This window comes from Lithobates pipiens, unplaced genomic scaffold, assembly GCF_037356315.1.
Source record: "Lithobates pipiens isolate NorthernLeopardFrog02 unplaced genomic scaffold, aLitPip1_a1.2 Scaffold_18, whole genome shotgun sequence".
Taxonomy (NCBI): Eukaryota; Metazoa; Chordata; class Amphibia; order Anura; family Ranidae; genus Lithobates; species Lithobates pipiens.
This window is the reverse complement of record NW_027507758.1, coordinates 114,074,428-114,146,516: the sequence shown is the minus strand read 5'-3', so window position 1 is coordinate 114,146,516 and position 72,089 is coordinate 114,074,428. Positions and strand designations below refer to the sequence as shown.

The following is a 72,089-nucleotide window of genomic DNA, read 5'->3' as shown; positions in this document are numbered from 1 at the left end:
GTCCGTTCGAAGGTTCTGGTGCGAACCGAACCGGGGGGGTGTTCGGCTCATCCCTAATCTTTACATAGCTTTTAGACAAATCTGTATACATGAGTATTAAAATATATAAGTATTGGGTATTTGTTTCGGAAAAGAAACAAAAGAAGAGAAAAAAGACAGAAGCCAGCTCGCTTACCTGTGAGACAATCTGACAACAGAAACCTTAAGAGGAAGTAAACCCTGATGGGTTTACTTCCTCTTTTTTTCCCTGCAAAGGTAAAGCATAATGGACTACTATGCATCGCATAGTAGCTCATTATGTGTCACTTACCTGACACAGGAGCCAGCGAAGTCGCCGCTGATCCCTGTAGTCCGCCGCGTCCATCTTGCTGGTGGCGTCTCGCAGCTCCGACCAATGACAGCGGCGAAGCCGCGATGACGTCACTCCCGCGCATGCGCACGGGAGTCGCGCCTCGCAGCTCCGCCGCTGTCATACGGCGAGGCCGCGATGACGTCACTCCCGCGCATGCGCACGGGAGTCGACAAATTTGGCAAATCCATTCTTGGACTTGCCGCATTTAGTGCGCATGCGCGCCGCTGTCTACGGCGCATGCGCCGTAGACAGCGGTGCCCATTTTCGGGCAAATATCTCCTAAACCATATAGGTTTAGGAGATATTACTTGGACCTACAGGTAAGCCTTAATCTAGGCTTACCTGTAGGTCAAAGTTGTTTGGAAGGGTTTACTTCCATTTTAGGGTGATTGACGGTGGTTTATAAAACCAATAAGAAGTGCTGATGGGCAACTAATGTGGCAATATCTGGATCAATTAGGGGGTCCCCCACTAATTATACAGCTTCATTGTCCATGTGTAAATAGTTCCCAAAGGGGCATCTAGTTCGAGAGCATAGCAAAGAAATTACAAAAGTAAAAAAGAAGAAAGAGAGTTTTTAGTGAAAATAATCAGAGAGTTCATCTTCGGTCAGTAAGCACATAAAAAAAAAAAAAAAAACAATAGGTACAAACGTTGCACATACCTTACAGAATAGTTGTTTGTGCTTCAAGGCATTTTTGTAAATAGCCAATGAATTTTAATGCAATTGTCTTGTATGTTTTTGTAATAAATCTATTTTTAATTTATACCTGTGTTATGCCAATGTAGTACCCTCTACCAATACGTAGGTGCTAGTAAGGTTTATTTTTGCTAGGTTATCAAGCACAGGCACATTTAGGCAGGCCTATGTTGCATGCCTGGTCTGTCTGTTTTGATCTAGGGCCTGGGAATGGTCAGAATAGCTGTGGGCGTTACCACCTGTGCTCTGGGGCGCCCCCCCCTGTTCCAGGGAGAATGTTCTGGAAAGGGGGCTGGGCCTAGAACTGGAGTGGCAGGCAGCTTGTGTGTGAGCCCTGACCAATCCCCATCGAGATTGGCAATGGGCGGGCCTCCTATATAAGCCGAGGTGATTCTCCACAGGAGACAGAGTCAGCTGGGTGAAGTGAGTAATGGCATGTTAGTCAGTCGCAGGACGCCATCCCCATCTGTGGGGGGGGTAAGTAGATCACAGGAGAGGCCCGGGGAGAGCTGTGAAGGAACATTGCCTCTACGCGGTCATTGGCAATGTTTCTGTCACCACACTGTCGGATGGCAGAGAACTCCTGGAGCAGAAGGGCAGGTGAAACTGGCGGTACACATGGTCCAGTCAAAGTTCCTCATCAAGGACTCAGGGCTGTTGGAAGTTTGGTGAGTGTTACCACAGTGGGGCTGGAGGTGCCAAGGGGCTGGAACTGCCAAGGAGTCTGTGAAGAGAACTCTGCTAGTACATGGTCACTAGTGGAGTCTGCATCAAGCACACAGTGGATGATGGAGAGTCTTGGATCAGAAAAGAGACTGTGGATATCTGTGTCAAGTCAATGCTGCCTGCGGGCACATGATTTGCAAGTTGGGCTGGCTGGGAACAGTAGTCCATATTGCCCAGAAGATATGCTTTTAACCCACTGGGCCTCTGGGGAGAGGTTCTGCAGGCCTCTGGCCTAGTGGCAGCGAGCAACCAGAGCCATAGGAGGGAGGCTTATTCAGAGTGGGCCCCTACTATTCAATAGAAGAGGATGTGTCATATTTCAATACAGTAACTACAAGTTTTGTGCAGGAAGAACTAAGTGTACAGGAGGAAACAAGTTATGTGCAGGAGGTGAAAGAGATCTAAGAACATTACTTTTACATGGTCATTAGTGATGAGCCACGGGAGGAGCAACAGTCTTCAGGGAGATGCAGGAGGAAACTAATACTAAACCCAATATGCACAGTATATCTTCTGGCTCTAACTTTATTCAAAGTGTATTAAAATCCTTAAATTTGATGGCAAAGACTTATCCTATGGGCATGCCATAGTCCTATCCCTATCCAAGTTGTACTCCCCAATAAAACAACAAAAACAAAGCTTGCAAAAGACTGTTCATTGTCTCTGGAAAGGATGTATAAAGTCTGGCAGTGGGGTGATTTGGCGGATTTTTTGTCATTGGGTGATAACACCATGGCTACACCTACACAGGACAGTGATCTAATTTACTGCACATTATGAATATTGAAATATTAGAATGTGCACGGCCATTGTTCTACATTGAGATAAAAATTAATAACGTTTAAAAGGGATGCATTTTTTTTAAGCACTTGATTAGGAATAAATGATGTCATGGGGTTGATTTACTAAAAGATGGGAGACTGTTCACTTTGCAAAGTGAATATCCACTGATTTTAGTCACCAAGCTGAAGCTGCCTTTACACCAGTGTGCCAATCACATGCAAGCAAAATTCTCTTTTTGTTATTTTTTTACACATAACTGCTCATTCAAACTTAATGCAGCTTTTCCTTACTTACTAAGCTAAATTATCTAATTTAAATAAAGAAAATGCACAGGAGCAGGAAAAACTCACTCCGAACATAATTAGTATGCTTGCAATGTGGGTTTGCTTGAACATGCTGATTTACGCATCGATGGCGATTGTAATCAACTAATCTGCAAAAGTGTATGCTCCTATGCCTCCATGAAGTGATCCACATTATTGTCAGTCCCCCTATAGCTCAAGTATTAAATAAGCAGATTGCATAAAAAAAATTACTTATCTCAGCCTCAGCTTCTTAGATGCACCAGTGGCATTACTGCTGTTTGGAGGTATGGTAAATGGATATGGCCGTATGTGCCACCAGCACTATTTCCCTACTATTTCAGGGCCAGATGGAAATGTATAGAAAAACAATGTGTAGGCAGCGGCACATATGCAGAATGATTGTAAACTTCAGTCATCCAGGGTAACTGAAGGCCATGCCATTCTGTACCTGCGACACCGCCATTGCCTAGTGACTGATTAATTCAGAACCAGGGAGAAGATGTTAACATGAACACTGTGTAGGCAGTGGCAGTGCCACAGGTACATTCTATATAAATGACTTTGTATATAGTACACGTGTATAACTGCCTCCACAGGAGCTGCGCAATCGCATTCTCCGCTTGTATCCAAACACAAGAAGTCAGTCGCTTGGCTTTGTTTTGATGTTTTGTTAGGGGTAACAACTTGGATAGGTTTAACCACTTGCTTACTGGGCACTTAAATACCCTTCCTGCCCAGACCAATTTTCAGCTTTCGGTGCTCTCACAATTTGAATGACAATTACTCAGTCATGCAACACTGTACCCAAATGAATTTTTTGTCCTTTTTTTCCCACAAATAGAGCTTTCTTTTGGTGGTATTTGATCACCTCTAGGGTTTTTATTTTTTGCGCTATAAATGAAAAAAGACCGAAAATTTTGAAAAAAACGCATATTTCTTTGTTTCTGTGACAGAATTATGCAAATTATTAATTTTTCTTCATAAATTTTGGCCACAATTTATACTGCTACATATCTTTGGTAAAAATAACCCAAATTAGTGGATATTATTTGGTCTTTGTGAAAGTTAGAGAGTCTACAAGCTGTGGTGCGAATCGCACAAAATTGATCACATCTGATGTATTGGTGACCTATCTCGCTTCTTGTGACCCGAACAAGCCAGGAAAGTACAAATACCCCCCAAATGACCCCTTTTTGGAAAGTAGACATTCCAAGGTATTTAGTAAGAGGCATGGTGAGCTTTTTGATGTTGTCATTTTTTTCCCACAATTCTTTGCAAAATTAAGATTTTTCATTTTTTTTTTCCACAAAATTGTCATTGTAATAGGGTATTTCTCTCACATGGCATGTGTATACCACAAATGACACCCCCAAAAAAATTCTACTACTCCTCCTGAGTATTACAATACCACATGTGTGGGACTTTTTCACAGCCTGGCCACATAGAGAGGCCCAACATGCAGGGAGCGCCATCACGTGTTCTAGGAGCATAAATTACACATCTAACTTGTTGACTACTTATTACACTTTTGAAGGCCCTGGAGCACCAGGACAATGACACGTGACACTGATGACAGATGGCACTGATACGTGGCAATGATGATACTTATACGTGGCACTGATGACACGTGGCACTGATGACAGTTGGCACTAATATGTGGCACTGATGACAGATGGCACTTATACGTGGCACTGAGGACACGTGGCACTTATACGTGGCACTGATGACACGTGGCACTAATACATGGCACTGAAGACACGTGGCACTAATACGTGGCACTGATGACAGATGGCACTAATACGTGGCACCGATGATACGTGACACTGATGACAGATGGCACTGATAAGTGGCATTGATGACACATGACACTGACAACAGATGGCACGTGACACTGACAGGTGGCACTGATGACAAATGGCACTGATATGTGGCACTGATGACAGATGGCACTATGTGGCACTGATGACACGTGGCACTAATGACAGATGGCACTTATACGTGGCACTGATGACAGATGGCACTGACAACAGGTGGCACTGGGGGCAGGTAGCACTGGGGTGGATGGCACTGGGGTGGATGGAACTGGGGCGGATGGCACTGGGGCGGATGGCACTGGGGCTGGATGGCACTGGGGCAGGATGGCACTAGGGCAGGATGGCACTGGGGGAGGATGGCACTGGGGGAGGATGGCACTTATTTTTAACTTTTTTTTACACACTTACGGCCGCTACAGCCGTTCATCTCTCCCCTCTCACACTCTGTCTGTGTGAGGAGGGAGAGCAGCGCTGAGAGATGATCTCATATGTTTACATATGAGATCATCTCCCATTGGACACGCTGATCACGCTGTAAACGGACGCTGTGAACGGCCGGGGGACACGGCAAACACAGAACTTCCCCGATGCGCGCCCGCGGCAGCGAGCATTGCGGAAGTAAACAACAGGACGTCCAGGGACGGCCTCCCGGGCGAAAGCGCCTGCTCTACGGCCGTCATTCGGCTATAGGGGCGGGCACGAAGAGGTTAATGGATTCATGGGATGCCCAACTTGAGTCAAAGGATGGTGAAAAAAAGGGGACAGAGTCCTTCCTCTCTACAAAGATCGTGGACTGCTTTCCTTCCTGTACAAACAGTCTTTTGTGGATCAATAGCAAAAGTCCATTACAGAACAGGCTAGGAGCTCTTATCTCCTCTTGGAAATAGCACTAAAATTAGACAAACTGCATGCAGTAGTGTATCCTCTCCTAGTTTAGAACTGGTCCCAGCTCAACTGCATGCCGGCACTACCAGCCCTCCTGGCTGCTCTGAAGATCTCCCAGGGCAAGGATAAAAAGTCCTAAGCGCAACGCTGTCCTTTTATAAAGCTTGCTACACGTGGCAGTCTCTCCCCTTAAAAACCCTGGGTGTGCTTATTGTACTCACTCTGTCCTCCTTGCTCCCACAGCTCCTCAGGCAAGATTACAAGTTAAATCACTCTGCTGAATGGATTTTCCTGAGCCAGCCCGAGCCCAGCCTGGAGATGGCGCCCCCCTACACCTAGGAGACCCCGTCCTAGGCCACCAACAGCCTCCTGAGCACTCCATCTTTCTCCTCTGCTAGCATGACTCATCCACATTTAAGGGCTGGTCTAGCCACCCTGTCAGGACAGTACGCCTGGGGATTGACCAGGTTTCCCTAAGTATGCAGATCAACCCTCCTGGGGGGGGGGCACCAGAGACCTGCCTCTGTGAGTCATCCAGCCTGGCCTGCAGTAAACCCTAACCCAGATTCAGACTAACTTTACCATGAGTCAATACATTTGTCTGCACTATTCTAGTAGCACACTAGAGGGTGCTACACACGTCTCAACTCTATACAGACATACATGTGTATACTATGGACCACTTTTTACACAGGATCTTGAGGCCAGAAAATGATATGCCCATGTGCATGAGCCCTAATGCATGTGTTGCAGCACCGATTTGCAGTGTGCATAAAAACATCTAAATATCCCCCCCCCAGTTGCAGGTTTTTGGGGGCAAAGGAGGAAGAAAATACCTTTTTTGTTAGTATCCACTCCTACTTCCTCAATCCATGCCTAGATGAGGATGACATTGCTTTGTTCCACCCCCATCCCCTGGGCCGAGCCTTCTGGGACAGATCACTTGTCCTAGAAGAGTACAGGACCAGTTTTCCCTGAACAGCATAATCTTGTGCACGAGCAGTAGAGAGCCTGCTGCGATCCATCAAAAAGTCACAGCCTAATGCTGCTAGGGCCTGTATTCCCAGTAGGTGCAAAAGCACTTCACCTCTAACTGTGAAATAATGGTTTGCCAGGATGGATCCAAGAATAAGAGGATGTTACAGCAGACCTTGGGGCTAGAACCTTGAACATGAATAGTTTAATGGGAATGATTGGGAATGATTGGTTTAATCCACAGGACCCGGCGCATCACGGATCACGGTAAACGGAAGCTCATCGCGGCCGTTTACCATGTGATCGCTCCATCAAATGACGGAGTGATCACTTGTAAACAAACCGGCGTCCCTCCCTCCCCTCTCTGTACCGATCGGTACAGCGGAGAGGGAAGAGATCGGTGTCAGCAGCGCTGTGGGCTGCATCTGCAGTGCCCACATCGCTGCTCACCAAAATTTAACCCCTCAATTCCCTGCCAATACTCTGCAATACCAGCCAATACTGTGCAATACTCTGCAATACCTGCCAATACTCTGCAATACCCCCCAATACTCTGCAATACCAGCCAATACTTTGCAATACCCCCAAATACTCTGCAATACCCCCAATACTCTGCAATACCCCCCAATACTCTGCAATACCAGCCAATACTCTGCAATACCCCCCAATACTCTTCAATGCCCGCCAATACTCTGCAATGCCCGCCAATACTCTGCAATACCAGCCAATACTCTGCAATACCAGCTAATACTCTGCAATACCCCCCAATACTCTGCAATACCCCCAATACACTGCAATACCCCCAATACTCTGCAATACCAGCCAATACTATGCAATACCCATCAATACTCTGCAATGCCCGCCAATACTCTGCAATACCAGCCAATACTCTGCAATACCCCCAATACTCTGCAATACCCCCCAATACTCTACAATACCCGCCAAAACACTGCAATACCAGCCAATACTCTGCAGTACCAGCCAATACTCTGCAATACCTGCCAATACTCTGCAATACCCGCCAATACTTTGCAATACCAGCCAATACTCTGCAATATCCGCCAATACTCTGCAATACCCACCAATACTCTGCAATACCCTGCCAATACTCTGCCATAAATTGCCATACCCAGCCATACTCGGAGATACCCAGCCATACTTGGAGATACCCAGCCATACTTGGAGATACTCTGCAATACTCAGCCATACTCAGTGATACCCTGCAATACCCAGCCATAGACGTCCCCCCGCCCTCCTGTGCTTCCACCGACTCGCCAATACGATCAAAACCAGAATCTTTTTTTTTATTTTTTATTTCAGGCTTCCCAGCCTAGAGGTGAGATGTGGGGTCTTATTGACCCCACATCTCACTGTAAAGAGGACCTGTCATGCCATATTCCTATTACAAGGGATGTTTACATTCCTTGTAATAGGAATAAAAGTGATCAAAAAAATATTTTTTGGGGAAAAAAATATCAAACTAAAATAAATAAAGTAAAATGAACAATAAAAAAAAAATGTAAAGCGCCCCTGTCCCCATGTGCTCGCATGCAGAAGCGAACGCATACGTAAGTCTAGCCCACATATGAAAACGGTGTTCAAACCACACATGTGAGGTATCACTGCAAACGTTATAGCGAGAGGAATAATTCTAGCCATAGACCTCCTCTGTAACTCAAAACATGTAACCAGTAAAAAAAAATTAAAGCGTCGCCTATGGGGATTTTTAAGTAGCGATGTTTGGCGCCATTCCACGGGCATGTGCAATTTTGAAGAGTGACATGTTAGGTATCTATTTACTCAACATAACTTCATCTTTCACATTATGCAAAAATTGGGCTAACTTTACTGTTTTTTTGTTTGTTTTTTAAGCACAAAACATGTATTTTTTCCCAAAAAAACGTGTTAGAAAAATTGCTGCGCAAATACCGTGAGTGATAAAAAGTTGCAACGACCACCATTGTATTCTCTAGGGTCTTTGCTAAAAAAAGTATATAATGTTTTGGGGTTCTATGTAATTTTCTAGAAAATAAATGATGATTTTTACATGTAGGAGAGAAATGTCAGAATTGTCCTTGGTGCTCCAGAACACCTGATGGCGCTCCCTGCATGTTGGGCCCCTGTATGTGGCCACGCTGTGTAAAAGTCTCACACATGTGGTATCGCCGTACTCGGGAGTAATAGCAGAATGTGTTTTGGGGTGTAATTTGTGGTATGCATATGCTGTGTGTGAGAAATAAACTGATAATATGACAATTTTGTGAAAAAAGGAAAAAAAATCTTGATTTTGCAAAGAATTGGGGGAAAAAAATGACAACTTCAAAAACCTCATCATGCCTCTTACTAAATACCTTGGAATGTCTTCTTTCCAAAAAGGGGTCATTTGGGGGGTATTTGTACTTTTCTGGCATGTTAGGGTCTCAAGAATTGAAATAGGCCGTCAGTACTTCAGGTGTGATCAATTTTCAGATATTGGCACCATAGCTTGTGGACTCTATAACTTTCACAAAGACCAAATAATATCCACCAATTTGTACTTATTTTTACCAAAGATATGTAGTAGTATAAATTTTGGCCAAAATTTATGAAGAAAAATTACTAGTCTGCTAAATTTTATAACAGAAACTAAGAAAAATTTATTTTTTTTACACAATTTTCGGTCTTTTTTCTTTTATAGCACAAAAAATAAAAAACCCAGCGGTGATTAAATACCACCAAAAGAAAGCTCTATTTGTGTGAAAAAAAGGACAAAATTTTCATCTGGGTACAGTGTTGCATGACTGAGTAATTGTCATTCAAAATGTGAGAGCACCGAAAGCTGAAAATTGGTCTGGTTATTAAGGGTTTAAGTGCCCAGTGGTCAAGTGGTTAATAAGAAAGCAAAGGGAATGGCAGGAACACCAGGGATTTCACATAAAGGAAGAAATACAAAGAGAACAGGTGACTTTCTCATACAAGTACACAGTACAGCAGGCGCATATCAGGAATATGACATTTTGGTGTAACAAACACGTTAAATACTCCCCCAACTATAACAATTGGCTATAAGTGGGCCCCTCTTCCTCATGTGGTGGGGAGTCCAATTACTTCTCTTCTTTGTTATGTGGGGGGGGGGGCAGCACGGGCCCCAGTGGGACGTCTTAAAGGACAAGTATAGCCAAAGCTCGTTTGGCTGTGCGTCTCCTATGGATCACAGAAGTGTAGTTTGTTTTGCACTCCTGTAACCCATTTTAAGCAGAGAGCAGGCTGAAATCCGCTCTCTGCTGACATCACAGCAGTCAGTCCAAGCACCGCGTCATCCCAACAATAGGAGTCTGGATCTGCCAGGTGCCTGGTCCGAGACCCGGCTCAGCCTCTCAGCGAGCCGCTGGGAGACTGAGCCAGCTGCCCCCACCCCCTCCACAGCCCAGCACTCCAATGAGAAAGGTTGGGAGCAGAGAGCTGTAACTGACAGTCAGCAGCTCTCTGCTCGGTGAGCTGTCAGAACTGAACGATCAGCAGTGTTCGATCCCTCAGTTCTCAGTCGGACGGATGCTGCGTCCACCTAGGTAAGTATAAATCAAAAAAAAAAACACACCCATACTTCTCTTTTAACCCTGTGTATAGATTGTTGGCACATGACTGACACCCCCTCCTCTCCCTCCTGTTTCCTCACCCCCTTGTTTTTTTTTTTTGTTGTTTTTGTTTTTTTCTCCCCTATGTCCAATTGGCGAGCTGAACCCCAACCCACCCCCAGACTGCAGACCGGGCTTTTCTCCCTCCTTCATCCCCTGTCTCTGTTACTCTGGGGGACTATCCCCAGATCTGTGTCTTCCTATTTCCAGTTTGAAAAATTTGGGTGACATTGCGACATCTGATCTACAAACTTGTCCACCTCTTCAGTAATATTCCTTTCAACATGTACAAATTGCCCTATAGTACCCTGTTTCCCCCGAAAATAAGACCTAGCATGATTGTCGGTGATGGCTGCAATATAAGCCCTACCCCCCAAATAAGCCCTACCCTGTTTCCCAGAAAATAAGCCCTACCCTGAAAATAAGACCTACAAGGACTTTACCTAGGGCTTATTTAGGGGGTAGGGCTTATATTGCAGCCATCACTGACAATCAAGCTAGGTCTTATTTTCGGGGAAACAGGGAATGGACGAAGGTATTTGCCGTGTTATATTCAGGTATATCTTTTGACATGGCAGTGCAGTCATTGTTTTGTTCTTTCCAATGAACAGGACTTGTATAATATTTTTCTTTTTAAATGAAGAGTGATACAGTAAATAAAAAAACAGTCACAGGCCGCTCACAAATCCATGATAGTGGTGCTGGGGATCCATCAGGGGTGAAAATAATTGGCTGTGGGAAGACGTTAAAGTGCACTTAGAAGGGTAGTCCCTGTAAATCTGAGGGGAAGATCTGAAATCAGGGGACACTCTGCTGATTTTATCATGTAATCATGTATAAGCAAAAATTTTGTTTTTTTATTTTCCTTGCATGTCCCCCTGGGATCTACAGCAACTGCACTTCCGAGTGTACTTTCAGTGCAATTTCAAGTGCACTTTGCACTTGTAGTTTGCATTTGTAGTGCAAAGTGGATTTGCCTTTCCTAAATAACCCCCTTTGTGTAAGTGCTGGATGCCTTAGATTGTAAGCTCCTTCAGGGCAGGGACCATAGGTGTGTGCAGCCTATTGCATTAGGGTGTGCACCCTAATGCGTATTAAAACATGGACATGTCCCACTCAGATCTACAGCGACTGCACTTCCAAGTGCACTTGCAGTGCACTTGTAGTGCAAAGTGGATTTGCCTTTAGTAAATAAACCCCATTGTGTGTGTTAATGGATTCAAGCTCTCAACATCAGGTTCCTCCTGGTACCAGCAGCAGTGACACAGCACAACCACTGGAAAAGTACATTCCTGAGAAGGGTGTTGTATTGTATTTAAAAGATGTTGTCATTATGTGTGTTAATGGATTCAATAAACAAACGACTTTTGTGAATTACTAATCGTTATCACTAATATATTTACATACATAAATAACAAATTACCCGAAAATTAAACAATTAAACAATAAAACAAATCAATTTATTATAACAAATATCTATACTCTACAGAAATAACAAACTATCCAAAAATGAACATAACATAACGAATATAACAGAACAAAATTATGCATTTTCTGAATGAAAATGAAACAACATTTTTTGTCATGCACAAGTCTAGTACTGATAAATGTAGCCAGCCATAGGTATGCATAGCCTATGGCATTAGGGTGTGCATCCCAAAGCTCAAACACACATGTGTGTGTGATATATATATATATATATATATATATATATATATATATATATATATATATATATATATATATATATATATATATATATATATATATATATATATATATATATATATATATTAAATACCATAAGGGAAGAAAAAATTAAAAATCGCGCTTCCAAATTCCTCCCACCTCAGCGCTAAAGGTTCAAGTATCGCTAAAAGTAATAAATATATGGTTTGCACCTAAACAGCAGCCACTTACAAATAACTTATTACACAAAGATATAAATGATTAAAACTATTTTGCGATCACTTAAAAGCAATTAAAATTCAATAATCAAAGCAGCGCTCCAGTCAACACATACTATTGACATAAATGTACATGATTAATATATACATATAAACAGACTCAAAATAGTGCTGCTAATCATAGTCTTAAATACAGTGATAGATATGCAGGAAATAAACCAAGTCCGTGAGAGAGCTGAAATAGGTGAGTTTTGTAGATAGATTAATCAGTAAGTGCACTCCACACCATTATCCTCCACACTGTGCTCCACACGACCCCCCAAGGGTTTAAACTCACCAAATGGAAAAATTCAACGAGCCTTACTCCACCAATAGGGATGAGCCGGACACCCCCTGGTTCGGGTTCGTACCAGAACCTTCGAACAGACCTAAGATTAGTATGAACTTTAGAACCCTATTAAAGTCTATGGGACTCGGACATTCAAAATCAAAAGTGCTCATTTTAAAGGCTAATATACAAGCTATGCAACAGACAACACCAGCAATAAGGGGTATCTTCAGGTGTATACTGTGCTGGAGGCACACAACACCCACTTTAACTCCTGAAGATGGCTGTATTAGAGAACACCAGCAATAAAGGGTAGATACAGGTGTATACTGCGCTGTGCTGGAGGCACACAACACCCACTAACTCCTGCACATGCCTGTATTAGAGAACACCAGCAATAAATGGTAGATACAGGTGTATACTGTGCTGGAGGCACACAACACCCACTAACTCCTGCAGATGGCTGTATTAGAGAACAACAGCAATAAAGGGTAGATACAGGTGTATACTGCGCTGGAGGCACATAACACCCACTAACTCCTGCAGATGGCTGAGAAAAGAACACACTGTCCCTGCCTATCTAGCTTTTTCCCTGCACGCCAACACACTACACAAGGCCGCCTAGCTGGCGGCCTTATATAGTGTGGGGCGTGTACTAAACCCCCTGAGCTATAATTGGCCACAGGCATCCTTCCTGTGGTCAATTATGGCTCTCCTCGCTGCCGGCGCTGTGATTGGCCAAGCATGAGGGGTCACAGTGCATGCTTGGCCAATCATGAGCCAGGAATGCACTGCGATGATGTAGTGCATTGTGGACCACACGAATTTGGTGAGAACGGTCCACAAAGTTCTGAATTCGCTGAACAGACGAACGGCCGATGTTCGAGTCGAAAATGCGTTCGAATCGAACACCGAGCTCATCCCTATCCACCAACCACATTACAGCATCCACCTCTGGTTCAAACTCTAGACATCCAAAATAGCAGCAGTACATGAAAAAGAAGCAATCAGTTTAGTTTTATTTGAGTCTAAAAGTGTTTTCCACACATGCCAATGCTGGTCCCAAATCGATCACACAGCCCGATGTTAGTTTCAATGTGAAACCCAGCAGCTCCAGTTAACCTCCCTGGCAGTGTTCCCGAGTCTGGCTCGGGGTGGAAATTTTATACCAAAAGCGATAACCCCGAGCCAGACTCGGGACCGCATCGCTGAATCCAGGAGGAGGTTTACTTACCTTGCCCCCTGGATCCAGTGATGTCCCCGCGCTGTACGAGCGGCTCATCCTCCACTCGATTCATCACGGAGCCGATCTCCATGCCCTGCGAGCGTTGCAACGCACAGGGACGGAGATCGGCGCCAAATTCAAAAAGTGAAACACACAGTATACATACAGTATAATGTAATCTTACAGATTACATTGCTGTATGTAATTATTTCACATCCCCTTTGTCCCTAGTGGTCTGCCCAGTGTCCTGCATGCAGTTTTATAATATAAAAACTGTTCTTTATGCCTGGAAACTGGAGATTGTCCATAGCAACCAAAACTGTCACTTTACATTAAAAATGATTTTAGACCAGCTAGAAAACAGCGATAATAAATTGGAATCACTCGCAGAATTGAGCGATAGCGATTTGTGGGGAGATCCATCATCAAATATTGAAAAGTAATGACAGTGACAATTCTGCAACTGAGCAAATTTCAGTGTTTTTGATTTGATTACATTATTGAATAATTTTTATTATTGTTATATTATTATTTGGTATAATTATTTATAGTTATTTATTATATTATAATTTATTATTTCATTTTTCAAACTTTATCATACCCGGGATGTCTGCTAGACTCTGGTTTGGACAGATTTAAGTGAGTTATTCCTAAGAATTACAGGACTACAATATAAAACACCAAAGTTTCATGCAAAATAATTGTACCGCTTTCAGCACCTAAAATCCAAAATAATCATACCGCCAGGGAGGTTAAACTATCCAGTTAACCTATCCGTGCTGCAGGGATACACCTCAGTCAGCTCACCATCTTGTGCTATACCCTTCCGGTTTCACAGCCGCGTGTTTGGAACGCAGCGTACACTACGTCAATTCCGTTTGACGCAAAGCCACTCCCTGACTGGTTTCGTCACTCGGACTTTGTCAAAGCCCTTGACAAAGTCCGAGTGACGAAACCGGTCAGTGAGTGGCTTTGCAGCGACCGGAAGTGATGTAGTGTACCTGCGTTCCAAACACACGGCTGTGAAACCGGAAGGGGATAGCACAAGACGGTGAGATGACTGAGGTGTATCCCCGCAGCACGGATAGGTTAACGGATAGTTTAACCGGAGCTGCTGGGTTTCACATTGAAACTAACATCAGGCTGTGTGATCGATTTGGGACCAGCATTGGCATGTGTGGAAAACACTTTTCATGAAACTTTTAGACTCAAATAAAACGAATCAAACGGATCTGCTCGATGTGGAGTCTGCTTGCTTCTTTTTCATGTACTGCTGCTATTTCGGATGTCTGGAGTTTGAACCAGAGGTGGAGGCTGTGATGTGGTTGGTGGATTAAGGCTCGTTGAATTCTTCCATTTGGTGGGTTTAAACCCTTAGGGGGTCGTGTGGAGCACGGTGTGGAGGATAAAGGTGTGGAGTGCACTTACCAATTAATCTATCTACAAAACTCACCTATTTCAGCTCTCTCACGGACTTGGTTTATTTCCTGCACATCTATCACTGTATTTAAGACTGTGATTAGCAGTACTATTTTGAGTCTGTTTATATGTATATATTAATCATGTACATTTATGTCAATAGTATGTGTTGACTGGAGCGCTGCTTTGATTATTGAATTTTAATCGCTTTTAAGTGATCGCAAAATTGTTTTAATCATTTATATCTTTATGATATATATATATATATATATATATATATATATATATATATATATATATATACATATATATATATATATATATTTAGCAAAATTATAAATGCAACACTTTTGTGTTTGCCCCTATTTATCATGAGCTGAACTTAAAGATCTATGACTTTTTCTATGTACACAAAAGGCCTATTTCCCTCAAATATTGTTCACAAATTTGTCTAAATATGTGTTAGTGAGCACGTCTCCTTTGCCGAGATAATCTATCCACCTCACAGGTGTGGCATATCTATCCAGATGCTGATTAGACAGCATGATTATTGCACAGGTGTGCCTTAGGCTGGCCACAATAAAGGCCACTCTAAAATGTGCAGTTTTATCACAGAGCACAATGCCACAGATGTTACAAGTTTTAGGCCGGGTTCACACCGCTGCGATGCGGGAACGCCGTGTATCCACGGCGTTTTCCCGCATCGCACACCTCCCGCCGGCAGTTCACACTGCCCTATGCGGACGGCTGGGAGTGTCAATGATATGTTAATGACACCCCCAGATCAGTCCACATATCGCAGTGCGATCTGCCGACTCGCACAGGAATCGGATCGCATGGTGTGAACCCCCATGCGATCCGATTCTGTTGCGGACCAAAAAAAGGGTCCCGTGCGAGTTTGCTGCGGGAGCGATGCGAATTCAGCCATACTATCTGTATGGCTGAACTCACATCGCTACGGAGATCGGATGTGATTTGCGGTGCGAATTACATCCGGATCTCCCCCCGCAGCAGTGTGAACCCAGCCTTAAGGGAGCATGCAATTGGTATGCTGACTGCAGGAATGTCCACCAGAGCTGTTGCCCTTGAATTGAATGTTCATTTCTCTACCATAAGCCTTCTCCAAAGGTGTTTCAGAGAATTTGGCAGTAAATCCAACCGACCTCACAACCGCAAACCACGTGTAACCACACCAGCCCAGGACCTCCACATCCAGCATCTTCACCTCCAAGATCGTCTGAGACCAGCCACCCGGACAGCTGCTGTAACAATCGGTTTGCATAACCAAAGAATTTCTGCACAAACTGTCAGAAACCATCTCAGGGAAGCTCATCCGCATGCCCTCATTGGGGTCTCAACCGAACTGCAGTTCGTCATCGTAACTGACTTGAGTGGGCAAATGCTTACATTCAATAGCATCTGGCACTTTGGAGAGGTGTTCTCTTCACGGGTGAATCCTGTTTTTTTACTGTACAGGGCAGATGGCAGACAGCATGTATGGTGTTGTGTGAGTGAGCGGTTTGCTGATGTCAACGTTGTGGATCGAGTGGCCCATGGTGACGGGGGGTTATGGTATGGGCAGGCATATGCTATGGATAATAAACACAGGTGCAGGTTATTGATGGCATTTTGAAAGCACAGAGATACCGTGACGAGATCCTGAGGCCCATTGTTGTGCCATTCATCCATTACCTCATGTTGCAGCATGATAATGCATGGTCCCATGTTGCAAGGATCTGTTGCAAGGATCTGTACACAATTCCTGGAAGCTGAAAACATTCCAGTTATTGTATGGCCAGCATACTCTCCGCACATGTCACCCATTGAGCATATTTGGGATGCTCTGAATCGGCGTGTACAACAGCATGTTCCAGTTCCTGCCAATATCCAGCACCTTCGCACAGCCATTGAAGAGGAATGGACCAACATTCCACAGGCCACAATCAACATCCTGATCAACTCTATAGGAAGGAGATGTGCTGCACTGCATGAGGCAAATGGTTGTCACACCAGATACTGACTGGTTTTTGGACACCCCCCCCCCCCCAAAACCCCACAATACAGTAAAACTGCACATTTTAGAGTGGCCTTTTAATGTGGCCAGCCTAAGGCACACCTGTGCAATAATCATGCTGTCTAATCAGCATCTTGATATGTCACACCTGTGAGGTGGATGGATTATCTCGGTAAAGAAGTGCTCACTAACACAGAGATTTAGATTTGTAAACAATATTTGAGAGAAATAGACCTTTTGTGTACATAGAAAAAGTAGTAGATCTTTAAGTTCAGCTCATGATAAATAGGGGCAAACACAAAAGTGTTGCGTTTATTATTTTGCTCAGTACTGTATATATATATATCTATATATATATATATATATATACAGTATGTAGCACCCTTGTCCTTAGCAGGGCTGCTAGCATATTTAGTTTTGCTAGGTGGTAACTAGCCTGGCTAATTTGTAGTCTTTGATCCACTGAATTTCTGTCCTAAGCATGAGGCTAGTGTGTAATCTCTCTCTTCTGTCAATAGGTGGCACTGCTGCCTTTGGCATTAGGATGATAGATTACAGTGAATTTAGGTTATGAGTAAATATGCTGTCTCAGCCAATCAGCAACAGTTTTCTTCTGTCGATGAGCATGCTGGTATAGTTATTTATTCGGGAAGGAGCCGGGTGATTTGGGTTCTTTCCACCCCGGGGTTCCAGCCTGGGCCTAACCACATGTGTAGAGGCTCAGGCAAGGGGAACCTGATCTTTGTCAGAGGTAAAGGAGAAGCAGTTGCCACAAAGGGACGACAGCTCCTCATACCGGGGGCAAGTGCAGAAGGGATGGAATTCTGAAGGAGTACCAGAGCAGACGCTTCACTAGTCAGGGGCGTGAAGTAAGTGGGAAAGCTTCAGTAGAGACTAATCCAGGAATACAGAAGGTAGCTGTGAGTAAAGCTTGAAAGAGTACTGTGGGGAGCTGTAGGTAAAACTTGAAGATAAGGACAGTGGTTAGCTGTGGGTGAAGTTCGAGGGATCCAGAAGGTAGCTGCGAGTCCAAGAAGTCTAGAGAGAGATGGTGAGCTGAGCTTGAGGATCTGCAGTGGGATACTGTGCCTTAAACTAAAAGATCTACAGCAGTATACTGTGAGAGAAGTTGTTGCTATTGGAGACAGCAGTTGCTACAAGATACAGCTTGCTGCATTTAGCTTAAAGGCCCTTTATCTGTATTGCTGTCTGCCTAGTTCTATTTTTGTCTGCAGAGTTTGCCTAATTGCTATTGTATTTGCCTAAGTGTCGGTTCACACTGAGGCAGCACGACTTGCAGCACGACTGCCTCAGGTGACCTGAACATGACCGCTGTGGCGACTTGCAAAACTACTGCTATATAGAAGTCAATGCAAGTCGCCTCAAGTCGCCCCCAAAGTCGTACAGGAACCTTTTTCTAAGTCGGAGCGACTTGTGTCACTCCGATTAGAACGGTTCCATTGTACAGAACGGGATGCGACTCGTCAGGGCGGCTAAGTTGACAAGCCGTCCCAGTGTGAACCGACCCTAAGGGTGTCCTGTGTCCTAACCCTCTCTCTTACCATTCCTGTTAAGAAAAATAAAATCTCTTTGTTAATTTTTACAAAAAAGTGACTGGCATCCAATCTTTCCATCTTGCACCACACCCACTATGCCTAGTAACCTGCACCCTGAGGAGGAATATCAGTTTTTCCTGGCTCTGGGGGTCACCATTAGGCGCTTGGAAGTCAGGGAGACCACTACATATATATATACAGACACACGCATTTTAATTTTAAAAAAAAACACATCAATGTAAATAAACACTTAAATTTTTTACTTATTAAAACATTTGATAGACTCATTCATGATAGAGGGTAAAATAAATCCTAATGCCTGAACACAGTTTTGCAACTTTGACATGTGTTAGTAAATCCGTACATATCATCCCAACTACTATGTGTATCCAGGTTGATTATACCTTGTTTTTCTCAGGATAAATTGGGCTTTCATTTGGTGACGAATACCCTGTTTCCCCTGAAAATAAGACCTAGAGTGGTTGTGGGTGATGGCTGCAATATAAGCCCTACCCCTCAAATAAGCCCTACCCTGTTTCCCCAAAAATAAGCCCTACCCTGAAAATAAGACATACAAGGACTTTTACTAGTGCTTATTTGGGGGTAGGGCTTATATTGCAGCCATTACCGACAATCATGCTAGGTCTTATTTTCGGGGAAACGGGGTAGTAATGGATATATCCAGATTTTTTTTAATTATCAAAGAAAATCTGGCCCACAATTGTAAAAAAATAATAATAATCATTTTTAAAAATGTAGCTGTACATTTCTTGCTATTAACATAACCTACCACCAAAGAACAACCCAAAATAAAATCTCCTGCTCCTGACAATTGCAGCAATACCACATATGTGGATGATATTTGTTGTAAGGCCGCGTACACATGGGCGGACTGTTCGCCCAACTTTGTTCGTCAAACAGTTTGACAAACAGTCCGCTCAAAATTAGCATGAGCGGACTTGACCACACACGACGAACGAACAGTCCGCTGAAAACTTGCGCGATGACATGAACGGCACGTACGACGGGACGAGAAATTCGGCGTCCGATACACTGCAATGCAACCTTCGCCGTGTAAATTCTTTCTGAGCATGCGCGAGACTTAGTTTGCCGAACAAGCCTACACACGAGCGGACTGTTCGCTCAAACCAAGTTTCAGCGGACAGTCTTACGGAAATTCCGAAAAAATGTGTTCGTCAGACTGTCCGCTGAAACTGTCCGCTGAAGCCCACACACGAGCGGACTGTCCGCTGAAACACTGTTCAGCGGACAAAGTTGGGTGAACAGTCCGCCCGTGTGTACGCGGCCTTAGTATTAGGGCCCAGAAACAATGGTGCACATTTTTCTTATCCTACAAAAAACGCACTGACCCTGACGCTAACTATAACTGATACTAATTTAAAAATGCTTTTTAAAAATCCTACCCAAAATATGCTGACCCTGACCTTTGACCCAACACTAACTCTGGCACTGACCTAGATCAAGCCTTGATCTAGCTATTTCTTTTTTCTTTTTTTTTATAATTTTTTTACACACTTTTGTTTGTTTGCACATTTTTCTCCAGCTTATACAACATATCTCTCTCTATATTCAGAAGAAAAAGAAAAGACGTGGTGGGCTGCACAGTGACTGAGTAGCCAATCAGAGGCTATCACAACAATCATTAGTATGCCAATCATTAGTACAAGATGCAGAGCTTTCAGTAAGAGCCCAGTCTCTGTGCTGGGAGTGTGCTGTGCAGCGTGCTCCCAGCACAAGCAAAAAAGATATAATGCACAAGGTGATTAGGGTGTGCCCATGCACGCTTGGCACACCCTGTGCGCACGCCTATGTAGCCAGCTATCCCAGTTAGGTATGGTGATGTCATTTGTGCCTCTTGAAAGTGTTGAAAGCTAGGCCAAGATAAGTATTTCTTTTTTGTTTTATTTTTTTAAGCAAAAGCTTCATTTTAAATCACCTTAGCAGGCAATTTAACTTTTATGGGATGGGGGTTTTCAATAGAGCAGACCTTCCATTTTCATGCACGATCCACTTTTAAAAAAAAGGCTTGTAAAAAAAAAACAATTGCATCCAACAGCAATTAGGAAATATGCCCTGTGAAAAAAAGAACACAAACAGGGACAGGCTGTAAAGAGGCTGCAGGACATCAGCAGTATTAAGATATAACAAAGGATGTAAAAAAGGTAAAAAAAAAACTTTCCCTCTCTCTCACTTCTAAAAAAATTAAGCATTTTGCTACATGCAGGACCTTCAGTAAGAGTTTCCATCTATTTTAAAGGATAGATTCAATTTTAAGCCTAGTACACACAGGGCAAATGTCAGGCAACATCGGCCAGTTCAATAGAAAACATCTGACATTTGTCAGTGTGTAAGGGTCATGAAATAACGTGCATCCAGACTGGTCTGGAGTGGTAAGTGGGGTACCCCAAGGCTCTGTCCTGGGACCAATTCTGGTCAATTTATTCATAAATGATATAGAGGTTAGTATAAATAGCTCAATCTCAATCTCAGGTTTAGCTGGCAACACAAAAATAAGCAGGGCAATAACTTCACATCAGGATATAGAAACTTTACCAGAAGACCTGAATAAAATAATGGGTTGGGCAACTTCATGGCAAATGAGGTTTAATGTTGAAACGGTGTATAGTAATGCACTTGGGGCCTAAAAATATAAATGTAAATTACTCACTGGGGAGAGTACCTCAGGGGTTATTCCAGGATGGAGAAAGATCTGGGGGTCCTAGTAAAAGACAGACTGAGCAATAGCATGCAATGTCAAGCTGCAGCTACCAAAGCCAGCAGAATATTGGCATGCATAAAAAAGGGGATAAACTCCAGAAATAAAACTATAATCCTGCCACTGATGCCACAATCATACATTTCTGGTCAAATGTTCTGCCTACAAGCTATAGTAGAACTTTACTGTTGTATGACACTAGTAATAATTATATTTATTAAATATTATTAATAGTTAACCAACATTAGAATTCTTCTATAGCCTATGGGCGGAGCATTTGACAATAAATGTCCGCTTGTGGCGACTGCTTCATCAAATCTTCATGTTGAACCTTTTCTCTCTATGTCGAATAATCTTGGACTAATAGCGTTAAGTTAGACACATTCGACCACATATACTATACTATATCGAAAATAAAGCATTTGTTTATGTTGGATCTTTCGGTTTTTGGATTCTGCACATTCGTTACGATAACGGAAATACCTGAAATTTGGATGAAAATGCATTTGGACAAAAATGAATGCACATGTCTAGTGCTTAGCAGATCTGTGGACTCCACATTATAGGAGTCTATACAAGCATTAGATCATGACCTGGCAGCGAATTCCTCATTAGTTGTACTGTAAAGGATGGTAGCATGGCTGGCCAAACAAACCCCTAGTGTTCCTCAGAGGTTACCAATAAGGAAGAGAAAGGGGTCCACGTGGTGTAAAACCATAGAGTACTTTATTATTATAAAAGCTTACTAAACACTTACATCAATCCACTGAAATAACATAGCATTAAAACGGTAATTCCGGGGATAACAACGACTTATATACAAGCTCAAATGGCATGGTCCCTTCAGACATAGACTCCGCCCAGAGGAAACTCTGAGGACTCCGATGTAAGGGTGACATCAGAGTTCCCTTTTACAACAGAGTCTGCAGCATTCCCCTTTACATCAAAGTCCGCAGCGTTCCCCTTTACATCAGGGTCTGAAGAATTCCCCTTTGCACTGTAAGGGGGAATCCTACAGACTCTGATGTAAGGGGGAACTCTCTAGACTGTTGTGTATACGGGGGACTCTGGTGACCCCTTTACACCACAGTCTGCAGCATTCCCCTTTACAATAGGGTCCACAGTGTTCACAGTGTTCTCCTTTACATCATGGTGCACAGAGCCCCCCCCCCCCCATACACTGTAAAGGGGAACCCTGCAGATTCTGATGAAAGGGGGGACTCTGTGGACTCTGATGTAAGCGAGAACTCTGTCAACTGTGATGTAAAGGGGAACTCTGTGTAGACTGGTGTAAGGGGGAACTCTGTGGACTGTGATGTAAGGGGGAACACTGGGTACACTTGAGTAAGGAGGAAGTCTGTGGACTGTGATAAAAAGGGGAACTCTGATGTAAGAAGTGACTTTTGGAACACTGATGTTTATGAAAATGTTGGCGACTTTGATATAAGGGGGACTCCAATGTGAACACTGGGTTCATCCTTATTGCTGCACTCTATATTTTGTTTTGTATGCTTATTCCTGATTCCTGCACTCTATACATTATGTTATACTTTACATAATCCTAACCAAAGTATTTATTGTCCCAACAGTTGCTGGCTTTAATGAAGCTCTTCTTAAACCCTTGACCCAGCCACACGCATATATGTGGTCGATCAGCAGGCAGGCCTTAATGTTGAGCAGCCGTATATATACGGCCCTGTTAATACAACTTACCATGCTGAGAGCGTGCTCCCTGCACACTCCCAGCAGGGTGGCCAGTGGGTACTGGATAGCTCCCAATGCATACTTAGGATCAGGAGCTTCCGATCATGTGACCATTGTGTCCGCCTCCCAGTTGGCTGGGAGAGGGGAGGTGTGAAGAGGTTAAGGTAGACTTAGTCAGTCCTCTTTGTGTGCATTAAAACATATGCAATGGAAATGTTTAAATGTAAAAAAATGATCCTTTGTGCTGAGGTTTATTTGTGTCTGTGGGGCTTTCATTGTGGCACAGTAATTGGGAATATTTTGTATAAGGACTGTTATATGTGTGCAGTGTATATTGCGACTAGACACAGATTCTGTTTAATGATCCCCCCTGAAGCACGTCCCACTGTTAATTAAAATCTGGCCTTGCTTACTGATCGCCATGGCTGCAGAACTTATTTTTCTGTTTTATCCCAGGGTGCCCCAGGTTTTTCATCATTCTAGTCATGCTCACATTTTGTCACTCTGTTTGTAATTTTTCATTGTAAAGCCAACAGATTACTTGTTCTCAGTATTGGTAATGTTTAAATATGATTTATACTGCATAAATGTTGATTGGCAGACAATGTGGCAATATGGTGGAGCGTTTTATCTACAATAGGTGGGTAGGTGTTCAAGAAGAAGTGGGGCGGGACTTGTTCAGTTTGGTGCCGTAATCCCCTTTACACACTTGTGTTTTTCTGCTTCATTGTAGCATCCTCCATGAGCTACCGAACCTCTCTCTTTCCCCATCACTTCTATTTGTTTGGAGTGAGCAGTGCACTTTATATGTAATAATGTGAGCTGCTTAATGCCCACTACAAGCCCCATAGTCCACAGACCCTCGGGTTTCTTGGGAGCAAGCAAGAGAGGGTGGCGAGATTCCTACATACAGTGGGAAAATGGAAAATGAACATTGCCACCCTCTAATTGAAAGTCAGATCACAGAAGCAAAAAAGCAAAAAAAAATCTGCAGATTTGAAGGACAGCAATAAAATATATTTCTTTTTCAGTTAAAAGAGATTTAAAGGCAAAACTTTTTTTTTTCATTTTGTATAGAGCCAGGGAGGGTTTTAACCCCTAACAGTTTTTTTTTTTATTTTTTTGCCATCTGTGCCCCCATTGGGTAGATTTCCCTGAATTCCCTATCCCATAACCAAAACAGGAAGTAAGAGGAAATCCCTCCAAGATGATCACCAGAACTAGTGTCTCCATTGGAAGATTTCCATTACAAGATTTTCCTGTTATGTTGACAACCCAAAATATGGGATTCTCTTTTACTTTCCATCTTGGTGATAATGGTAAACAGGACAAATAAAGAGTGGGGGCTTTCCCTAGTCGGGTCACAGACAGCAATAAAAACCTGACAGGTGTTCCAAACTTTCTAAACTCCGTCCATAACTTTAAAAAAGGAATTGCCTTTGGTTATACTCTATTTCCTTTTTTTTTTCCAAACAATAATATATACTCATCCACTCCATAATAGTACTGTAATTCAGGGGTCTCCAACCCCCCTGCCGCGGCCCACTGCCGGGCTGTAGCCTGTTTGCAGCCGGGCCGCGAAGACTGCACTTTCAGAGGTTCGGCAGGAGCAGGCGAGCAGAATGATGACATCACCTCTTGCGGCCCGCCCCCCATTACAGCTATTCTGCCCACACAGCTGGCCGTGAACACAACACTGCCTGAGGTGTTGTGTGAGAGCAGAGAGATGATGTCATCTCTCACCGTCTGCCCCGCTCCACCACCATCCAATCCTCCCAGCCAGCGCGAACACTACACTGAGGTGCGACAGACGAGAGATAAAATCTCTCACTGCTCGACCCGCATTGCCACATGTTTCACCCTCACTTGGCAAGTAATATTCTGCATCTGGCAAATGACAGTCCCCATCTGGCAAGTGACAATCCACATTTGGCAAGCGTAATCGACATCTGGCAAGTCACACTCTCCACCTGGCAAGTCACAGTCCACATCTGGCAAGTGACAGTCTCCATCTGGCAAGTGACAGTCCCCACCTGGCAAGTGACAGTCCCTATCTGATAAGTGACAATCCCCACCTGGCAAGTGACAGTCCACATCTGACAAGTAACAAGTAGGGGTGAGCCGAACACCCCCCGGTTCGGTTCGCACCAGAACTTTCGAACGGACCCCAAATTCGAACGAACTTTAGAACCCCATTGAAGTCTATGGGACTCGAACGTTTGAAATGAAAAGTGCTAATTTTAACGGCTAATATGCAAGATACTGTCCTAAAAAGGGTTTGGGGACCTGGCTCCTGCCCCAGGGGACATGGGTCAATGCCTAAAATGTTTTTAAAAATGGCCGTTTTGGCGGGAGCACTGATTTTAATGACGATTAAAGTGAAAAAAAAAGTGAAATATTCCTTTAAATATGGTGCCTGGGGGGTGTCTGTAGTACGCCTGTGAAGTGCCACGTGTTTCCCGTGTTTAGAACAGTCCCTGCACAAAATGACATTAAACGGAAATAACACCATATAAAACTGCTTGCGGTTTTAATGTTATATCTGGTTCCTGCAATATGGTTGAAAATCATTGAGAAAATGGCATGGGTAGCCCTCCCTGCCCATTACCAGCCTATTTGGGTCTTGTACGCATATTAAGGGGAACCCTGTACCCATATTAAAAAAAGGAAATGTGTGTGGCCCCCAGGCCCTATATACTCAGAACAGCAGTATACAGGCGGTGCAAACAAGACAGGGACTGTGTAGGTTTGTTGTGTTAAGTTGAATCTGTTTGTAATTTTCAACTGGTACATTTTTAAAGTGTAGCTCCAGTCAAAAAAACTATTTTTAAGCTTTTTGGAAAACATAGGGAAGGGTTATCACCCCTGTATAATTTGTTTTGTCGTCCATCTTTTTTCATCTCACTTGCTGTTGTCTCCTTCCGTTTGCAAGTAGGAGATGTTTGTAAATTGGATGTTTGAAAGTAGGGGCCTGCCCTATATGCTCTGCAGAAATAATGGAACAAGGTGTTGGTTTTGCCACAACATTGTAAGCCCTCAAAGTGACTCTTGGTGGGCGCTGGAGCGCCCTGCTGTGAACAATTATATCAAGAATTGTAATTACATGCCATTGTTGAACAGTGGTAGAAAAATTGACCTTTGGTGGTTGTGGTGCTGGTGCCACAACACTATAAGTCCTCACCGTTACTCTGGGTGGGCACAGGAAGGGGCCCTCCTGTGAAATATTATATCAAGAATTGTAATTACATGTCCCTGTTAAACAGGGGCAGAAAAATTTGGCCTTAGGCACTGCTGCTGGTGCCACCACACTGCAACCTCTTCCATATACTCTAGTTTTATTGCAGGAATTAGCCCTGCTGCAAAGCATTGCATCAAAAATTGTACTTAAACGCCCCTGTTAAACAGGGGCAGAAAAATTTGGCCTTAGGCACTGCTGCTGGTGCCACCACACTGCAACCTCTTCCATATACTCTAGTTTTATTGCAGGAATTAGCCCTGCTGCAAAGCATTGCATCAAAAATTGTACTTAAACGCCCCTGTTAAAAAGGGGCAGAAAAATTGGGCCTTAGGCACTGGTGCTGGTGCCACCACACTGCAACCTCTGCCATATACTCTAGTTTTATTGCAGGAATTAGCCCTGCTGCAAAGCATTGCATCAAAAATTGTACTTAAACGCCCCTGTTAAACAGGGGCAGAAAAATTGGGCCTTAGGCACTGGTGCTGGTGCCACCACACTGCAACCTCTGCCATATACTCTAGTTTTATTGCAGGAATTAGCCCTGCTGCAAAGCATTGCATCAAAAATTGTACTTAAATGCCCCTGTTAAACAGGGGCAGAAAAATTGGGCTGATGGCATCAACCAGAACCAGAAATGTTCTTCCAACATATCAGCGGAGGAGGAAGAGGATAGACAATCAACATAACAGGACAGTCACTCAGCATCAGCATAGGCAGTCTTGAAGGGATGTGATATTTCAAAAAAAATTATTCTGTTACATCAGCTTCAGGTGCTTGGTAGCTGTGGGTGATCCAAGACTGATTCATCTTGATGAAGGTCAGTCGATCAACTGATTCGGTGGACAGGCGCACCCTGTGATCGGTAACAAAGCCACCAGCAGCACTGAAGGTGCGTTCCGAAAGAACGCTGGATGCAGGACAGGCCAGTAGCTCAATTGCATACTGTGCAAGCTCTGGCCAGTGATCCATCCTCAAGACCCAGTAAGCCAGAGGATTTTCGGTGGGAAAGGTGTCCAAGTCTGACCTTGCCCCTAGGTATTCCTGCACCATGTAAATCAGACGCTGGCGATGGGTGCTGGAACCGATCATACCTTGGGGCTGCGGACTAAAAAATTGTCTGAAAGCATCAGTCAGACGGCCACCTTCTCCACCGCTCCTTCTGACCGATGCCTCAGCAACACGTTGTCCAGGACCAGGAGTTTGTAACCTCCCAGTCTCTGGGAACGCGTTGCACAGACCTTTCTGCAAGGCCTCCCGGAGATGTCTCATCCTCTGCTCCCTCTGCGATGGCAAGATAAGGTCAGCAACCTTACCCTTGTACCGTGGATCAAGGAGAGTGGCCAGCCAGTAATGGTCCCTCTCCTTGATCCGAAGAATACGAGGATCCTTCCGCAGGCTTTGCAGGATCAGGGAGGCCATGCAGCGTAGGTTAGCTGAGGCATTCGGTCCGGAGTCCTCTGGGTCACTAAGGACAACATGATCCGCAGCTACCTCCTCCCAGCCACGTACAAGTCCACGTGTTTCTTGGGACTGTAAATCATCCCTACAAGACTGCTGCTGCTGCTGCTGATGCTGAGTGCCAGCCTCCACCTCCATGCTGACACAATCATCCTCCTCCTCCTCTTCCTCCTCCTCATCCTCTTCCTGTGTGACGAGTGGCACAGCAGGAACACTGTCTGGATAAAGGGGGCCTTGAGTGGCAAGGAAGTCCTCCTCTTCCTGCCTCTGTTCTGCCTCAAGTGCCCTGTCCATTATTCCACGCAGCGTATGCTCCAAGAGGTGGACAAGAGGTACAGTGTCACTGATGCATGCACTGTCACTGCTCACCATCCTTGTGGCCTCCTCAAACGGTGACAGGACCGTGCATGCATCCCTGATCATGCCCCACTGGCGTGGTGAGAAAAAACCGAGCTCCCCTGACCCTGTCCTGGTGCCGTAGTCGCACAGGTACTCATTGATGGCCCTCTGTTGCGTGTGCAGCCGCTGCAGCATGGCCAATGTTGAGTTCCATCTGGTGGGCATGTCACATATAAGGCGGTTCTTGGGCAGGTTCAACTCCTTTTGGAGCTCAGCCAGCCGAGCACAGGCATTAAATGATCGGCGGAAATGCACACAGACTTTCCTGGCCTGCTTCAGGACATCCTGTAAGCCGGGGTACCTGCCCAAGAACCGCTGCACCACCAGGTTAAGGACGTGAGCTACACAGGGCACATGGGTCAGTTGTCCCTGTCGGAGGGCGGAGAGGAGGTTGGTGCCATTGTCGCAAACCACCATTCCTGGCTTAAGCTGGCGTGGCGTCAACCACCTCTCGGCCTGCCCCTGCAGAGCTGACAAAACATCCGCCCCAGTGTGGCTCCTGTCCCCCAAACAAACCAGCGCAAGCACGGCATGGCATCGTTTTGCCTGCGTACTTGCGTAGCCCCTGGAACGCCTACGAAGCACCGCTGGTTCTGAGGACAGAGCACTGGAAGAGGCCATGGAGGAAGAAGAAGAGGAGGGGGTGGAGGAGAGAGGTGTGTCACAACCAATAGTAGCATTTTGGAGGCGTGGTGGCGGAACAACCTCCAACACTACTGCACCTTGTCCTGCATCCTTCCCAGCTGCCAGAAGAGTGACCCAATGGGCCGTGAAAGACAGGTAACATCCCTGTCCATACCTGCTGGACCATGAGTCAGCGGTAATATGCACCTTACCGCTGACCGCCCTGTCCAGCGAGGCAAGGACATTGCCTTCCACATGCCGGTAGAGAGCCGGAATCGACTTCCGTGAGAAAAAGTGGTGTTTGGGGACCTGCCACTGAGGAAACGCACATTGTACAAACTCACGGAAGGGGGCCGAGTCTACCAACTGAAAAGGCAGCAGTTGAAGTGCTAGCAATTTAGCCAAGCTAGCATTCAACCGCTGGGCATGTGGATGGCTGGGAGTGAACTTCTTTCGCCGGTCCAGCAGCTGGGGCAGGGACATTTGCCTGCTATAATCGGACGTGGGTGTACCGCTAGCAGAGTTCCCGGAAGCACTTGGCTGTGACACACCTAATTCTACACCTTCATTCCTCTCAGAGCAGGTTTCAGAGAGGACTGAAGGTCTAGTGGGGTTGGAGATGCCAGCTGATGAGGAGCAAGGAGAGGTCCACTTTGTTCTTTGGTGTGGGTCTTTGAGGTACGCTTGCCAACGAGCTGCATGGCAGGTCAACATATGTCTGGTCAAGCATGTGGTGCCCAAGCGGCTGATGTTTTGGCCACGTGAGATACGCTTGAGACATATGTTGCAAATAGCAGCGGTGCGATCTGATGCACTCGTCTCAAAAAAGGCCCACACCAAAGAACTTTTAGAATAACGCGCAGAGGCAGCGCTCTGCACAGGCGGAGCTCTGCGGTGTGATTCAGTCGGTGTGCTGCCCCTAAGCTGGCCCCCGGAGGGCATCCTGCCTCGTTGGACATGTGCCTCCTCCCCTTCCTCCTCCTCCTCTCTCCTTCCAGGCACCCACGTGGAGTCAGTGCCCTCATCATCCCCTCCCTCTTCATCGCTGTAGCAAACCTGGCAGTATGCTGCAGCTTGTGGAACATGACTGCCAGATTGCTGTCCTTCTTGAGCATCCCCTCTCTCTGCGCTCACGCTACTGCCTTCCTCTAGCTGAGTGTCATCATCAGAGCCCACAAAACACTGGGCATCCTCCTGGAGCATGTACCCAACACTGTGCTCAAAGAGTTCAGGAGACTCCTCAGGAGGACGTGGTGGGTCTAGGGAAGGAGTCACTGATGATGACATTGAGAGGAGGGAAGACGATGCGTTGGCAGCTCCTTTGCTAGTACCCTGAGACTGGGTGAGAGAGGATGAGGAGGATGAAGAGGGCTTGGTCATCCACTCTACCAAGTCGTTGGCATGTTGCGGTTCAACATGTCCAGCTGCCGAAAAGAAGGACAAGCGTGTCCCATGGCCACGTGCTGATGACAATGCACCGCGTCCACGACCAGCACTGTTGTCTCTAGACACAGAGCCTGCTTGCCCTCTTTTATCGGCTCGCGCCTGTCTGCCTCTCCTTGCTGGCCTTCCAGACATGGTAATGGCCTGAAGGGAGTTGGGTAAAAAAGCAGTTGGGTAGTGTATATTGTGCTAGAGGCACACAACACCCACTAACTCCTGCAGATGCCTTTATTATAGAACACCAGAGATAAAGGGGTATATACAGATGTATACTGTGCTGTGCTGGAGGCACACACAACTTCCAATAACTCCTGCAGATGGCAAGTGGTCTCAAATAGAGAAGAGCTATGTAGGTGGATATAGCGGTATGTACTGGGTACAGAGCACGCAGACAGCACGCACTATCTCCTAACACTACTGACTGCAAGCTCTATTATAAAAGATAGATCACTAGCTATATAGGTGAGGTGAATATAGCGGTGTATACTGCGGTCAGGGCACGCAGACAACAACCACTACACAACAGCAAGATCAAAAATCGTCCGAAAACGATCGGTGTGTACTGTGTTGAAGGTACACAGAACACCCACTAACTCCTGCAGATGCCTTTATTATAGAACACCAGAGATAAAGGGGTATATACAGATGTATACTGTGCTGTGCTGGAAGCACACACAACTTCCAATAACTCCTGCAGATGGCAAGTGGGCTCAAATAGAGAACAGCTATGTAGGTGGATATAGCGGTATGTACTGGGTACAGAGCACGCAGAAAGCACGCACTATCTCCTAACACTACTTACTGCAAGCTCTATTATAAAAGATAGATCACTAGCTATATAGGTGAGGTGAATATAGCGGTGTATACTGCGGTCAGGGCACGCAGACAATAACCACTACACAACAGCAAGATTGAAAATCGGCCGAAAACTTTCGGTGTGTACTGTGTTGAAGGTACACAGAACACCCACTGCTTCAGACGCCAACACACTACACAAGGCCGCCGCGCTGGCGGCCTTATATAGTCTGGGGCGTGCACTACACAGCCTGAGCTATGATTGGCCACAGGCATCCTGCCTGTGGCCAATCATGGCTCTCCTCGCTGCTGGCGCTGCGATTGGCCAAGCATGCGGGGTCACAGTGCATGCTTGGCCAATCATGAGCCAGCAATGCACTGCGCCATCGCAGTGCATTGTGGGCCGTGAGCGCCACACGAATTTGGCACGAACGGACCAAAATGTTCGAGTCGAACGTATGTTCGACTCGAACATGAAGCTCATCCCTAGTAACAAGCTGCATCTGGCGGTAGGCGATCGTGGCAAGTGACACACTCAGGGTTCCCACTGATTCTGCAGTATGGAGAGTTGAACTATTTCTTTTTTATTACAATTTAACAATGGAAATTATGCGCTTCAATCATCATGACACCATATCAACCATGGTGTTGTGATGATTTAAGCGGCAACACCAGCCATTTCCCCAACAAATCGCCCGTGAAAAACCTCATACAACCCCCCACCCCCCCGTGCCCAGGCCTTAGCACATAATTTTCTTCCACACAGCTGGTCCCCGGTGTCAAAAAGGTTGGGGGCCGCTGCTATAATCTATTTTTCATGAAATTATTTCTTATCATGTTTTTGTGCCTCCTTGTAATTTTGTGAGCTCCTGAACCTCTCCACCGCCCCCCCCCCCCCCCCCACTTTGGTTTGTTTAGAAGGAACGATACATCTTAGTTTCAGCCGTTGCTGCGCTACGCACACTACTACACTGATCCATAACCCTAGTCCATATCAGGAACAAGCAAGAGGGGGTGGCCACATTACTACCTACAGTGGGATCATGGAAAAGGAATGTAGCGACCCTCTAGCAGGAAGCCAGATCACGGCAGCAAAATCAAAGAAATTTGAAGTAGGCTAATGGATTGGTCTTTTTTTTTTTGTTCAACTAGCAGGTTGAATGGAGGAAAAAAGTATTTATTCCCACCATTCACAAATTCAATGTGAGGCAATGCATCCTGCTGAGCTATTGTATTCTGACAGCGGGGAGACTTCCCTACTGTCAGAGTACAATTATCAGTTTTGCAGGCCATAGCCTGCAGTACTGATTGAGCAGGGGAAATCTGACAGGCTGTTTTTTCAGAAGTTGATCAGTATACAGTAGTGGCTGGTGCTCCATTTTAACCTCCCCCACTCATCTGTTTGTTTGCCTACCAGCCCGCCAATTCCACACTTACCCTATCCAAGTAGCAGGTGGCTTCCCTGGGTTTTCCTCCCGGCCAATCCGGTCGCTTCTCCTCCCAGTCAATCTGGTCTCAGGACCCGCTGTCTGTATTGATTGGCCAGGAGGAGAAGCAGGAAGACAATAGTGAATGTTGATTCGCTAATGTCACAAGTTTATTCGCTAATGTCACAAGCTCGCAATTAGAGCCGCAGGCTCTAATCATGTGCTTCAAAAATAAAAAAGAAGACCCCGTAGAAATCTATGCGTCCGGCGCCAGCATGGAGATTAGGGGCCGGCACATGGAGATTAGGGGGGCTGCGCCCAGTGGTGGAACTACCGCCATACTGACCCACGCAGGTGCTATGGGGCCCACAGCCGAGGAGGGCCTGGTGAGCGGGTGGTGGATGAGCCGCCGAACTGCCCGTCCACTCGACTCTCATACAGTCACACTGTACTGTACAAGCGGACACAGCTGGGTGGCTTGGTGGCGGGGGGACGGGAAGATGCCAGCTGGGAGGCTAGGTGGGTGGCCAATCAGCAGATGGCGGAGCAGAGAGGTGACATCATCTCTCACCGCCCGCCCTGCATCCTGGCAGTTCTGCCCTCACTTACTGTGCAGGCAGCAGAGAGATTACATCATCTCTCTGCTGCCTGACTCAGACTGGGAAATAGAAATGGCAATCCCCATTCCCCACCTTAGCAGGAAAGTTACAAGTGGACAATCCGCAATGTGTGGCAGGTGACGTGGCAAGTGGACAATCCGCAACTTGGGGCAGGTGACATGGCAAGTGGACAATCCGCAACTTGGGGCAGGTGATGTGGCAAGTGGACAATGTGCAATGGGTGGCAGGTGACGTGGCAAGTGGACAATTTGCAGCGTGTGGCAAATGACAATCCGCAACTTGTGGCAGGTGACGTGGCAAGTGGACAATCCGCAATGTGTGGCAGGTGATAGTGGACAATTTGCAACATGTGGCAGGTGACGTGGCAAGCGACAATCCGCAAAATGTGGCAGGTGACGTGGCAAGTGGACAAACCGCAATGTGTGACAGGTAAAGTGGCAAGTGACAATCCTCAACTTGTGGCAGGTGACGTGGCAAATGAACAATCCGCAACTTGTGACAAGTGACAATCTGCATCTGGTGGCAGGCGATGGTGGCAAGTGACACGCTTGGGGCTCCCACTGATTCTGCATTATGCTGAGTTAATAATATAAATAATGTGTTTCAATCATCCTGACACCATAACAACCATGGTGCCGTGATGATGGAAGCGACAACATCAGCCATTGCCCCCAAAAAAAATTTTCTTTTCTGGCAGTGCCCCTCCCAAGACTAGCCTTTGGATCAGCCCCTGGGTGAGGGTGGGGGCCCATACAACATTTTGCTATGGGGCCTGTGATTTCTAGTTACACCCCTGGCTGCGCCCCTTATGGACCAGCTGCCGCTATCAGTATATTGACTTCCATATAACCAGCCTGCCCATCTGTGGCCAGCTTAAGGGGGATATTTGTGCAGGATTGCTCCTGAGCCCTGCTGCCTGCATCCATTGACACAGATATAGGATTTGATTGACAGCAGCCAGAACCAATGGCTCCCGCTGCTATCACTCTGCCCTGCTGTGAGGAGGGAGAGAGCAGAGAGAGCTGCTGCTATCGTGCACTGCCCTGGATCAAGATCAGGCTCAGGTAAGTATAAGGCGGGATGGGGCAGCACAGGATTTTTTTACCTTAATGCAGCCAATGCATTAAGGTAAAAACAACTTTAAGGCTTTATAACCACTTTAAGTTAAGAATTTATACTTACTTCAATTTTTTTTTTCTTTTTAAACCATAGTTTAGTGTCAGGCTCGCCATAAATAGATTGAAATTTGGCTGGTTCAGCAGGGACCGGCTGAATTTCAATCCTTGTATGGGCAGGCTGGTTGTACACAAACCATTTTCTATCGATTTTCTATTGATCAGCACTACCAGCTATAGCCAGTGGTGCTGATCAGTGTATTTGTTATGTATTTTTTTGATCAGTGTATTTTTTTTTGATCATTTTTTTTTTTTTATCGCTCGGTGTATATTGACAATACAATAACGCAGTGGGAGGGATTCCATCTTCTACCTGGAGTGTGTGGATGGAAAAATCGAGTTGTTTACTTAAAGTGGTTGTAAACCCTTACAAACCATTTGACCTACAGGTAAGCCTAGATTAAGGCTTACCTGTAGGTCCAATAAATATCTCCTAAACCTACACAGTTTATGAGACATTTGCCAAAAGACCGGCACCACTGTCTACGATGCATGCACCGTAGACAGTGGCACGCAGGCACACTGAGCGCGCCGCTGTCAATGGCGATATGCATGCGTGGGAGTGACGTCATCATGGCTTCGTCGAATGACAGCGGCGGAGGAGTGAGACCCACTGAGAAGATGGATGCTCCAGACTACAGGGGACAGCGGTGACTTCGCTGGCTCCTGTGTCAGGTAAGTGACACATAATGGACTACTATGCGATGCATAGTAGCCCATTATGCTTTACCTTTGCAGGGAATCAAAGAGGAAGTAAACCCATCAGGGTTTACTTCCTCTTTAAAGAAGAGCTCCACTCAAAACGGGAAGTTCCACTTTAAGGCTTCCTCCCTCCCACCGCTTTACCAATTGGCACTTTTTTGGGGGGGGGGGGCAGGTACCTACTTTTGACAAGTGCCCGCTCATGCTCCTGCTTGGATCACCTTGGACATTCTTCTCTCCCCCTCCCTCCCCGCAGTCTTCTGGGACACGTCACAGGTAACAGAATATTACGGGACCATTCACAATGCGCAGGGCGGCTCGAACATGCACAGTAGGCACCCTGCTATGAAGCCCACAATTAAAATTTAGGGATAGAAGATCAAGGGAAGGAATGGCTCAGGTGAGCACATTGCTGGACCCTGGGACAGGTAAGTGTCTGTTTATTAAAATTCAGCATCATAGGTGTGTGCATATCATTGTATTAAGGTGTGCCCCCCAAAGCTCAAACACACATGCATGTGTGTGTGTATATGTATATATATATATATATATATATATATATATATATATATATATATATATATACACACATTTTTAGCCAGTAGAACAATGGACCTGTCGCTAGAGCAGTGGTTAGTGTCAGTAGAACAGTAGACAGTGTCAGTAGAGCAGTGCATGGTGTCAGTAGGGCAGTGAATAGTGTCAGTAGAGCAGTAGGTGGTGTCAGTAGAGCAGTGGATGGTGTCAGTAGGGCAGTGGATGGTGTCAGTAGAGCAGTGGACGGTGTCAGTAGGGCAGTGGATGGTGTCAGTAGAGGGGGAATCTGTGCCTCAGGGGGTGATTAGGGTATGCACAGGCACACCCAGCCTCACTTTAAGAATGCATACTTGAATAGATTTTTTTAACAAGCGTTTAGAGTCTCTTTAAGTTATAAAAGACAGTTATTTATTTATTTCTGTATTTATTTTTTACAGGTACTTATATAGCACCAACCATTTATGCAGTGCTTTACATACAGTATATATTGTACAGTCCCTGCCATAGGCGTGCGTAGGGGGTGTGCCAGATGGGCCTGGGCACACCCTAATCACCCTACGTGGTGCAGATTCTCCCTGCTGATATTTCACCAAAGGACCCCAACAGCATACCTCCCAGCTGTCCCTGATTTCGAGGGACTGTCCCTGTTTTGGAGCAATGTCCCTCTGTCCCTCATTCCTCCTCATTAGTCCCTCATTTTGGTCTGATCTATATAGTTGTATATAAAATGCATTTTTATCTTTTAAAAAGTGTTTCCCAGTGCTAAACCTTTCAACCAATTTCTAAATTGTTGCATTTGTACATTTTAAAAGCCAATATAAAGTAATAGTAGTGGTAAAAAAAGCATTTGTGGATTTAATTAACCTTTTTTGGGGGTTAATTCTCCTTTAAGGGGGTGTGGCAGGGGGCGTTTCCTATGCCTACATACATTTTCTAGTAGGTGTCCCTTATTCTCCTCTCAAAATGTTGGGAGGTATGCCAACAGGACTCCTAAACACAATTGAAAAAAAATAATTAAAAAATCAAACAATAAAAATAAAAAACTACTGACATTGTCCACTGCCCTACTGACACCAACCTCTGCCCTGCTGACAAGTCCACTGCTCTACTGACACCATCCATTGCCCTACTAACACCGTCCATGTTTTAATACATTTAGGGTGCACACCCTAATGCAATAGGCTGCACACACCTATGGGGGGGGGGGGGGGGGATTATTTCCAAAAGGAAAAATCATTTTTCACTACAAGTGCAAAGTGCACTTGAAATTGTACTGAAAGTGCACTTGGAAGTGCAGTCCTTGTGGATCCAAGGGGGACATGCAAGGAAAATAAAAAACAGCATTTTAGCTTGCACATGATTGGATGATAAAATCAGTAGAGCTTCCCCTCATTTCAGATCTACTCCTCAGATTTACAGCGACTGCACTTCCAAGTGCACTTGCGTGGAATTTCAAGTGCATTTTGCACTTGTAGTGCAAAGTGGATTTGCCTTTTGTAAATAACCCCCATGGTCCCTGCCCTCAAGGAGCTTACAATCTAAGGCATCCAGAATTTACACAAAACATACTCTGTCCCAGGACCTGACCCTACCCAGGACTGCACCATGACATTTATTTACTCATTCCTAGGCTCCAAGTGACAGTGCTGAAGTTTGACCAGTTCCTGCTTGCTGCTGAAAACTCAATCCTAGGTCTTTATCTACCAAAGCATGTTCTATCATATCAGCATATCTAATGTAAACTTAACATGACATGAAAAAGTATGGGGCCACAGCTGGCTCCCTTCTGGAAGCCTGACTACTCAGATATTTGTGAGCAGCAAAGCACAACTGAAGAATCCTTATGCCAGCTCTCCAGCAGAGCAGCGGTCAGCGTAGACCTCTAGCAGTGTGCACAGCCCCTGTACACCATCATAGGACCCAGGAAAGGACAAGTCCTGCAGAACAAAAGGCAAGGTAGACAGCAGATGAGTGCTATCAAGGGGAGAATGGGTGTTTGCGCTTATAACCAATTTATTACCGATGAACATATGGCCAATATTTTGTCTCACGTCACAGGGCAGAAAAACAAACAGATCTGGCAATTTAAAAGAGTGGGGGTGGGTTGATAGTGTGAGAGAGGAGCCCAGAGAGAAGTAGACAGATAGCATGCAGAAAGGAGTGCTTGAGAGTGAATGAGACATGTGGGTCAATTGAAGAGAAGGACAAATGTATTTGCACAGGCAGAGAAGTGCAGTAGAGTATCAGCGCTCCACCATATCAGCTGCCTTATCTGTCTCTACAACTCCTGCTTACCTGGAAAGCCATCAGTAGCCCCAGCTGTCTCCCAACTGGCTCCCTGCCTTTCATCTGCCTCCAGGTGAGCTCCTTTTTATTCTCTTTGCTGAAAATAAACTCTCTCATCTTCTTTTTTTTTTCTTGAGCAGTTGTTTTCTTGTAAAAAAAAAACAGGATTAAAGGGATAAGTTTATTTGCAAGTGCACAAAAGAGGCTGCGAATTGTTTTTTGATGTGAGCTGTGGATTGGAAAGGAAATAAATACCTGCTATAGCTGCCTGTATTGTACAAAAAAATGATCCTGATCTGGTTTATTGGGCTTTGGATTTAATGCACAATTAACTGCATGATGAAATCCTGCTTAAAATAATTGGATGACTTTTATCCACTTGCAGTGAAACCTCATCCCTGGAGGCAGCAGGTGGTTGAGCCACTGTACACACTGGTTGTATGGTGCTCAGATAACGCCATTGATGGGGACCAAGGTCCGCTGATTTAGTAGAGTTGGAGAAGACAGGTGAAGAAGACTCTCATTAGAAGGAGCTGGGCAGGGTTGGACAGATGGCGTGCTGTAGATAACTGTTTCATAAATCAAGCACAATACTCTGTCAAGACTTTTCTAGGTTATTGTAGGAGTGCTAGACAAGATCTGCTGCTTTATTGCTGCTGCCTGGGCTAGTTATGATGAAGGAGATTGCTCTATAAAAAACCTGTTTATTTAGGTGTGCTAGGGCAGTGAAAGCTGCAATTGCTGTAGAGTAGTTGTACTCAACCAGTGGCTGAGGGTGCACATGTCTCTCTCAGTGCTCTTGGATGATGCTTATGCCAAGCAGAAGATGGGTTACCAGTTTTACATTAGCTATTTTTTACATTATTTCATGGAGAGGTGTAACTTTGTTCCCAGCAAGGGTTTATTCAGTGATGTGTCTATAAATCTGTATGTGGCAAGCTGGCACTAGTAATTCTGAGCCAGCTGTATACAATGGAACTTTGACACTACATCCAGTCAACAAAGCTTTTTAATACAAGGATAAGATCTTTATTTTAGCCATGGCTGTAATTTTTAAATCTTATTGAATTCAGCTGAAAATAGCTGTCACGTTTATCAGCTTAGAGATTCTTGTCCTGGTGTTTAAGCTTTGTGAATTGAGCCTGTAGTATTGCAATTGCGGTTTCGAAAAAGTTTCAGAGGTTCTCTGTGATATGCCGGCTAGGGGTAGGTCTCACCCCAATATCAGCAAGACATATTTACTTTCTGCATTATCCAATTATATTTTAGGTTGCTAAATTGTTGCTTAAATAGCTACGAAATTATAAGACAAATACTCAACAACCCCAAAACATTATTCTTATTGAGCAATGTCCAAAATTGTGAAATTCCTACCATCAACCTTGGGAGCTGTCCCTTGAAACCAGGGATATTTGCCATCTTAGGGCATGGTCCATTGTCTGCTTAGCTGATGAGAATTTAAGACTAGCTTTTAATTAGGATTTGTTTGCTGAGTGATGCAACTTTAGAAAAGGGCTTCTAGTGAGCAAATGTTAGTAAACGTTGGGGTTCTTTATTCTAGGGATATATATGGTAGATGGGGCTCTCGTGCTTTGGCGATATGGTGAGCAATTTCGTTTTGTTTTTTGCTGTGGAGATATATGGGGCAACTTGAGCTCCCTGCTCTGGTCATGTAAGGAAGTTGGGACTCCTTGATCTGGAAATACATAGGATAGTTGGGGCTCTCGGCCTCAGGAGATATATGACGAGGTTGGGGTTCTCTGTTTTGGAGATATACAGGATAGTATATGTATATAAGAAAGTAGGAGTTCTCTGCTCTGGAGGTACGAAAAAAATGTTTCTCTGTTCTGGAGATATTTAAGTACGTAGAGGTTCTCTGCTCTGGGGATACAGTATATAAGGAAGTAGAGATTCTTTTGTCTGGAGATATATAAGAAAGAAGGGGTTCTGTGCTCTGGAGATATATGGAAGTAGGGATTCTCTGCTCTGGAGATGTATAAGGAAGTATGGATTCTCTGCTCTGGAGCTATATGAAACGTAGGGGTTTCCTGCTCTGAATTGTCTGGAGTTATATAAGAAAGAAGGGATTCTCTGCTCTGGAGATATATGAAAGTAGGGATTCTCTGCTCTGGAGATGTATAAGAAAGTAGGGATTCTGTTATCTGGAGATGTATGAAAAGTTGGGGTTTTCTGCTCTGAAGGTATATAAGGAGGTAGGTGTTCTCTTGTCTGGAGATATATAAGAAAGAAGGGGTTCCCTGCTCTGGAGATATATGGAAGTAGGGATTATCTGCTCAGGAGACATATGGAAGTAGGGATCCTCTGCTTTGGAGATGTATAAAGAAGTAGTGATTCTCTGCTCTGGAGATATGTTAATAGTCAGGGGTTCTCTGCTCTGGAGATACATTATATAAGGAAGTAGGGGTTCTCTTGTCTGGAGATAAATAAGAAAGAATGTGTTTTCTGCTCTCGTGATATATGGAAATAAGGATTCCCTGCCCTGCAGACGTATAAGGAAGGACATCTCTGGAGATATATAATAAAGTAATAAAGTAAGGGTTCTCTGCTCTGGAGACATATGGAAGTAGAGATTTTCTGCTCTGTAGATATAGAAGAAAGAAGGGGTTCTCTGCTCTAGGATTAAGAAAGGAAGTAGGGGTTACCTGCTCTGGATATATAAAGGGCAGTTGGATCTCTCTTCCTCTGGGGATATATAAGAAAATTGTTTATCTCTGTTGTGGGGATCTATACGACTAATCAAAGCCCTCTACTGTGGAGATGTAAAAGGCAGTGGGGTTCTTTGCTCTAGACTATGGAGATATACTGTATAGGGCAATTGGGGCTCTCAGACTCAGGTGATCTATAGGTGGCTCTGCTCTGGAGATGTAATAGGGCACTTGCCGTGGTCTTTCCAAGCTCCAAGCTGACTAGCCACGTCTGATCCTAATACATGCAGCTCTATATACTGAAAACTAGGCATAGATTTAGGCAGTTCTCATTTGAGTCAGCAGAGACCGCTGGAGGATCAATAATGTAACACATGCCCATCTTTTACTAAAGTGCCTTCACCAAGATTTCTTTCCTGTGTCATCGTCCTCGTTTCTGACTCTTTCCCCATCCATCAGATTTAAGTAGCCTGCCTATAATAAGCCTGCCTATATTAAACCGACCTTGCCTAAGATGTCTTTCTATCTTAACTCTCCATAGCAAATCCTGTTTGTCCAATACACTGGCCATCAGCATCAATGTATTTAAGTGTTGTCCCTGTGTCTGCTCGCAGTACCTCTGACAGATGCCCTGCAGGGGCCGTTTTGTTGCAGGCAAATTTAGATAAGGCTGCGCTGTATTTCTTGAATTCGGAGCATAAAATGCTGCAGCTTTATCATCCCAGGCTTGAAATGGCTGTTTCCGCAGGGAAAATAACGGTGCTTAATCTCTTTGTGACATATTTAATCATTTCTGGAGCAGAGAAGATGAATAAAGCGAAAAATGTTTGCCTGAGGGAAACAAAGAGTTTGATTTTCATATTAAACACTCGTAATGGACAGCAGATAAAATAAAACAGCCCAGGGCTGTGTCATGGCTTTTGGGTCTATAGGAAGGCGGCCATACATTTAAAGTGGGAGGCTGGTGTATTCATGAAGGCTCCCCTTATTGTAGACAGTCCTAAACCTTCCATGGAAAGTGGCTTTAGCTAAGTCCTTCTCTGTAGCCTCAGGGCTTCCACATCATGGAATGTGACTGATACAAAGAGAAATCCTGATTTCTATTCCAGTTTTATTTCCTGGGGTTGTCCTCAAAATGGGCTTAGAGTCTTTTATCATCCTTTGGTGAAATAGAATAAAAAAATCCCAATTTAGATTATTGTATTTCGAACAAATAATTAATAGCTCATCACAGGAGATGCCTAGGGTGCAATGAATTGGAGGATTTATCAAATAAGGGAGCCATTCAAACACATTAATATTACCCCATGGCCAAGGGGATAAAAAAAAAAAGTTTGGAAGAGATATGTTTCTGAAACTTTAATTTCTAAAGCATTGGTGTAAATGTGATTGTGGCTTTCTTATTATGAATCAGAGATGTGTTGTTGGTGGTGTTACTTGTTTTGTGTGTCATTTAAGTTATTTGATCAGCAGATCAAATCGATCCATGTTTGTAATGAACAAATAAACTCTCCTTAATGATTCCAGCTTATTGGATGATTGGAAATGATAAATACCGAGGGATTCATTAACCAGAGTCGTTTATACATTTCTCTGAGTTCACTTTAAATGCCCAATACATTTCAGAAGATTTCTATGAATCCATGGAAGCTAATTGGATGTTTAAAGTGAGCACAAGGGAGTTTAAAATGACCCCTTTAATTACTCAGTCTTATAGGAGGCTCTAGGTTAACCTTGTCTACCTTGTAAGGAGCTAATCATATACATTTCTCGGATGTGTTCCCTTTTGGTCTGCCATTTACAATGTATTAATGTGTTTATTAGGTTAATACATAACTGTTTAACAAGTGAAAAAATAGCTGTTTATCCAGCCAGAAGCCTCAGGAGCTGATAACGTCCTATATTTTCTGCCTTTGGACTGGTATCAGTAATTACTGTTCCATACTATCTTCCTGGACTACAAAACACCTCCACCTTGCTATGGTGAAGAGAGGAAGGTGTTATGCAGTGCCAACACACTCCCTATCAATATTTGTTTTTGGATTTAGATACCTTTAGCTGATCCACTCCATTCATGTTTGTAATGAGCAATTTACATTTCATTTTTCCAGTCGTTTTAAATTATTGGAAATAATAAATACCGAGAGTTTCAATAACCAAAGGGTCATTTTACACTGCTCTGGGTTCACTTCAAATGCTCAAAAAGTTTCAGGAGATTTTATATGAGTCAATGGGAGCTGATTTGATATTTAAAGTGAGAACAGATGGGTGTAAAATGTGGAAAAATGTAATGTATTGCAGCTTACTAGTCCCATGTGTTGGCTGAACTCCTTTTCTTTTTGCACATTGTTTCTTTCTTCTATTTGCACCTGTGATCCTGCCAGGAACATACTTTCTGTCGAGGGTGACAACTATACTGTACCTAGGAGGAACAACGTTGTCACCCTAGGAAGGGATTGTATAGTTATTCAACACCTCCCCCTCTCCTTAACATAAGGGGTGCAACAAAGATAGATGAGAACAATGCTAACTGATAACTGTCTGCAGGTTGCAGCAAACATGGGAAGTTATCAGCTCATAAGATTTCTAGCTGGATAAACAGCCGTTTTCTCACTTACAGTTATAACAAAATACTTTCAATTGCATATTTAACAGACCAAAAGGGAGCAAATAATAGAAATGTATTGTTTACATACACTTTACATTTTCAGCCCTATAACCTTGCCTAATGAGCTAATCAGCCAAGAGGACGTTAATATTTTTAGTCTGCCCTTACCTGATTGGCTGAAGTACACATTGCCTAATTTACTAAGACTGGGGCAGTCAGAATCTGGAGCAGCTGTGCATTGAAACCAATCAGCTTCTAACTTTCATTTTCAAAATGTACCTGAAGAAGGTGAAGCTAGAAGTGATTAGTTAATAAAATTTCCCCCCCCCCCCCCCCCCACAGTGCAAAAAGATCATTAAATTGCTTGGCAATAAGATCCATAAACCAAAACATTAAAAACATTGTTTGCAGTCAGAAATGTATGCATGCATGATGCATCTACACACATGTAAAGGCATGCACATGCGTAGATATATGGCTGCATGCACATGACTGTAAGAATTTACTGATCATATAGGCATGTTTTTTTTCTGGCATAAAAGATCAGTAAAATGCATGTGTTTAGATGTATTTAAAAGTATGTACACATTTCAATATATACAATTCTAGTTCTATATCCTCCTGCTCTGTTTTCAGTCCCAGAATGCACTTTTTGCATCACATATGTACATGCATGTCCTCAGATTTTTTTTATTTTTGGTTATGGATCTGAATGCAGCGCTTGTTTACGCACTTGTGTGCATGACCCCATTGGAAACAATGCACTTGCATTCAGATCTGTAAACAAAAACGTGGTGAATTATATTTTGTACCATCATATATATGTATACATCCATGCATACATTGGCATAGGGCTGCATGCAGTGTAAATACTATGGGGTTGGTTTACTAAAGGTATATAGTCTGTGCATTGCAAGTGCAGTTGCTCTAGATCTGTGGGGAACATGCAAGGAAAATAAAAAACATCATTTTTGCTTGCATATGATTTGAGGATAGAAATCAACAGAGCTTCCCTTCAGATCTAGAGCAACTGCACTTGCAGTGCACTTCTAGAACACAGTATATTTGCATTTAGTTAACCAACCTCACTTCTTATTTCTGGTGTCTATGGGCAGCTGCCCATAGACGTATATAGGTGAACATGGCTGTAGGCAGCTATGTGCCACTATTTGCGTATAGACGCGTATGTGCACAGACCTATTGCACCAAATGTACCTCATATATAGCAGTTTGGTTACATGCACAGGGTGCTAAGAATTTTTCTGACCATATGGGCAAGGTTTTTCTGCAACAAAAGTCCCTGCATAAATGATCAGTAAAATGCTTGCCTTTGGATTCCTTTTTTTTAAATGCCTAACATTTAAGTTCTTTGTCCTCCTTTTTTTTTCAATACCATAGTGCATTTCTTGTATCTATATATAAACATATACATGCGTTTACATGCGGTTACACAGTGCATAAAATGCATGTTCTCACATCCAATGTTTTTCCGTTTTTGGTTACAGATCTGAAGGCAGCGCATGATTGCGCACCTCTGTGCACTCCCTTATTGATAATAATACACATGAATTCAGATCCATATAGAAAAAAAGGCTTTGAAGATTAATTGTTATGCCCATGTGCATGTGGCCTTTCATTTTTTACACATATGGACATTTATGTGTATATGCAAGAACCACCTCATGATCTTTCCCCCAGCTAGATCCTGGATATACCCTGGGTGAATACATATGTATGCCAACAGCACTTGGCTATATGACAATATAAATTGCATCACCTCTTATTGCTCAAGAGTTGGACTTCCTGAGCTGTCTTTTCAGGACCACCTGAGATATGGCACTTGTTTGTTTTTTGCATTAGGTCCTCTGTTTGTCTTATGCTAAAGTGCTTGCTTTCAGCTGAGTATTGTCTTTAGAATAATCGGCAGGTCTAAATTGGACTGTGCCTTGCCTCCAAGTTGATTTCAAGTGTACCCATCCACTGAGTATGAAGACACAGATAGAACACCAGTCCCCAGACCAACAAAGGCTTCACTAATCCTCAGCAGAGCGTTAAGGTGTAATATGTTTTGTTTGTCTGAAGTGAATGAAAAACAATTGCTTGCACCTTGGAACTAGTCAAACAATACACTAATCCACTTGAAGCTTGTTATCTGAGCTGAGTTGTGATGATGAGCATCAGGTCAGACTTATATGTCATCGCCTATGAGATATAATGATGCTATGGAGCACTTTAATGAATGAAATTACACTAGCTTTATTAATGCATAATCCATTATCCCCACATCAGATATTACAACTATATTCCAACAAGGCAAGGCTCTTCATCTGGTACCCTGCTTTTTTTCATCTGCCATCAGACAGGCTGAGGGTTTATATTGTAGCCCCCCTTTTTATTACACAAATCCGTTTTGTTTGTTTGTTTTGTTTTGTTTTTTTAGTTTGGGATTTTATTCAAGAACCAGCTTGTGTTTTCTATGATGCCACTGAGGAAGAGAAGAGTGTCAAAAGAAGTTTCATTAAATGGAAATAAATAGTAATACTGGTGCTCCACGCAGGGTTAGTCATGAATTTTGGATGAGATAATCTGCTGATAGGAGGGAGAGAAAAAAATCACAATGAGCTGAAATACTCCAGCGGTGTTATAATCCAATTGTCAAAAAGACAGGTCATTATCTGACAACTTTCAGTATATAGGAAAAATAATGGTGGGAGAAAGGAAAGAGTGGAGTTAAGAGAGATTAAGAAATAAAAAGTCAGATACAGGCAGGGAAGAGAGAGGTGTAGAAGAGAAGACCATGTTCGCTTAGTGCAAGGGAAATAAAAACAAATATATATTGTTTTCTGGTCCTCGAATGAATGATTGAATATAAAATGAATGAATGAATGAGTACTTGAAGGTATAGCTTGCAAAGCGAGCACTATTTTAGTAAATCGAGCCCAAAGTAATCCCCAAAGCAGATGCACGAGTCATCCAGTACATTTTGGTATATATTTATATATATGTAATTCGCAGGATATGCTTTTATTTTATATATATATATATATATATATATATATATATATATATATATATATATATATATATATATATATATATATATATATATATAGATCTGCTCAGTGGTGCATCTCTATTTCTATACAGTGAGTGCAGTTCTCAGTTGGATAGCTGGTAGGTTGCCCTTCTTTTGTATGCTTGGATAACCTGTTGTTATTATGTATCTGTTTTTTAGAGGATCTGTTTTTATTATGTTTCTACATCTTAATATGTATCTTTATGTCAGATGATCTGTTTTTTTTAATTATGTATCTGTATCCTATCATGTATCTGTTCTCTCTGTTCCTTAAAATTTGATCTTCAACATTGTGTCGCCAAAGCGAATTTTAAGTTTTGCAAGTGTTATCAATATCCAGCGAATATTTGAAAACTGCAAGGAGAGAGAAAGGGAAAGAAAGAAAGAGGGAGAGAGAAAGAAAGAAAGAAAGAAAGAAAGAAAGAAAGAAAGAAAGAAAGAAAGAAAGAAAGAAAGAAAGAAAGAAAGAAAGAAAGAAAGAAAGAGAGAGAGAAAGAAAGAAAGAAAGAAAGAAAGAAAGAAAGAAAGAAAGAAAGAAAGAAAGAAAGAAAGAAAGAATGGGTTTGCAGAAAGAGGTTTATTGATTAACAAGAAGGCACACCTCTATGTCCTTAAAGGCGGTTGACTTGTGTTAAAGCTACCTGTAAAAGTAAACAGGTAAATAGTAGCAGAGAGCACTTGAACTGAAGTGCTGCCACTTATCCCAGTCACATCGCTCTCCTCCTTGCTCCCTTGTTCAAATAATCCCACAAGTCTTCCAATCCCCAAACACAAACCCAGTGCTCCATGTCTCTGCTGCTCCACTGCCGAAACCAGCCAGCACAGGCGCTGCCAGACCAGAAGATAAAGCTGTGCCAAGGTAATCAACTTGGAAGGCGAGGGACCTCAGAGGATGGCAGCACCATGGAGGGGAGAGGCTTCTATGGGTGACATTATTAGGTAGATCAGCTCCAGGAGATCGCACATATCTGATTACTTATTAATGCAAGTGACGCATATGGGCAATAACTCATGTAAATATGGGGAGAAAGAGTTTGACGTTCTAGTGTAAAGTCCAAAGCGTGTGTGTTGTGTTTGTGTGTGTGTTTGTGTATATATATATATATATATATATATATATATATATATATATTGTGTGTGTGTATATGTATATATATAGATAGATAGATATTTTTGTAAATATCGAGGAGTTAATATAGTTAATACTATATATATATATATATATAGTATACGCACTGTGATGTGTATAGATGGGAAGGAAAAAAAAGCTGTAGATTAATCAGTAACTTAATTTTAGGCGAGGAGTGGTATAAAATGAAGTATGTGTTATTAAACATGGTTACATTGCACAAATACACCTCCCTAAAATTTCGATGATGCGTTCCTGATGACCATAAGATAAAATTACAGTTAACTGGAATATGAATATGATTATGCAGTATATATATATATATATATATATATATATATATATATATATATATATATATATATATATATATATATATACTATATATATAGATAGATAGATAGATAGATAGATCTAGATATATATCTATATAAATCTATATATATTAACATAGCAAAAACAATAATACATCAATTAAGATTGTTTTTGTTAACTATACTATTATTGTCTTTATAAGAGAATGAATCCCATACACTCTATGCATATTATACGTCGTGCTTCTTCTGCTCTAGTCATTGTTTTATTTTTAATGAGATGTATTGCTAACTATGCATGTAATGTTGCATTGGCAGTCACAGCGTTTTGCATATACCTCTACAGCTGATTAAAACTGCGAATTAGTACCCGTAATAATTAATAAACATACATTAACAAAAATACCATAAGAGCCTGAAAAACTACCATGGATAATCGTTTATCGTTACATAATGCTGGGATCGCTCTGCATCAAATTGGAGAGCAAATTGGTGGGGGAGGTGGATCTCCTTTAGTGTATAATTATGAATACAAAAAATGTCTAGGAATATTGTGCATATTCTCTTGCTAGGTGAGGAAGACCAATCAAATCCACTTTTTTCTGTGACGTAGAAGGTTTTGTTATGGTAATTGAGATTGCTGTAAATGGATTTATTATTTTTAAGTGTAATAATCACCATTGCTCGTGAGTGCATAATTCCCAATCATCCACTAAGGTCTTTGTATGTTTTCAAACAAAGGGCGAATGTTTTACCTACTGGTGTTATAAAGCTAAACGTTAATGAATGGGCCCTTGTTCACTTTGTATTCAGCCTGGTGGGACTAATAGGCCATAAGTCCTTGTATCAGGAAAATATTTACCTATCAGGTGACCAAAAGCAGTGGAGACAACAGATTGTAGGGTAGGCAGCAGGTGGTAAGATAGGCAGAGGAGACAGCAAGTTGCAGGGCAGGCAGCAGAAATAGTAAATTATAGGGCAAACCACTGAGACAGCAGGTTGTAGACAGGCAGCGGAGACAGCAGTCTGCAGGGCAGGCAGCAGAGAGTGCAGTTTGCAGGACAGACAGCAAAGAATGGTTGCAGGACATGCAGCGGAGACAGCAGTCTGCAGGGCAGGCAGCAGAGAGTGCAGTTTGCAGGACAGACAGCAAAGAATGGTTGCAGGACATGCAGTGGAGACAGCAGGTTGCAGGGCAGGCAGCAGAGAGTGCAGTTTGCAGGACAGACAGCAAAGAATGGTTGCAGGACATGCAGTGGAGACAGCAGGTTGCAGGGCAGGCAGCAGAGTGGAGGTTGCAGGGCAGGCAGCAGAGTAGAGGGTGCAGAGCAGGCAGAAGAGAGTGGAGGTTGCAGAGCAGGCAGTAATCTCATATGGAGACCTTACAGGGCATCATTGGCACTGGCGCTTCTTCCTCCAATATCAGCACTGCCACTGAAGCACATCTCCTAGGAACAAACAAGGATTTTCTTAGCATAACCTCACTTACAGCAAGTGCCACTCTAAAATTAAGCACCTTTTCCCCCCAAGATTGTTACCGCAGTTACGACAATAGACATTAATGCTATAAACTGAAACAAGCTATCGACTTTATTCCTTTTCATTCGATTTTTTTTTTCAACAAGAAAAAAAATGAACATTAAGGTTTTTACCTTTGCACATGATTTCTATGTTTATTTTTCAACCCTGTGTATTTTCTATTTTTTTCTATTATTATTTAAAAATGGTTTTACAATGTATAAATGCGAATGAACACTGATTTAATTAGCGTTTTCATTTTGTAGATTTGTTTTTATTAATTGCTTTAACCCTTCTAGAAGAAAAAAATGGAAAATAATTGCTGGGGCTATATGGAAATTTGATTTTCCTTGATTATAATCTGACTTTCTTAAGTTTCTTCATTGGGGTTTAGTTTAGGCAAGTGGTGAGTGGAAGGCCTGATTTTATTTAACCGTTTGTTGGCCACGGAGTCGGCGCCCAAGGGGTTAAGGCGAGAGCAAGGGACTGAGAAATGAATGAAGAGATAGCCCCATTGAAAGAGGTTGAATGCCATGACAACTAGCAACAACCTCAGATTTATCCCAAACAGTTAGAGCACATTGTAAGAGGGCGTCAATCATGTATTATTTCCCCACTGAAATAAATGCAAAAACTGAGCCCTGACAAAGGCATCCAAAGGGACCCGGACATTTGTCTACATTTCGTCCATTGTCCGCAGCTTAGCAATCGGTTTGTATTTGTGTTTGCCCGGGTCCGACCACCCAGGATGCGCCGGGGGCTCGCTACAACCCAGTGCATTGTCACACACATCACATACTAAATAGGAGGCACACAGATCCTGGAATCAACTGATCAACAATAATCCATTGGCTTCTTCTTCTTTTTTTCATGTGCAGTACAGTTGTGGGAGAAAACCAGGCAATTTCCCCAGAACCCCACAAAGACCACCTCTCAAAGCTTCATAAGCACCCCCTTTTAAACCCTCCTCCCCTTTTAACAGACTTTTATTAAAACTCTCCTTCTGTATATAGATTTGTAACATTTGTCAAATATTGCAACACAAACTCCTAATATTGCTACAATAGTAAAATGCATAATAAACTACAAAAAAAGTACATTGTATAAAATGATCACCAATAATACAACCTAAAAAGTAGCATAATACAATAATAACACATCTACCACCAATACTGAAAGATAAATACACGATCATAATATCACATTTTATATATATATATATATATATATATATATATATATATATATATATATGTGTGTGTGTGTGTGTGTGTATGTATATATATATATATATATATATATATATATATATAACAGTATATCACAGGAGAAAAACATATAGAGCTTTATTTATTTATGTAGCTAAAATATTGTAATGTAATGCCTTAAAAGCACACTAGGCAATCAATAAATTATATTAAAGAAATATACACACTGGCTGTCATAACAAAAAAGGGTGAATTAATATTTTTATAACTTTTCTTTTTGTTTTCTAAAAAAATAATTGTATAGTTCAGGTTTCTATTTATTTATATCTTCTTCTTTTTTTTTTTTTGGTTGCACTAGATGTTTTTGCTTTTTTTGCTTTAAATGTATTGAGTATTGTTACAGCAAAACAGTAGTCTTATCACTCATTATGTATAATGATTGAATTACACCTATTTTATCTGGAGAGCCATTCCAGATTATCGAGGGTACAAATTGCAGTAAGGTGATGTCTTTTCTAACCAGAAAGCCTCTAATCTTAATGCTTCAGTTTGTTTTAGATGTTAACATTGTTTCAGTAATGTGTCTGCGGTCAATACAATGGAGGTAGTGTTACCTTCAACAAACAGCAAATCTCTTCTCCAGCCAGGGAAGGGGGGAGAAAAAAAAGGTCTCATTCCATTTCTGCCCACTTTGGTTTATTTTGGAGCAAAGTAGAATCAATTACTTGCTGTTTAATTTATACTCCTCATCCTTAAGCCCCAACCACAATATTGACCTAAGAGGTTTACATAAGTTGGTCCTTTGCCATTTGAATAAGCATCCTGTTTAGGTAACCAGCAATATCTTGAATGGGTCTAATCTAGTTTAGCTGTTTCTGTAAATACTGAATATTCTGTCTTGTTGGAGCAGCAAAAGAATGAGGATGAGTGCAGGGAGGGAAAAAAAAAAGACAATTTGTTTAAACGTGGTCTCAAGTGTGGAGAATATCATCTACTTGGAGGCCCCTTTGTATGTAAATACTATGTAAAAAGGCCCTCCCCGTCTTTGTAATTAATTGACACGTTATACCACTCATCATGTAGTGAAGCACCAATGGTAAAGGCGCCGATGTCCCCAAAACCCACAATTTCACATCTGCAAACACTGTCTTCATCCACTTGACTCCTAAGACCCGCCCACACGTGGCCAAGCTTTCGCTATTTTAATGTACTTTTTTCTGCTCTCCGCAGGTTCATGTGTGCACACCAACCTTATATGGACTGATCGGCTCCAGCAATGGCTTATTCTTTTTTTCAGGCAGCAGGCAACAGCTCAGTGTGCTCAAGCCAGAGCCTGAAGTAAGGAGCGCACTTTGGCATTTTTCCTGGACTTACAAACTATTTGAGAGGAGGCTCTCTGTGATACCCCTCATCTGCAGTAGATCCACACAACCTTCTTCCCATCCGAGCTGGCTGAGGTCCCCCTCCTGAGACCCTCTGCTAAGACTATTCCTGTTGCTCTTGTCTATTTTTTTGTTTTTTATTGCCATCATTATTTTTTTAATTATTATTATTCACCCCCTGATTGTTCCTTTGCTCGCCTAGAGGATTGTCATCACTGGTGATACCTGCAAGCAACTCAGCACCATTATGTCTTCCTTAACCAACACAAAGACGGGCTTTTCAGTAAAGGACATTTTAGACTTGCCTGATACCAATGATGAAGAAGGATCCATTGCTGAAGGGGCGGATGAAGACGCAGAGGGGACGGAGCCCCCCAAGAAATCTGGGGGATTAGGACAGAGTACCATAGACGCTGTGCAAGGACTGCCTTTGAAAAACCCCTTCTATGACAGTAGCGACAATCCTTACACACGGTGGCTGGCTACTACCGAGAGTATACAGTATTCCTGTAAGTAGAGGACTTTTGCTGGCTGTCCTGTATGGGTTAGGTCTCTGGGTGGGTAGTGGGGGGGGGGGGGGGGGGGTGAGGGGGGGGGGGTGCAGGTATTAGCGGCAGGTAATTGTCAGCTCTTCTGCACAGGGCATGGCACAGGGTTATCTCTGCTACATTCCCAACTGAGAAGGGGCCAGTTACACTTTCCATTCCCCAGACAGAGGAAGCTTTGTGTCCACTGGGAAGAGTAAGCTATTGGCAGTAAAAATGTCTGCACGAGGCTGGAGCTGGCCTCATCAATGAACGAATTGTTGATTATTCTTTAAAAAGCCATCCACGTCCCCTGGACAAAAATAAAAGCTGAAGACAGAGAGAGCAACTTCCAAACTTCACATCATAGGCAGCTTCTTCTCATTTACTAAACGGCAGGCTGGGACTGGGGCTGCTGGGTTTATGGGCAAGGTCATTGCTTAGAAATAAAGACAGCATATATATAGATATATATCTGTATAGATATAGATCTATATCTATATATATATATATAGATATCTATATTCTCTATATGTGTGTATATATATATATATATATATATATATATATATATATATATATATATATATATATATATATATATATATATGTGTGTGTGTATATATATGTGTGTGTATATATATATATATATATATATATATATATAGTATATAGTGTGTATATATATATATATATATATATATATATATATATATATATATACAGTATATAGTGTATATACATATATTTGTGTTATAGATAGAAATTTGTGTGTTTATGTATTTGTACAGATTTACATGCAACACTACATTGTCATCTCTCTGTCTCTCTCTTTCTCTCTATTATATCTATATCTAAAATCGAAATCTGTTGTTTTCCATTGTCCCATCTATTAGCAATCTATCTTTCTTCAATCTCTACTGGCGCTCCTTTTCTCTCTTCTATCTGTCTATATATTTATCTGTGTATTTCTATTTTTTTCCTCATCTGTTAGCTATCTATTGTTCTTCTCTAGCTCTATCTATCTATCTATCTATCTATCTATCTATCTATCTATCTATCTATCTATCTATCTATCTATCTCTCTACCAATCTATATATCTATCTCTATTTCTCTAATCTTTTAGCTATCTACCCTTTCTTCTTCTCTCTCATCTATCTAGCTAATTTATTTAATCTATTAGCTATCTATATTTTTTCTTCTTCTAATCTATCTATCTATCTATCTATCTATCTATCTATCTATCTATCTATCTATCTATCTATCTATCTATCTATCTATCTATCTATCTGTCTTTTCACCTATCATCTCTATCTAGCTCTATTTCTTTCATCAAGTAGTTATTTCTTCTCTCTCATCTATCTAGCGCTATTTAATCTATTAGCTATCTGTCTTTTCTTTTTATTCTATCTATCTATCTATCTATCTATCTATCTATCTATCTATCTATCTATCTATCTATCTATCTATCTATCTATCTATCTATCTATCTATCTATCTATCTATCTATCTATCTATTCTGTTTCTCTCTCTTCTATCTCCATGGATAGAGGAACAGGTTGCTGTGTAGTTGTATGTGGTGTTTTCAGTCCTTGGATAATGACAAGCTCCCTCCATCCATTCTCCTTGCAGTACACGGGTTTGCATCCAGCAACTCCCAGCAGGACTCCTCGCCCAAATCCCCCGAACCTTCTGCCGATGAATCCCCAGACAACGACAAGGAGACCTCCAGCAGCGCAGACTCTGGGAAGAAAAGGAAGAGACGGGTGCTGTTCTCCAAGGCTCAGACTTATGAACTGGAGAGGAGGTTTAGGCAACAGAGGTACCTTTCAGCACCAGAGAGAGAGCACCTGGCCAGCCTGATCCGGCTCACCCCCACCCAGGTGAAGATCTGGTTCCAGAACCATAGGTACAAGATGAAGAGGGCTCGGGCAGAGAAAGGTATGGAAGTCACTCCTCTCCCCTCCCCTAGACGGGTGGCAGTGCCAGTCTTAGTAAGAGATGGTAAACCATGCCACACGCTCAAAGCTCAGGACTTAGCGGCCACTTTCCCCGCTGGCATCCCCTTCTCAGCATATAGCGCCCAGTCATTACAGCATATGCAATATAACGCCCACTACAGCTCTGCCAGTAACCCAACAGCCCACCATTACCCAACAGCCCATCATTTGGTGCCAGCCCAACAGTGGACTTGGTGAACTTTTCTATATACAGACTGATGTGCTCCAAAAAATCACTGAAAAAGACTGTTGGGTAAAAAAAATTAAAAAAAAACTATTATTATAATTATAATTATTATTGATCATGTTTTTTATTTTTGATGTTTTTGTTTTTCTCATGGAGGTCAATCCATTCTCCAAATCCTATCCTTCTGGTATCTTGTGAACCATGTTTACAAAACTGACCCATGACAGTGAATCTGCCTACCTACAACGCCAAGAGGAATCATTTGTTCTGCTTTTGTGACTATATTTTTTTTTATTTTTTATTATTATTATTATTATTATTTTTTTTGTAAAGTATGTTTGTGTGCTGTAGAGCTGTTGTAAGTTGTCTATAAAACCAGTGGAATCACTTTAAAAAAATAGAGAGAAATTTATTTCCTTCTTTTATATGAAACTTTAAATATTTATGCCCATGTAAAAAAAAAAATCTCACCAACTCTTAGCATTTTTTTTTGTAAATATTTGTGTTTTTTGTTGTCATTAGTAACCTTCAGGGCGTTTTTTATGCAACTATTTCCCCAAAACACAAAATAGAAGGCAACAAAAATTAATTTCAAAGACATCTGCATAGAGATATACACCCAATTATTATGTATGAAAAAAACCGCATCCTTGGGAGATTTTCAATTTTTATAAGAATTTTAATAAAACGATGTGTTAAAAAAGAAAGAATGTGTACTTGAATTTTTGGGAAAAAAATATGCAATAGATGTAAGGAAGTTGCTGTGCATTAAAAATATAACAAATATTTATATTATATCATTTGTTGAATATTTTAAATTCTCTAACAACATTATGCTTAGGATCAGCTTTTATATATATATATTTTCATAAGCTTTTAATATCAGAATCACTATCTTTTGAAATAGGTGTATATCCAGTCAATACTAGGTGAGAATGTGTTATGTATCTATGTATTTACTTGATCATGGTTGAGAGTTCTATTTATCTTTCTGGAGAGGCAGCCAAAGTAAAGTGACATAGAACAAGGAATAGACCCCACTTACTTAGACAGTTAAAGAGCCCCTTCAACAGGCAAACATTTGCGTCTCACACAATCTGAACAGCACTTATTTTTTTTTTTAGTAGCTTTTGAAAGTAGATTTTTTTTTCTTATTCCTGATTTTTTTTGTCTATTTTAAAAAATATATATTTTCTGTTGTTTGCTTCTGCAAAGCAAAATATACTGATTATGTAACATAAATTAATTTGCGTTACCTAAAATGACCTATATTTCTTAGAATGTTTCTAGTAGCAGAACACAAAACTCCTATAGAAGCAGCGATTTTTAAGCCAGAGTGCATGGAGCCTATCTTCACACACTACCCGTGCTTTATTAACATATTAATATGATATATATAGATATATATATATATATATATATATATATATATATATATAGTTTTTTTCATTTGTTTATTTTTATATATTGTTTTCTTATTTCATTCTTATTTATTTTACCAACGAACAATTTGGCTCCATGCACACACACCGGGCTTAAAAAAAAAGTCTGTTCTCTAAACCGACTTTTCTTTACCCCTCCCGAGTTACAACCTGCAAACTGTATTTATGTCATATTATATTTATAATAAATATTGATTAGCAATTACAGATGAATTGTTACCAGAGTGTTTAGTCCCATAATTCAATTCTGACAAGATTACCCGACCTCAGACACAACTGATGTACTATTTGAGTCGGTGTTAAATGCATTTAGCAGGTAATCGTATAGTACCCCTCCCCCCAATCAAAGTTATGTAATGTCTTTGAAAGCTACTGTTACATGATAGAGGTCATCTCTACTAATTCTTAGAATGGGCACAATTATCTATTAGTTTTATGAAGCTCTAGAATAACATTTTAACTATAGATTTTTTTTTTACATTTTTATTTTATAATGATTACTTTGTTAAGTTTGTTGAATTCTTACTGCAAGCAGTGTTTGCTGAAATATATATATATATATTCATATTTACATATATTATACTATATAATATATATGTTATAATATATATTATATATATTTGCTGAAATATATATATATATATATATATATATATATATATATATATATATATATATATATATATATATATATATATATATTTATTTACATATATTATACTATATAATATATATGTTATAATATTATATATATATATATATATATATATACGTGTGTGTGTGTGTTCGTGTTACATAGCAAATATATATATATATATATATATATATATATATATATATATATATATATATATATATATATATATATATATATATATATATATATATATATATATATTTGTTTGTGTGTGTGTGTATATATATATATATATATATATATATATAGATAGATAGATAGATAGATAGATAGATAGAGAGATCAAGTTTCTCATTATGTAACTTTGTCTATGGGTGGGTACTCTTAATGAAGATATAAATGGCTTTGTAAGCAGACACTGGTGTTAATGTACATAAATGTGTATTTTCTGCATGCTAAGAATTGTCTAGGAGTTTTCCCCATATACAAAACTAGATTAATTGTCCATGTTTGGTACCTTGCCATTTTAACTTCCAAGCCACAAAAAGAGCATAGTAACTGGCATCTTGTACCTGAGTCAATAAAAGCCTCCAAGCCTTGTGTGGCCCTAACCCCTCTGGCCTTAAATTTCACACTCTAATGGGGCAGTTTGTGCAGTCTATCTTTGAACAATATACAGTAGACAGGACAAAACAGGACAATGAGAAAGGCTGGTAGTAGTGGATGTAAGAGGCGTGCATATTAACAAGTCTCAATGAAAGAGACCCATGGGGGACACACAGAAAGATAGTGATTTTTTTTCTTCCTCTTCTATTCTTTCCTGGGCTGGCTATTGAATAGGTTTATCAGTAGCAGTGCATCCCAGAGACAGGGAGAACCGTCCTAGAGGTTTTGTTGTGCCTGTCAGTTGTTTCCATTGTGATCCAACTTGTACACGCTGTATTCCATATGGACAGCTGGGATGAGGGAGGGCAAAAAAAAAAAAAAGACACTTTCACAAAACCCAAATTGTGTCCAGCATTCAAAACCAGCATTGTTGTCTGTGAAAGGAAGACGAATTAAAAATTCGTGCTATATTTATTCGTGTGGAAGGAGAAAGGCATAACAGTTCCCCCCCCCCCCCCCCTTTTTCCATGTCCTCTGACAAGATTACTTGTCATTCCACAGGAAATTGGGAAAAGCCTCAGCTAAGACTCAGGACTATAAAATAAAATAAAAATGACACTTTAAGCAGACATCCTAATTACACTTCCGCTGCTAGATTTTAAAAATAAAATATCCTAAGTGCCCCCATCCAAGTCTAGGAAATGATTTCATAGAAGTATTTATTAGTGTGCATTATAAAATTCCAGTGGTGAAATTCTATTTAGATCTGACCCATTCTATCCATGTCTTCCTTTTTTAGTGAGGGCACAAGTGTCGAAGACAATTTTGGACCAGCTATACCTAAGATTTCTCTGTGTAGACCCAGCTGCTGGCACCTGTAATCGCTTTAGTCTGTTACATATTAACAAAGTGCTGGGAAAATCGATAGAATGCTACAATAATGGACAAGAAAAGAACTGATTCTGCTTGTTTCACACACATAGGACTAGAGAGAGAGAGAGAGTGAGAGAGAAAAAAAAGGAAAAGAAAACAAAATCTGTGGACGTCATAATTAATTGAATATGTACACTGACTGCTGGACACAATAATGCCTTTTGTGAATCAACTGTCCCAATGTTGCAATTTTTTTTTTGTCCTTCAAAGTACAGGGATCGATGTGAACTGGAATGTCAAGAACTGAAAAAAAAAATCAAGATTTTTATTTACATTTTTTTAATTTGCATGTTTACATTTTTATTTGCATTTGTGATGTATTTTTGTACTTTTTTTTTTTTATTAAGCTTTTTTATGCTTATTTAAGTAAATCATTCCAAAGGGTCTGTTAAACATCCGCTGGGTCTAGTGGCTTTGTGGATCGGTAACTAGCTTTCCTTAAGTTGATTAGGAGGTATTTAAGCTTACACCGACAGAAGGAAATTGGAACTTGGTTTTGTAAGGCCAGTAAGCTAATGTTATATTGGGGGGGATTGGCCTTGAAATTGGATCTGCAGTAGTCGGGTGTTGGTTTTTAAAAGCTGCTCTAGAGGTTAGTGAATGGACCTTTTTTCAGCTTTGCTGAGATCAGAGGTAGGTCGTTTAAGTGAGCATGATGATGTTGACTACCTATTGACCATTAGGCTTATGGAGCAAACCTTAGGCTGGCTCTTGGCTTCAGCTGGAGAGCCTGGTCATTGAGGAGCTAATCCAATATTTACAGAAGTACAATGACATTTCTCTGTTGCATGTATGAGGGACAATTACTGAATGATTGCTTGAAGTGGTAAAACAAAAAGCTTGTTATTAGGAAAGGGTGGTGAGGGAAAATACAGTGCTAGTCCCCACTAGCATAATCCTTAACCCTTTGGCTGTCAGAGGAAACATATTTAGGAAAAAAAATGCCTGCAGGCTAAGTCAATGGCAATGGCTGTGGAACTATAGGTACCAGCACGCCCAGTCAGCCTCTGGATGTCGATGCTGAGATTTGTAGTTCCCCATCTCTTCAAATCCAAAGTTCCAGAGGCCCCAGGAATGTACAATAGTGTGTGTTGGCTGTTGCAGCCAGGAAATATGCACTTGTGACTTCATAAGAGCAGACACTGTGACACTTCTATATATCATCTCTCTGTTCCTCAGTGCACATCCAAATGTAGCCTCATCTCCAAAACGACACTTCAGCCCTCGCTATCTCTGATAGGAAGCAATCTAGTTTTATTGCTTTTTAAGGCTTTGTTTTGGGTCAACATTATTAATAAGATAGCGAGATGTAATCAGACTGGCCGATAGGAAAGCAGAAGCTATTTTAAATGGAGCTTCACCTTTTCCCCACCAGGGGTCAGCAGAGCTCTTTACTTGAATATTTTCTAGGATGCCCTGTCCTTGAGATAAATGGTTTAATTTTTCGCTGGATATATATTTGTTTAAAGAAAATCACCTTTTGTACCGGCTGTACTAACAACAGTGAAAATATGATAGGCTGCATTCCTTGTTTATGACAGTTAAACTTGTCTCTCCAATGGAAATACATGCCCCTGGTATAAATCTAAAGGGATCTGAACTACACATGGGATGGATATAGATACAATTGATATATTTTCCATATTTAAAGAAAACTGACATCATTAATACCACTTCTTAAAAGTGAAGAAATGCACATGAACAATGTGATAGAAAAAACGTAAACTCCAATGTCCTTATACTGTATATACTATACATACAGACACAAATAACCAGAGCAATAGAGCCAGATTGGTGACAAGAGCAATTATCCATACTCTATGCTCTTGAATTATTTGGGGGAAGCTAGAGCACCCAGAACCCCTACTAGACATGGTAATATGGGAATATACCTATTCAATTATATATAGATAGATAGATAGGTAGATAGATAGATAGATAGATAGATAGATAGATAGATAGATAGATAGATAGATAGATAGATAGATAGATAGATACTTTTTTTTGGAAACTAAACATAGTCATGGTGCTGTAATGTTTGTGTGTATCTATCTATCTATCTATCTATCTATCTATCTATCTATCTATCTATCTATCTATCTATCTATCTATATCTATATCTATATATATATATATATATATATATTTGTTTAAACACATGCACATGTGCTGTAATGTGTGTGTATGTATGTGTATATATATATATATATATATATATATATATATATATATATATATATTCTTCTTTCTTTCTTTCTTTTTTCTTCTTTTTTTTTTTTTGCACATAGGCACTGTTGCTGTATTATAGACACACAACCATACCTCATTACCCACAAAGTTACACAGATACACAGACATGCCGTTAAATAAAATAGGGTACCTATTAGCCATTTACCGAACATAAAGAATATAATATAGTTAAATGGCTAAATAAATGCTTTAAGCCATTTCAGTTCTATGTCATCACTTAACACTGGAAGCGGCGACAATGAATTGTAAGCATTTCCACCACATTGAAAATGAATTGTATAGACCTCTTATTTTATATATATTATTGCATGTATGTATTGTTAGTGAAGCCAGCCTTCATTTATTAGGTATATTTGGTATAATGTGTCTAGTGTGTGCATATAGTGCAGCCGTTTGGTGCAAGCAAATAAAATTACTGTAATGTGAAGTAGACTTTGACCTGTCATATAGTTTGCACCATCAACTCATAATTTCTGTATGTGCATATAAGAAAAACCTACATGGAAATAATGAATAGGATTCTGTATAAGCAGGATTCTCTGTTCACTGAACACAGTAAAATATTTTTATTTATTACAACATTTTGGTGGTGGTCTCAGACATCCAAGGCTTGGGGGAGGTTGAATTTAATAAAAAGGAAAAAAATAAATAAAATAATAATATATATATATATATATATATATATATATATATATATATATATATATATATATATATATATATATTATTTTTATTTTATTTGCCAATGTGTTATTGATAGGTTCAGTCACATGATTTATGTATCAGTCTCTACCTTTTAAGTTTGTTGGGGGATCAGTGCTGTTATATTCTCTTTCTTGTCTCTAGACTCCATTTTTGCTCCCTTTGTAGGGATTACATTTATGAAGTACACAGCAAATTGGCCTTTCCAGGGCGGCAATTGGAAGCACAGATAGCCTGCACAAATGAGGAGCAGGGAGAGGCGGCCTCAGGGGGTCGCAGTAGGATAAGAAATGCAGGTTAGCAAGATAATTTATGTTTCTATATATCTACAGAGGAATGGGTCTATGCATGCAGCGTGCGAGAGGGAGGGGGATGATGCAATGTGTATTACATCCGCCAGGTGGCGCTTGTAGCTAATGGATCAGCTTGGAATTAATTGAAGTTAGCTCTGTGTCCATGCTGAGTATTTTCTGTATTAATATACAATCCAATGTTAAGTTCACTATACACATCAATCTGTGCAATCTCTTCTATCGACAATTATGTACTGTATGGGTTTGCCTAATTGAATAGATTAGTTAGGTTATCATATTAACCACTTGCTTACTGGGCACTTATATCCCCTTCCTGCCCAGGCCAATTTTCATAGCTGGATGACAACTACGTGGTCATGCAACACTGTACCCATATGATTTTTTTATAAAGTTTTTCCCACAAATAGAGCTTTATTTTGGTGGTATTTAATCATCCCTGGGTTTTGTTTTGTTTTTCCTAAACAAACATAAAAAACCCAAAATGTTGAAAATAAAACAAAACCTTTTTTTAGATTTTGTTATATAATTTTGCAAACAGGTAATTCTTCTCCTTCACTGATGGGCACTGATAGGCTGTACTGATGGACACTGAAGAGGCCGCACAGATTGGTGGCATTGGTGGGTACTAATCAGGAGGCACTGGTGAGGCTGCACTGATGGGCACTGATAAGTGGCACTGATGGACACTGATAGGTGGCACTGATAGGTGGCACTGATAGGCGGCACTTTTTGACATTGATAGGTGGCACTGATGGGCACTAATAGATGGCAAGATGGGCACAGATAGTCACTGGTAGGCGGTACTGATAGGCAGCACTTAAAAGTGACACTGATGATGAGGCACTAATGGGCACTGATTGGCAGCACTGATGGGCTCTGATAGGTGGCACTGGTAGGCATTGATTAGCAATACTGATGGGCACTGATTAGCAGCACTGGTGGGCACTAAGGGGATCGATTTTGTTATAAAAGATTTTGATATAAAATTTTGCAAACAGGTAATTTTTCTCCTTCATTGATGGGCACTGATAGGCTGCACCGATGGACACTGATGAGGTGGCACTGATCACGAGGCACTGATGGGGCTGCACTAATAGGCACTGAGACATTTCAATGATGGGCACTGATAGGTGGCACTGATAGGTGGCACAGAGAGGTGGCACTGATGGACACTGATAGGTGACACTAGTGGGCATTGATAGGTAGCACTGATGGGCACTGATAGGTGGCAAGATGGGCACTGATAGGCACTGGTAGGTGCACTTAAAAGTGACACCAATGATGAGGCACTGATGGGCATAGATTGGCAGCACTGATGGGCACTGATAGGTGGTACTTGTAGGCACTGATTAGCAATACTAATGGGCACTAATAGATGGCACAGGTGGGCACTATGGGGACCGATGTCCCTCTAACAGAAGCCAGTTAATGGCTTTCCTCTTTTCCTTATGCTGACAGCCGATAACCAGCTTCTGTTTACTCCTGCGGTAAAGGGCCCCTTGTGATTGGACAGTGCAAGAATGGGAGGATGTCCATGTACGCCCTCCCAGCATTTTAAGCCCACGTTGTAGCTATCTTTTCGCTATAACACAGGTGCCAAGTGGTTAAATAGTAAGTTATTATTATTATTATAATACAGGATTTATATAGCGCCAACAGTTTGCACTGAGCTGTAAAATGTAGGGGGAAATACAATTAAATACAGTTTAATACAGAAGAGATGGGAGGGTCCTGTTCGTGGAGCTCACAATCTAAAGGAAGAGGGAGATGGTACAAAAGGTAATAGCTATTATATATGATCTGATGGAGGTGGCTCGGGTACAGTTCTTAGGTGGAGGTGGGATAGGCTTTCCAGAGTAAATGTGTTTCCAGGAATCTCCTAAAGGCAGACAGGGTAGGGGCTGACTGAACTTTATGGTATATCTAAAGTTTATAGTACAAAATGCTGTGCATGGTAGCCAATCAGCCTCTAACTTCAACTTGTTCAATTAAAGTGTCTCTAATGGCAGAAGTTTTTTTTTAAATCTTATTGCATTCTATGCATTAGGATAAAAAACCTTCTGTGTGCAGAAGCCCCCCTAATACTTACCTGAGCCCCATCTTGATCCAGCAATGTTGCACTAGAGCCTTGGCTGTCTGGGACTCTCTCCTGAATGGCCGAAATACAGCATTGACTCCCACTGCTGTCAACATAGGTGTGCACACAGGGTGTGCCGGGTGTATCTGGGCATACCTAATCACCCCATGGGGCACAGATTTCCCGTGTTTGGACCCCTGATGGCACCAATCAGGGGTCCCCCTACTAGCACCAATCTCTGCCCTATTGACACTGTCAGTATATGTACACATTCACACACATGCACAAACACACATGTGTGTTTGAGCTTTGGAATAATGCAATAGACTGTGCACACCTATGGCTGTCAATCAAAGTCAGTGAGCCAATGAGGAGAGAGAGGGGCCAGGCCTGAGCCACGGCTCTGTGTCTGAATGGACACACAGAGAAGTGGCTCAGCTCGGGTGCCCCCAAAACAAGACTTTAATATCACTTTGAGCTTTGACAAAATGACTTGAAAGCTGATTGCTTTATATACAGAGCTGTCTGCATGCTCCAGTTTTAGTAAATCACCCCATAGCATATATTTTTTGCATAAAGGAGCCTGCCTATTTACAATTTTTTATTTTTTGCCTTTAGTTAATTTTTAAATTCATTGTAAACCCTTACATATACCCAGTGAAGTGACTGGTCTCAGGTGATAAACAGAGATAAAACAAATCCTCCTACATACGTTGTACATGTTTATTTGCAGTTTTCTTTTCTCTACAGCCATTCAAAGTGCATAATTTATAAAGTTTGTCTTAGCTGTTAGCTGTCAGCAAAAAGAGGTCATAGAGCTGAAGTTACACGCTGCAAAGCTCAGTGAGTAGAGCTCTGACAGCCGTCTGAGGCTTACCCAATTCTCCCAACCAGTCCTGTGATGTAAAATACTTTGGCACTTTCCAGTATGTTGCCTTATCTGGGGAAAGGCTCACACTGGTAAGTTCTTGCTTATAATTTTATTGTGAGGTATTCCGAGGCTCTGACCAAAGGAGCGCATTGGAACTTTAAAGCCCAAATAAGGGAGTAAATATGTATCCTACTAATGGGTGCAGCTGTGTCTGTAAGCTGCATCTAGCTCCAATGTTATTGTCCCTGTATTGTCCCTAATGTCACCCACAGACCAGAGCTTTGGGCAGATGAGGAAGGTGCCAGGGATTTCCCTGCAGTACCCTTTTTTGCCACTAGTTGCTTCCAGTCTAATGGTCAGCACTATTCAACCCACTTGGTCAGAGCCAAGGTCATTCTAAATTCCTGTGACTGGACAGTGAAAGCAGAAGCAGCACAGTGATGAACTTGTGTCTCTCGGTCTCTTTGCTTACTTTTCCTATCAGCAAGCTTCTTGTCATCACATAGACTGATTGACTTCTTGTGCTGCTTCTTCCTCTTACACTCCAGCCAGGCTATACAGGCACTGCAAAAGATTAAAACCAGGTCATATTAAGTTACTTACACTGCTTGTGTTTAAAAAAGAAAAAAAAAATAGCAATGTATTATTGCTTACAGAGCTGCATTAATTTGTCGTTTTTATATATGCCTAGAATTCAAGTTTAAGCCTTAGAGCCATTTAGCTGTAAAGCAAATCACATGTGAGGAAATGAAACAGTCTTGTGATGTACTCTGGGACACCATGGAAATATTTTGTCTTTACTTTTTAAGTACATGCTGTCTTCGCTGTGTTTCAGCAGTGATAAATTATCATTTTCAAGACATTTTATTAAATTCCTTCTGCAAAAAACTGCATAAGTCACAATGGATCTGGGAGCCCCCAGCTATATTATCTGCTTTGACACTGTGTTTTGATACTGCAGATAATAATTTAACATAGCTACGGTGAGGGCAAATTGTGCCTTACACTAGGGTGTGACCAAATAATTTGCTTTAGTCTCTTTTGGCGGGGCAATTTAGATATCTAACTTTTTGATTATGTCTCTATTTGTAAAACCTAGAAGGCCAATAATATACACTACTAGTGACGGCGGCCGATAGTTCGCGAACCGGAACGTTCGCAGTGGGCCCCATTGACTTCAATGGTAGGCGAACTTTGCAAAGCTACAGGTCAAATTTGCAGCCACAAAATAATTAATAGCTGTGCACACATAGTCCCACCACATGGCCAATGACATAAAACATGTATGAGGTGAATCTGGGATTGACAACTACAAGCATTCTTTTTTTATATGGGAAATTGTTGTGACAATTCAGGACTGTGGAGCGCATGAAGGCAATGGAGGAGAGGGAAGGTAAGGGTAGGCAAAGAAGAGGGTGCAGGAGATGATCACTAGCAGCGTGACATACAGCAATGACACCTGCACCGTGATAGAGTAATCTGACACCAGCACCGTGATATACAGCACTGACATCAGCAGCGTGACATACAGCAATGACACCTGCACAGTGATAGGGTCATCTGACACCAGCACCGTGATAGAGAGCACTGACATCAGCAGCGTGACATAAAGCACTAACACCAGCACCGTGATATACAGCACTGACAGCAGCACCGTGATAGAGAGCACTGACATCAGCAGCGTGACATACAGCAATGACACCTGCACCGTGATAGAGTCATTTGACACCAGCACCGTGATAGAGAGCACTGACATCAGCAGCGTGACATAAAGCACTAACAGCAGCACCGTGATATACAGCACTGACAGCAGCACCATGATAGAGAGCACTAACATCAGCAGCGTGACATACAGCAATGATACCTGCACCGTGATAGAGTCATCTGACACCAGCACCATGATAGAGAGCACTGACATCAGCAGCGTGACATAAAGCACTAACACCAGCACCGTGATATACAGCACTGACAGCAGCACCGTGATAGAGAGTACTGACATCAGCACCGTGATATACAGCACTGACACCTGCACCGTAAGCAGCCCCAGGAGGAAGTCAGCATAGCACAGGGATGGTGGGAGCCCCTCATAATGAGCATAGCACAGGGATGGTGGGAGCCCCTCATAATGAGCATAGCACAGGAATGGTGGGAGCCCCTCATAATGAGCATAGCACAGGGATGGTGGGAGCCCCTCATAATATGCACAGCAGAGGTACAGCCCCAGGAGGAAGTCAGCACAGCACAGGGATGGTGGGAGCCCCTCATAATAAGCAGCCCCAGGAGAATGTCAGCATAACACAGGGATGGTACGAGCCCCTCATAATAAGCAGCCTCAGGAGGATGTCAGCATAGCACAGGGATGGTGGGAGCCCCTCATAATAAGCAGCCCCAGGAGGAAGTCAGCACAGAACAGGGATGGTGGGAGCCCCTCATAATAAGCAGCCCCAGGAGGATGTCAGCATAGCACAAGGGTGGTGGGAGCCCCTCATAATAAGCAGCCCCAGGAGGATGTCAGCATAGCACAGGGATGGTGGGAGCCCCTCATAATAAGCAGCCCCAGGAGGAAGTCAGCACAGCACAGGGATGGTGGGAGCCCCTCATAATAAGCAGCCCCAGGAGGAAGTCAGCACAGCACACGGATGGTGGGAGCCCCTCATAATAAGCATAGCACAGGGATGGTGGGAGCCCCTCATAATATGCACAGCAGAGGTACAGCCCCAGGAGGAAGTCAGCACAGCACAGGGATGGTGGGAACCCCTCATAATAAGCAGCCCCAGTAGAAATATGACACCGCTCAACCTCTTCAAACAGGAGGGTACGGGCATATAGTACGGTGTGCTTTTTTTGGACAAGGAAGTGAGCAAAATGAAGAAAGAAGGTCTGTGTGCTTGATTTAAAAAATTGTTTATAGACATATACATGGTCTACTGGTCACATGTGTTGAATTCCTCCGAGATCCATGCCTCATTCATTTTTAGACATGTGAGGTAGTTAACACTGTCGTAAGCTAGGCGAGTACGCTTATCGGTCACGATCCTCCCTGCTGCGCTGAACGTCCTTTCGGACAGGACACTGGACGAGGGGCAAGCCAACAGTTCGATTGCAAATTGGGCAAGCTCTGGCCAGAGGTCAAGCCTGCCCACCCAGTAGTCCAGGGGTTCATCACTCCTCAGAGCGTCCACATCGGCCGTTAACCCGATGTAGTCGGACACCTGACGGTCTAGGCATTCCCTGATGCTGGATCCGGATGACACCTGTCGATGGGTCGGCTGAAAGAATGACCTCATATCCGAAGTCACCAACACATCTTCAAACCGGCCTCTTCTTGCAAGCGCTGTTGGATTGGTACCCGCAACTCCTTCTCTGGGAGTGGGAATTGCTCCTCTGCCAGCGCACGCAAAAGCAGAATGCAGCATTTCTCGAAGCAAGGCCTGGAAGTGCTGCATTCTGACAGCCCTCTGTGACGGCGGTAGCATTTCCGCCATTTTGTGTTTGTACCGGGGGTCTAAGTACGTTGCCACCCAGTACTGGTCCTTGACCCTTATGCTTTTTATACAGGGGTCCCTATTAAAACACTGGAGCATGAAGGCCCCCATTTGCACTAAAGTGGAAGCGGTGTGGTGGCCTGGCTCCTGCTCATCATCCAGGATAATGTCGTCCTCTTCATTCTCCTCTCCCCATCCACGCACAACAGGGATCCCAGAAAGGTTTAAAGCATGCTCTTCTTGCTCCTCCTCATCCGCCCCGGCACCATCCTCCTCTGACTCCTCTTCAGACTCCTGTTGTTGACTTGTCTCAGATAGAGTAGCCCCCCCTGGGAATTCATCCAGCATTGCGACTTCCTCATCTTCCCGCTCCTGCTCCTCCACAGCTTGATCAATGACACGCCGCAATGCACACTCCATAGAGAAGGCATAAGGTACCATGTCACTAATGGCGCCATGGCTGCGACTGACCAGTTTGGTGTTCTCCTCAAATGGCCGCAGAAGTCTGCATGTGTCGCGCATAAGCAGCCACTGGCGCGGTGAAAAAAACCCCAGCTCCCCAGAACCTGTTCTGCCGCAGAGTTCATACAGGTAGACGTTAACTGCACATTTCTGCTGGAGCAGCCTATCAAGCATATAGAAGGTTGAGTTCCATCGTGTCGGGCAATCGCAAATAAGACGTCTGACCGGCAGATTGTGTCGCCGCTGAATGTCAGCAAGGCGAGCCATGGCCGTGTAAGATCTTCTGAAATGGGCCGAAATTTTCCTTGCCTGCCGCAAGATGTCCTGGATCCCAGGGTATTTGACAAGGAATCGCTGCACGACCAAGTTTAAGACGTGTGCCATGTATGGCACGTGCGTGATTTTGCCCTGTTTCAATGCGCTAAGCAGATTGGCACCGTTGTCACACACCACTTTACCAACTGTCAAATTGAGCGGTGTTAGCCACTGATCTGCCTGTGAACGCAAAGCTGAAAGGAGTGCAGGGCCAGTGTGGCTCTTGGCTTCCAGGCACAACAGACGCAGCACGGCATGGCAACGTCTCATCTGGCATGTCGAATAGGTTCTGGGGAGCTTGGGCGGCGCAGCGGAAGAGACGCTAGCAGCGGAAAAAGAGGAGTCAGCCGAGGAGGAGAGGGAGGAGGATGGAGTAGGAGGAGGAGGAGGAGAAGAAGAGCCAGGCCTGCATGCAATCCATGGCGGTAAAACCAAACCTACATGGGTGCCACGGGTTACATGCTTGACGGCCGTCAGAAGGTTCACCCAGTGGGCAGTAAAAGTGATATACCTTCCCTGCCCGTGTTTGCTAGACCACATGTCTGTGGTCAGATGTATCTTGGCACCGACACTGTGTGCCAGAGCTAAATTCACTGTCCACCATTTTATATGGCAGTAGTTGGCGGGCTATCAGTTCTGACAAGCCAGCCGTCAACCGTTGGGCAAGAGGGATATCCGGCGTCATCCTTTTTTTACTCTCGAACATTAGGCCCACGGAAGCCTGCCTTTTTGCAGAAAAACGTGAGCTTGGCGTGATGGAAGGTGGAGTGGAGGACAATTGTGAGGAGAGAGGAGAAGGAGAAGTAGAAGACGAGGCTGGACAGTGAGAGCCTGGAGTGTGGCTTTGTGTGTTCCATTGCTCCCACTGGGCTCGGTGATGGCTGCTCATGTGCCTTCTTAAGGTGGTCGTCCCTAGGTGAGTGTTGGGCTTACCGCGACTAATGCGTTGACTGCAAAGATTGCAGATGGCAACGCTATTGTCAGCAGCGGACACGTTAAAAAAAGCCCACACTGCGGAGCCATGTGCCGGTGTCCTGGGAGCGCCAGATGTGACCGTACATGGCCGATGACTCGCTCCTGATACATTTGCAGTCTGCTTTGTCCCTCCTGTGCAATGTAAGTTATTCCTACTTCTCCCTATCTGCTGGTCCATATCTCCCTCTGAACTCCCCTCCTCTTCCTCTCTTGTCGGCACCCACGTGACATCACTAGACACGTCATCATCAACGTCACCTTCCCCACCGCTATAAGTAGAGATCTCGGAGTAGGCAGCAACACCGGGGACCAACCTCCTCCTTGGGCTGATCTGGGTACTGTCGTCAGACTGCTGAGTAGCGGTTGTTGCTATCTCCTCTTCCTGATCCAATACCAAGAGTGGCTGCGCATCAGAAATGTCTTGATATGGATTGGAAAATAATTCCTGTGACTCAAGCGGAAGGTATGTGGTGGTGGTGGTGTTGTTGGTGGTAGTGTCTTTGGGGGTGCACATAGCAGAGAGTGAAGAAGAGGGTGCAGATCGAGAGGATGAGGAGGGTGCAGAAGAGTAAGTCACACTCAACCAAGTCTGGTGTGTCCTTTAAAGTAATTGAACGCACCTTCTGCAACTTCCCACTTTGGCTCAAGCCTGTTGCTCCTGCCCTACCCCTACCACCCCTGCGGAAGGGCCTGCCTCTTCCTATGCCTGTAATTTTTTAAATGACCCTGTGACAAAACTCTCAGTCCCTATACTGATGAAGGACTGCTGCAGTATAGGGCAGCGGTCAGCAGTAGTGCACCTCAACCCTATGTATTGTGGACCTATACCAGTCCTTACAGAATAGCAGACTGTACCTCACTCAACCCTATGTACTGTAGCACCCTACTCCAGGTTACCAGTCCTTATAAGGACCTTTGTGGAACAAGTAGGTTGTGTGTGACTGATTAGCAGACTGTACGTCAGTCCCTATACTGATGAAGGACTGCTGCAGTATAGGGCAGCGGTCAGCAGCAGTGCACCTCAACCCTATGTATTGTGGACCTATACCAGTCCTTACGGAATAGCAGACTGTACCTCACTCAACCCTATGTACTGTAGCACCCTACACCAGGTTACCAGTCCTTATAAGGACCTTTGTGGAACAAGTAGGTTGTGTGTGACTGATTAGCAGACTGTACGTCAGTCCCTATACTGATGAAGGACTGCTGCAGTATAGGGCAGCGGTCAGCAGTAGTGCACCTCAACACTATGTATTGTGGACCTATACCAGTCCTTACGGAATAGCAGACTGTACCTCACTCAACCCTATGTACTGTAGCACCCTACACCAGGTTACCAGTCCTTATAAGGACCTTTGTGGAACAAGTAGGTTGTGACTGATTAGCAGACTGCAGCAGAAGGGCAGCAGGCAAGTATAATATTCTTTCTATATTTGGAAGAAAGAATATTATACGTGTACAAGCCTATTACCATACCACTGATACCAGTCCTGAAAAGAACCTTTGTGGACCTAATATAGTAACAGCTACTGATTAAACTGACCCTCACTGCCTCACACACAGCTTCCTGCCTATCCCTATATAAACTGACAAAACAGAGGCTGCTGGAACAATAACTGGAATAGCACTTTTGTGGACCTGATGAATGAATGAATGAATGAAATACTTATATAGCGCACAATGCGAACTGAATCGCCTCTAGGCGCTGTGGCGAGCTTTGATCATCTGCTAAAAGAGGAAGGTCTTGAGTTTTTTCCTAAAAGCCAGGTGATTTTCTTCCAGGCGGATGTTGATTGGTAGAGCATTCCATAGCCGAGGCCCTTGGACAGCGAATCTCCGATCACCCTTGGATTTATACCGGGCTTTGGGCACGAGGAGGAGGTTTTTGTTGGCTGATCGAAGACTGCGGTTTGGTGTGTAATGATTTATTTTCTCCATTAGGTATTGCGGAGCTTCTCTATGCACGCATTTGTGGGTGAGGCAAAGGGTCTTGAACGTGATCCGATTTTTTACGGTTAGCCAATGTAAGCTCCTCAGTGAAGGAGAAATGGATTCCCAGGGTTTTTTTCCTGTTATCAGCCTTGCCGCCGTGTTTTGGATCAGTTGTAATCGCGCAAGTTGATATTGTGGTAATCCTATGTAAAGCGAGTTTGCGTAGTCCAGTCGTGAATTAATGATTGTTCCAACTACCACTGCTTTGTCATTCTTTGGGATAAAAGGGATGAGTCTGCGAAGCATTCGCAGCAGATGGTAGTAACAGCTAATGATTAAACTGACTGTCCCTGCAGCACACACCGTCCTGTCCCTTTCTCTACACTGACAAAAGACACTCAGGCTGCTGCAACAATCACTAGCACAGCACTGCCTCAAACCTATATCCTGAACTACACCTAACACCTATACCAGTCCTGAAAAGAACTTTTGTGTACCAAATAGCTAGCGATTTGGGTCACTGTAATCTCTCCCTGCTCCACACAGCAACCTCTCCCTATAGTGACAGAAGAAAGAATGTAAAATGGCCGCCAGATCGGGTGTATTTATAAGTTAGGGGGAATGTCCAAGTGTCCATGTGCTGTAATGTCTCAATTGGCTGTCCTGTACCCCATGATGGATGTGTCATCATAGGTCAAAGTTCTTTTACACAGTAAACACGGAAGTC

General features: G+C 42.7%; 1 protein-coding gene across 3 annotated transcripts; it reads left to right on the top strand.

Annotated features, from left to right (window-relative positions):
• The first annotated feature begins 37,593 nt into the window (after positions 1-37,593).
• NKX2-2 (NK2 homeobox 2) lies at positions 37,594-59,977 on the top strand. Of its 3 annotated transcripts, none has more exons than XM_077486028.1 (4): positions 37,594-37,821; positions 51,498-52,158; positions 53,807-54,115; positions 57,846-59,977. In XM_077486028.1, the coding sequence occupies exons 2-4, from the start codon at positions 51,897-51,899 to the stop codon at positions 58,004-58,006; spliced, it is 732 nt and encodes a 243-aa protein (XP_077342154.1). In that variant the 5' UTR covers positions 37,594-37,821; positions 51,498-51,896; the 3' UTR covers positions 58,007-59,977. The 3 variants fall into 3 exon arrangements, with proteins under 3 accessions (XP_077342154.1, XP_077342155.1, XP_077342153.1); XM_077486029.1 differs by lacking the exon at positions 57,846-59,977 and adding an exon at positions 54,518-55,085 and having other exon boundaries at positions 37,597-37,821; XM_077486027.1 differs by lacking the exon at positions 57,846-59,977 and having other exon boundaries at positions 37,599-37,821; positions 53,807-55,085.
• The last annotated feature ends 12,112 nt before the right edge of the window (positions 59,978-72,089 follow it).

Bases quoted from the DNA above. Each gene is read 5' to 3' on its own strand.
- NKX2-2 (XM_077486027.1), top strand. From the start codon at position 51,897: ATGTCTTCCTTAACCAACACAAAGACGGGCTTTTCAGTAAAGGACATT. The intron at 52,159-53,806 runs GTAAGTAGAGGA...TTCTCCTTGCAG, and splicing joins CGAGAGTATACAGTATTCCT to TACACGGGTTTGCATCCAGC.